Source organism: Perognathus longimembris, chromosome 2 (assembly GCF_023159225.1).
Source record: "Perognathus longimembris pacificus isolate PPM17 chromosome 2, ASM2315922v1, whole genome shotgun sequence".
NCBI classification, from domain to species: domain Eukaryota; kingdom Metazoa; phylum Chordata; class Mammalia; order Rodentia; family Heteromyidae; genus Perognathus; species Perognathus longimembris.
In genome coordinates this window covers 108,317,902-108,389,990 of record NC_063162.1, presented here as the reverse complement: position 1 = coordinate 108,389,990, position 72,089 = coordinate 108,317,902, and positions in this window count along the sequence as shown.

Below are 72,089 nucleotides of genomic sequence, written 5' to 3'. Positions count from 1 at the left end.
GGAATTGAACCCAGGGCCTCATGTATACAAGGCAAGCACTCTTGCCACTAGGCCATATCCCCAGCCCCTGGTTATTATTTTGAATAAGACCTGCTATCAAGGAATTGCTTTTCTGGCTGTTCTCATGACATTTAGAACCTCGTCTGTTATAGACTAGGTTGGTTGGCTGAACCCAATGTACCCAACTTAGCTTCCCACTTGCTTCTCAAGCTGTCTTACAGCCAGAAATCATATGATATCCTTACCCTTTGAGCAGCAAGTATGTAAGAGAACTGTGCAAAATAGCTATTTTTCTAAGATGAAAGAATATAGATTATAAAAGAAAGAGAAACTACAGAGCATCCCCTGAAATTGGAACTAAGAGTCTTACAAGCTAATTCCTGCATAGCTGAAATTCATTTCATAACTCTTACTTTAAAAGTTTGTAAAGGTGAGAAGTGAATAGTACAATTTGAATGGGGTGAGGTTTTGCAATTCAATATCATAATCCATCATATATACATGATGCACTAATAGAATTACTCAATCAGGAATCTCAGACTAGTATAAAAATAAAATGCATTATTGGATTTGAAAATTCTTAAAGAACTGTAAGCCTCCACATCAAAATCATAATGTTGCTTTTAATCTAATGACACTTAACCTTTCACACTTCAGCACTCCAATCTACTTTAACAACCACAGTTCCTATGAGCAAGCATGGCCAGTTGTTGATGTTCTACTTTTTCTAAGCAGAATTTGTTAGTGAGTCACTACCAACCTATATCTAGACTGCTTCTTATCTAGGCAAAGTAAGGAATAGAGATTTGCTAGGGCAAAACTCCTATTCAGCTGAACCCTTGTGCTTTATTCTCTGGCAAACGATTAGCTGAGAATTTTACAGACTGTCTTATATGAGTCTAAAAGGTCAACTTTCCAAAAGGATCATTTCTGGAAGGATATAATAAATGGCTATTGCCTTATAGACAGCCAATCAGTAGCTCCTTAAAACTCTAAACATAAGCATCCAGTCCTTTATCTATTTATTACCACAACCAACCAAGCCCGATGGGTAACATAGCTGAGCCTGGCTCTTGATCACTGTGATTGAAAATTTTTATTCAGGGACAAGGTTTCCCACTGTTTACATTTCCTCTAAGGAGGAAAAAGTCTGTGGACTTAGGAGGTTCAAATTTATTATTAAAATAAGCTTTTTATTTTTCCCACCCTTGCTGCCAATTATTTCATAGCAGCAGGCCTGGCACATTTGCCAGCCCCACAGGCCTGCAAGTGGGTTCTCCCTGGTGATGAATTCTTCATTGTTGCCATTCCAGAAATGTATGCTTTGAAGGTAATGTGTTCTGTTCTGTAAATAGCTCTTCTATGGATACAAGTTGGTATCTTTGCTACTGGAGTTTGAACACTTTGATTTTTTTTGTGATACAATGTGACACACAATGTGACCTCATGCAGTGGAAGAATCAGCCTCTGACACGCCTGCTTGAACACACAGTGAATTGACCTTTATTCTTATTATCTTTCTCTTTTAATGACACATCAACAGCTGGTCTCCTAAAGGGATGGGCGAAACCAGTTATATTTTAAGCCAAATAACTTTTCAAAAATTTTGTTAGACACTTTGCCAAATGTTAAAACTATTTCTCTAAGCCCTTGTGTATTGGAAGAGAAAAATTTAATCCACATGTTTCTGAATAACTTGCCTTTAACTTGACAAAATACTTTGGAGGACAAACTAGCATCCAAGCAGCATATGTGTTTTCTCTAAATTAGTTTATAAGATAAATTTGTATATTATGCTATAAAAGATGAAAAGACACAAATTGTTCTTAAGGGACATACTAACATGTAAACAGTAAATTGATGTGAATAAAATAGGCTTTTTATTTTAAGGAGAGAAAAGTGGTACATGAGTGTGTGTGTGTGTGTGTGTGTGTGTGTGTGTGTGACTTAAATTTACCTCTTTTTCATTGCGTGAAAGTGGCATTTTTGCTATGTTATTTAATTTGCTATACTTCTATAGTAGTTAGAGTATTTCAGAGAAAATCACAGGACTTGCAAATAGTATTGTATCAAAATCTTCAATTTATAAGCAGAAGATCAAATCTATAGCCACTGGAAGAATTAAATCCTATTCTAAGGTACCACAAACATTTTTTTTTAAATTCAAATTTTTATTATCAAACTGATGTACAGAGAGGTTACAGTTTCATACGTTAGGCATTGGATACCTTTCTTGTACTGTTTGTTACCTTGTCCCTAATACCCCCTTCCCTCCCCCCCTTTCCCTTCCCCCCCCCCCCCCCGGAGGTGTTCAGTTCACTTACACCAAACAGTTTTGCAAGTTTTGCTTTTGTAGTTGTTTCTCTTTTTTAATAAATTTTAATTCAGACTAATGTTATCCTTCTAATGTAATTCTAATGTAATTGAATAAATTGGTAAATTATCAATAAGTTATTATAGATCATTTTAAAGTTGTGAGACTCTTCCATGGGAGAAAAATAACTCAAACACCTGAGTATCAAAGACAGTATAGTCTTTTTTACTCTGCCTCATAAGAAAATAATAGGATTTTCAATCAACTCTGGTAACATTTTTGTTTCAGAAAAATGAGAGGTTTTTTTTTTTTTTTTTTTTTTTTTTTGTGTCCCCGAAAGCTTACTGTTAAAATGTGTCCTAGGAGAGAAATCAAGAAATTTCATACATACACACACACACACACACACACACACGCACGCACACATACACACACACACACATTTTTTGTACTAAATTTACCTTTGATCATTAAACTGCTTTCTATTGTTTTCTAGGAAAGGAGGAAATAGAATTTGGAAAGTCAGCTTTAGTTGCCTCATGGAGCTTTCTTTCTCCTCATGTTTGTTTTCTTTGGCTCGTAGTACAGAGCTTCTCGTGGTCAATAAATCTTTTTGGTAGTCTTTTTCTTTCTTGTATATGTGTGATACTACTATTTGACTCCAAAGCCAGTTCAGACCAAATCAAGAGATCCACTGTGTGACAAACCCAGGCAGCTTGTACCTTGTACAGAAAGACTACAATCCATTCAACAGGCTTTTCTACCCCTTAGCCAGTGCCACACTTGAAATCCATCGCAATTGAATGCACCCCTTCACTTGACACAGATCTTTGCCCAAAGACCAGGTAAAACCACAGCCTAGAACTTATTCAAGAGAATGTTTGATAAGATTCAGTTATTCATAGATATAAAAGAGAAGTAGGGAAATTAGGCTTACCAGAACAGCCTTAATGTGTATTTCTTCAATTTAAGCCTTTCCTACAAATCCTATTACCTTGATTAAGAAAGTAAGAAAAGTAAAATTATCAACTATTCAGATGGTTTGTATATACAATAACATTTAGAGTACCAATAGAAATAGTCACACATATAAATACACATGACTCTGGTATGTTGCATTGATTGTAAGAAATTTTCTTTCTGGATTCACAAAACTTAACCTCATATTCAAAATGAAGGCCCCAACTTGGCAAAGGAACTAGGGGCAATATTTTGGATTGCATGAATGAATTAGAAATATAAGTGCAACATGTAAATGCATCATAGATTAAAGATAAAGGGAACATTCTGAATAGCACCAATCCTTGTATAGAATTTAGCATGGTACTGGTTCCAGAATGAACATGGAGGGTGAACATGGGACAATAGAGCCAGCTATTCAGACATGACTTAACCCAAGATATGTGAAGAATAAAAAAAATAACATTATGAAAGTTTTTATGCAACATTTTCCTTTCATTCAGTAAATATTTTTAGTTTAACGTTCTTATAATATATGCCAAGTCATAATATCAAACACCAATTGAACTGTGACAGAGACTTTTATTCTTAGCCAATAATAGGAGAAGTAAGTGATAAACTCCTAAATAAACTTTTTTAACCATTGGAAGGTTAATAAACCCCAGAATGGAATATTTATGATTATTTTCTGAGAGCAGGATGGAGAATTCTTGACTTTGGGCCCACCTCATTTTTCTCCTTTTCGATTCATTCTAGCCATCACCATGGAATTTGCCAACACTTGGGGCTTTGGTGTGATAAATTCAACATTGTCTAGGTCACTTTGGCAGTTATCTTAGCGTTAATCTGTTTTGACCAGCCTAACTAAAGAGGAACCTTTGCCAGTACTAGGGAAACCGAGATAGAGTATTTTTATTTTCATTATTATTATCATATAAAGATAGGAAAGTTTTGAAAATAGAAAAATCTGAGCAAGAAAGAAGATATGTCACAATATGTAAAGTAGATTGACGACAAATAGAGTACCAGTATGTTTCTTGTTAAGATGTATATTACAAAAGGAGTTATTAGTTATTCTCTGGCTTACCTTGATCATTCATGTGGATTTTTTTTCCTGATTTGTACAAAACAAGGAAGATATTATTCTTCTTTGGAATTTTTCACAGGCAGTTCCTTTGTTTAGGAAGTATCACAAGGGGAAGCAGGGTCAACAATACAAGTACACATGATATCATACAGGGTTTTATGCATATAGACACAGACTAAAAGATGATATGTTTAGGTGAAAGTGTGAGTCCCCTGAACAACTAATGAACAGTTCTACAGAATGAACACCAGGAAACAGCAACATGCTTCTGGTGGGGAGGGCAGCTTGTCATACAAATATAGGGAAGAAAGGTGAGCAAGTATAATCATTAAACTGTAGCCAATTTATTTTATATTGAGCTAAGTAAATTGAGAGTAGGGATGGAAAGGGAAGAAATGGGAGAGAATAGTGGAAGGGTTGACCTAGATCAAGATATGTTGTACTCATAACCTGCTCATTGGAATTGTAACATCTTTGTTCAACTACATCATCATCATTATCATCATCATCAAGAAAGGTCACAAGAGTTACAAAGTGAGTGAGGCAAGCCTATAATCTCAGCATCTAGAATCTATGACAGGATAATAATAAAGTTAAGGCCAGTCCATGCTCTGTAGCAAGAACCCATCACAAAAAAAAATTAAAGCTAAAAAGAAAAACAATAAGCTAAAATATGCATAAGTATTCATAAGAATGAAGAATTTTTTATTTATTTTTTAAATTTATTTATTGTCAAAGTGATGTACAGAGGGGTTACAGTTTCATATGTTAGGCAGTGAGTAAATTTCTTATTAAACTTGTTACCGCCTCCCTCATTTTTCTCCCTCCTTCCCCTCTACCCAATTCCCTCACCCCCCCATGTTATACAGTTTGATTACAGCATAGTTTCATAAGTATTGCTGTTGCATTGTTTCACCGTTTACCTTTTGTCTTTGCATTCCGATGCTCTCCTTCCCTTCCCTAGTTCCAATAAACATATCAGTAACAGTGGAATCAGGGGTAAAACCTTCAGGAAAAAAGACAAAAGAAAGTGACAGAATTTCAGATGGTACATTGAAAATAACAATGACAATGGTAAACCACCTATTTCCATAATTTGGAGTTCATTTCATTTAGCATCATCTTATGGGTTCATATGTACATAGCTATTGAGCTATTGTGAACTTCTGCTAGGACTAGCCTTGATGTGCACTAATTATGTGGGAAACCATAGAGTTTATATTTCTTTGGGTCTGGCTCTTTTCACTTAGTATACATTTTTCCATTTCTTTACAAATGGGACAGTGTCCAGGAATGAAGTGTTTTTCACGTCTTTAAAGCAAGAGCTCTTTGTATTCTCAGGGTGATCTCAAGGAATCAAAACAACATTGAGATTCCATCTCACCCCAGTAAGAATGTCCTTTAACAAGAAAACCAAAAGGGAACCCTACTTTATTATTGGTGGGAATGTAAACTGGATCAGCCACTCTGGAAAGCGGTATGGAGATTCCTCAGAAGGCTAAACATAGAGCCCCCGTATGACCCAGCAGCCCCATTTTTGGGCATCTACCCAAAAGACCACAAACAAGAACACACTAAAGCCACCAGCACAACAATGTTAATCGCAGCACAATTTGTCATAGCTAAAATATGGAACCAACCCAGATGCCCCTCAGTAGATGACTGGATCAGGAAAATGTGGTACATACACACAATGGAATTTTACGCCTCTATCATAAAGAATGACATTGCCTCATTCGTAAGGAAATGGAAGGACTTGGAAAAAATTATACTAAGTGAAGTGAGCCAGACCCAAAGAAACATGGATTCTATGCTCTCATAGAATCCATATCCTCATACAGATTCTCATATTCCTCATAGGAAATAATTAGCACAGGTTGAGGGTAGTCACAGCAGAGGATCACAAGAGCCTAATAACTATGCCCCTATGAATGCATAAGATAATGCTAAGTGAAATGAACTCCATGTTATGGAAACGAGTGATATATCACTGTTGTAATTACTTTCAACATGCCATGTGAAACTGTACCTTCTATTGTTGATGATCCTCTTATATCCCCTTCCTGTGTTTGTACCTGCAATATCACTCTACCTTATATGAATACATTGGAAACTGTATATATTGATATTAGAATTAGGAAAGTGAAAGGGAATACCAAAAGCGAGTGACACAGGATAAAAAGACAAACGACTACAAAAGCAATACTTGCAAAACTGTTTGGTGTAAACCAACTGAACAACTCATGGGGGAGAAGGAAAGGGGGAGGGGGAGGGGGGAATGAGAGAGGAGGTAACAAACAGTACAAGAAATGTATCCAATTAAACTGTAACTTCTCTGTACATCACTTTGACAATAAATAGGAAAAAAAAAAAACTCCCCCCTCCAAAAAAAAATAATCTGAAAGAATAATCTCAAGTTATGTCTGGTTTTCCCAGAACTGGCTTCTTCTCAGACTCTACATTATGTTTCCTCAAATAAAACTTAACCTACCTTATATAACTACCTTATATACCTTATATACCTTATATAACTTTAAATTGCTAAATTTTTAATAGGTATCAATATTAAATCTACAGTTCAGGTGAATTTAAATGAACCTTTCTTTACAGTCTCGTCTTAGGTTCAAATGACAGTATGATTATTCTGTGTTTCCATTATGGATTAAATTCTGCATTTTCTGGGATCTAACACCATTTAGAATCAGCACAATCTTTACTGTGAGTATATCTAAAATCAATAGTTTAAGATGCATCAAAAGAAAAAACACAAAATTTAATTATTTTAATTAGATTTATGTTTAATTCTACAGTCAGACAAGACTCATAAAATACAGAAAGTGCTCCAATGAACTGAACAAGGTGGTCAGTTTTTGGTGTGTGTAAGAATTAAGACCAAAGGAAGTTCATTATCAGGCCTCCTGACATTGGCCTGTTTTAGAAGTATCACTTATCTGTTCTGATTCTGATTTCTCAGGTCACTCAGGCTGAAGTTATATGTTACCAAACTAAAACTAAGCTGTTTCTATGATTTCTGTAATTTTTCAGAAGTCACAGAGAAGCCATGGATTGAGGGATTGCCCCAAAAGGAAGTTCTAACAGAATCCAAGGCCAGCCAGGTAGAGGTAGAAGGGAATGAAAGGCTCAGACAGAAAATCTGAGAGTGGAGACTGGAAAGGCAAGCACTGCTGACTCTATCATCATCTTGGCTTCATCATGGGCCTCTCATCACTTTCTTTTTTGTGTTTTATTCTTACCTTCAACATTTATTCTAGACACATAGACCATCACCGTTCCATTTCTTAGAGAGTTTCTTAGAGAGTACTGGGAAGCCCTTCTGCCTGAGTACCTTGACTGTATTTCCCAACACCTTGTATGCAAGTTGGTTGGTGGGTTGGTTGGTTGAATGTAGGAATGAGAATGAGAGATCAAAGCATAGGATAAGAAACTGGATCAAAAGAAAGACACACCAATGAGCCATTTTTTCTTAAGAAATTTGTATAGTGTTTAGAAGGCCATCTAGACTACTCTGAATGATAACTGTATCACTTTAATTAAGTGCTCATCCCAGATAACTTAGGAGGAGAGAGCAAACATTCCTCATAGAGAGGAGGGGAAAAGCTTTTATTTAGATGACACCTTGCTGGGGTATTTTGTTTGTTTTTTTTCTTTCAAGTTTTTTTGTTTGTTTTTTTTCTTTTAGGGTTTTTTTATGGTTTCACATGGCATATTGAAAGTAATTACAATGATATAACAGTCATTTTCATAACATGGAGTTCATTTCACTTAGTATTATCTTATGCATTCATAAGGACATAGCTATTAGGCTTTTGTGATCCTTTGCTGTGACTAGCCTAAACCTGTGCTAATTATTCCCTATGAGGGAGACCATCTTTGCCAGCAGGTATGCCATAAAGTGTATACCGAAATGCTGAGCAGTTAAGTACTGTTCACCAACAGTTAAGTATATTTGAATCAAAGTTGCCAAGGATAATCAAAACACACTCTCAGTAGTTTATCTTGGAATGAAAACATTGCCCCAACAATATAAAGTTGGATATTCAAAGAAATTGAAAGGAAGTAGAGGCTGTGAATGTGGCTTAGCGGTAAAATGCTTGCCTAGCAGTAAAATGCTTGCCTAGCATGCACGAAGGCTTGGGTTTGATTCTTCACCAGCACTTAACAGAAAAAAACAAAAAACAAACAAACAAAAAAACAGTGCAAGTGGCACTGTGGCTCAAGAGGTAGAGTGTTAGCCTTGAGCAAAAAGAAGCCAGAGACAGTGCTCAGGCCCTGGGTTCAAGCCCCAGGACTGGCAAAGATGGAGAGACAGAGAGAGAGAGAGAGAGAGAGAGAGAGAGAGAGAGAGAGAGAGAGAGAGAGAGAGAGAGAGAGAGAGAGAGAGAGAGAGAGAGAGAGAGGGAGAGAGAGAGAGAGAATTATCTTCTCCTACTACTGATCACACTACAATCACATGTGAGGGAAAGAAAAGAAATTCCTTATGATTCTAATTGGTGTCTATGTTGACATAACATTTCCAATCTCTAAAATCACTGAGGTCTCATCTTGATTGTCTATAGCAAGGAATGAACATAATTGGGATTAGATAGCTACTGAGTGAGTTCAACATTATGGTGCTTTCTGAATGTATTTAGTTTTCAGAGTATTTAGTTTGTAATTCTGGTCAACATAATGTAACTGGCTGAAAACATGTGACACAGAGGCAGATGACTAGAGCAGCTATGGTTAAGCCCACTTATGCCAGTAAAACTTTTTTAGGACACAGTGGGATGTTTGGGAGCTGATAGATCACCAGTAGCTCCAAGATGAATTCAAAGAGATACTCCTGCCAGAGACCTGTATTTTGAAAGCATATTCTAAAGGAAACATAGATCTCAATGTTTTAAAGATGGAGCAAGAACCAGCTGTGTCAGGAACTTGGAGTAATATCCTTGCAATTTTTATTGGACTTGGCTCCTCTCAAAATAAAGAGGAGAAAAAGAAAAAAGCAAGAAACTTTCTTTTTAAGCTAGATCAAACAAGAAAATAAAAGACGTACATTGGGTCATCCTAAGAAAAAGAGCTGTTTTAAGATATACTAAATGTTCCTTCTGGTTCCTTTGGTAAGGAGATGCAAATGACAATAAAACTTAACCAAAATTTAATCTTTGAACAAAGTATCATCAATTGTAATAATTGTGTGGGGTCAAATTTATTCTAACCATAGCAAGCTGGTAATCAAACTCCTACTTTGGGCAAATCTTGACCACATTGAATATTTACCACTCATTTGTGTTAGTAGTCTTATAACTTTTATTTCTAGAAGTAAAACAAACTACTCATGAGCAAAATGAATTACCTCTTTGTTGTCTATTATGATCATAAGGAATGACATCTGGGGAAAATTCATCAAAACCTTATTCAAATAAACCCTTTTCCAAATCACTACCCAGGACTGTGCTGCATTTGAAAATCAGATATACTGTCTATTGTAAGTTAATGAGCCTAAAATTCTGTGGGAGTCCAAATAGCTTTAGAATCACAAAAACACAGGAGATCTTAAATTGACATTGAACGTATGTCATTCCATTGAAACAAATGGATAATTCTTCATTGCTTATAGCTATTCCACTGAAATAAAATCTTATTTCACAGAATTTATGGATCATTACAAAAGGATAAAAGAAAAAATTCTGGTATATATGGGGGCATGAGGGACAAGGCAACAAACAGTACAAGAAATGTATCCAATGCCCAACGTATGATACTGTAACCTCTCTGTACATCAGTTTGATAATAAAAATTTGAGAATAAATAAATAAATAAATAAATAAATAAATAAAGATTTTGTAAAATTCTACGTGGATTAAATATCCCAGAGAAGTGGCAGGGGGACATATCTGCACAAAAAAGTGAAAGTAATTTACATGTCGAGCCTGTGATCAAAACCAAAATAGTCTAGATTCTACAAATTAAGCCACCTTCATTTTTTTAAATAATAAGAGCAAATTGGGAACAAGATTACCTAAGCAGAATAATTAACAATACAGATTTTTAAGATAACTGATATGCTACAAACCATGAATATGTGACTTAGAGGTAGAATTACAACTTTTGGAATGAAAGGTTATTGTTATTTTTTGCAAGTCATGAAAGTGTAAAATGTCCAAAAATTTGGTAGTCAGTCATTCTAAAGCAAAGTGTGCATGGCCAGTTTTTGCATAGTATCATATAATTTCCCTTTCAATGTAAATGGTCTTCCTAGAAGAAAAGAAAACTTTGCCAATTTCTGGATACAATGATGTGTTCAAAAGGAAGTTCTAGATCTAGATTTTATTTGATATCCGTATAACACTGATCACAACTGTTTCAACCAAAGCTTGCCCTACTCCATGTTTTATTATTTTTGTAGGGTAACAGGGTAAGCACACAACTCTAGTGGTTTACCTATGTCAGCAATTCACCATCTTCTCAAGAAGATAGTACTTTTAGAGACAAAAATCATACTTCACCTTGTTTTGTATTTTCTGACCATTTCAAGAACTCTGGCTGGCATTCTGTGGCTAGTACAACTGACAAAGAACTTGTTTCATAGAGGACAGATTGCTGTAAACCTAAGATACTGAGACCTGATCATTTATTGGAAAAACCTTTAGGGAGAGGAAAACCACTCTAACCAGATGGTGTTTAACATAAATCAATCAATTAATATGCTACAGCATAAAGGTAAATTATATGCCTTTTAATTTGCAGGTCCTAAAGCTGTTGCTTAATGATTTTTTTCTTTCTTTTGAAGTTTATGTTTCATCTAATTTCTCATAGGTATTAATTTTTCTTTTTTTTTTTTTTTTTTTTGCCAGTCCTGGGGCTTGGACTCAGGGCCTGAGCACTGTCCCTGGCTTCTTTTTGCTCAAGGCTAGCACTCTGCCACTTGAGCCGCAGCTCCACTTCTGGCCATTTTCTGTATATGTGGTGCTGGGGAATCGAACCCAGGGCCTCATGTATATGAGGCAGGCACTCTTGCCACTAGGCCATATCCCCAGCCCCATAGGTATTAATTTTTAAGTATAAAATAAGCAATTAAGTGGAACAAAAAAGAAATATTTTATCCTATATGTTGATATCTTTGATAAAAAACAAAGTTAGAATTCTGGTTTGCTATATTATTCTTCCTATTTAAATTTTAACAAGTTTTGTTTTTTGTTTGTTTGTTTCTTTTGCCAGTCCTGGGCCTTGGACTCAGGGGCTGAGCACTGTCCCTGACTTCTTTTTTTGCTCAAGGCTAGCACTCTGCCACTTGAACCACAGCACCACTTCTGGCCGTTTTCTATATATGTGGTGCTGGGGAATCGAACCCAGGGCATCATGTATATGAGGCAAGCACTCTTGCCACTAGGCCATATTCCCAGCAAATTTTAACAAGTATTAATTTCATCATTTATGTGGTAGAAAAAGCAGAATTTTTTTGAAGAATGAAATGTTGTAATGGTTTATGTTGATAGAATGCTTGCTTTTATTGGTTCATGTCTATTTGAAATACTGCTATGCCCAAACAAATCTTAAAGAGGATTGGTGAAAAAGATCTATCAGCAGTTTATTCACCTAATAGGACAAGTAGTTTTCTGGGGGAAGAAATCATTCAAAAAGGAGAGATGTAAGCACACGATATAAATATATCTGTATATATATCTGTATATATATTTAATATTTCAATTTTCTTAGAGAATAGTAACACTGAATCCAATATAGTAATGGTCACTACAATATTATTTGAATTCTATAAACTCATGAGTATGTCATGGTATGATAATAAGTGAGAAAAACTATAACATACAAACCAGAAGAATGATTCTTCATTGAAATTGTTTCTGTCAGGTGAGCTAAATGTGCATGGTTATGATCAGTTCCACAAGTGAGTAGCATATCCTCAAGTATTTTATATTTGTCTTAAATTTTGTAGTTTATATTTCATAGTTTTTAGTGTCCTATCTGTGAATCAGGGAACCATACATTTCCTTGTCAATGGTAACCAATGATATTTGGCATCAGGGTTTTAATGTGTAACTTCATAATTGCTCATCTTATTGGCTTTAAGAACTATGAATGCTACTGATATCAAAGTTAGGGATATTTAGGTAAAGACCTGCTTCAGGGATGGTGTTTTGAAGAGGCAATTCATCAATAAACAAGCTTCAGACAGGACCCAAGAGAAAGACCTACTGGGTATTTTAGGTCAAGGGTTAGAAAACTTTTTTTCAGTAAAAGGCAAAGTGATCAATATTTTAGTTTTTGTGAGTCAGATGAATTATATTGCAACTCTCCAGCTAACAATATGATGAACATACAGAGAATTGGTACACATGTAGATTTTAGATTGGATTTGGGCTATCAGTCATAGTGTGCCCTGGTCTAGGTTTGTCCCATAGTACTTAAACATGAATTCAATACAAAAACACTTGGAAGTGCTTAGGTAATAATTGAAGGAATACTTTAATAAGGATTCAGAAATTTCAATTGTATTAGCATTAAATAACAGATAAATAATGTTTAATAATTTGATGTGATTATTCCTTAGAGTTAAGCCAACTTCTAATAAGGTAGGATGCAAAATAATTTAAGAATAGTCTTTGTGTAACTTAAGAATATAAATAATCTTACTTAAAATCAATATGGGGCTGAAGAGTTTGCAAGACACAGTAATTTAAAAGATTGAAAGGATAAAGGATAAAATTATCTTTCTTGACAACAGAGAATGAATAAATAACATTCTAGGAATTGCACTATTTAAAAACCAAATTTTTTTATCCTAAACAATAGATTTCTCAAGAAATCCAAGGTAAACTCTCTCACAAAATTTAAATTATTTACATTAAAAATATTTGAATAATTAATAAAAATGACATTGCAAAAATTGAAAGACTCATGTTGACATACAAAAGGGAGTTTACAGTTTACATGCTTATGTTACAAATAAGAGTTATAACAATCACCTAACTTTTATTATTCTGAAACCAGAAATAAAGAGCAAAGAAAACAATAAAGACATGCAAAGAAATCAAGGAATTTTAAAACATAAATACATAGAGAATTCTCTGTGAAATCAAAAGCTGTTTTCTTGAAAAATATCAATATAAATAATACATATCCAGTAAAAATGAAGAGAATAGAGAAAGAGATGAACAAAATGAGCATTATAGAAAGTAAAAAGCAGTATATCCATACAGGCATCAGAAAAGGAATATTATAGACCCTTCTTGGACTTAAGCAAATATTGCAATCCACTCATTTTGGTTTTCAAATGGGCAAAGGATGTCACTGTCACAATAAATTGATCTCCTGGATAGTAACTTAATCAGGCTTAAAATATATCGAATGACTGATTTATTCAGGTAGGAATTGAGGAGTTCTGGTTCTTCTTTGTTATGCATGACTATACACATTTATTGTTTCACTCAGAGACCACCCTGAATTCCAAGCATTCTTTGTATCAATAAACATCAAATGACAAAAAAAAAAAAAACCCAAATCAAGAAAATAAACAAAAACCTCCACACTTTCTGAACATACATTCAACAAATTAGGGGAACCAACCAAGTCCCTGAAAATTATGAATTACAAAGAACTAGTTCAAGGATTTATACATAGTTGAAAATTGATTACATGGAATGATTTCATTGTATAATCATAAAAAACCCACAAAACTCTAGACTCAGGAGATTTTATTAATAAATGTTACTAATCATTTTAAAACACCAGCAGTGATAGAGGGAGGGTTTGCCTGGCATGTCAGCAACAACTGCTTTTCTGAAGGAAAGTTAAAACTAGAGCCATGACCTATATCTCCCCCCAGCATAAAACATTTATGTCAAAATAGATAATGGCTACACTCAGCTTTATTGTCACTGTGACTAAATACCTGACAGAAACAATTTCAATGAGGAATGATTTATTCTGGTTCATAGTTTCAGAGACTTCAGTCTATGGCAATAGCTCTGTTGATCCTCTGTTGTGGGGGAGTCCTACACTTGAGGTGGGGATGTGTAACAGAGGATATATTCAATTCATAGCAGACCAAAAACAGAGATACAGAGAGAATGGACAGGGTGAAAACAAGATACTTCTAAGGACCCATCTCCAGTTATCTACTTTTAGTTAGGTCCAACAGATAATATCGCAGACCCCTACAAAAAGCAGCACTCTTAGCTTAAGACAAAGCTTTCAACATGTAAGCCTATGGGGAATGTTTCATACTCTAATCATAAGAAGTAACACAAGAAACTATGAAATTCTTAGAGAAAACATGAGAGAAACTTATATACTGCTTTAGATTAGGCAGAGTTCCTGGATAAGACCAACACGTGATCATAAAATAAATAATTGATTTTTTGACTCTATCAGTATGGTACAAATTTAGCCACAGATCTGAACAAGCATTTTCCAACAAAGTAGTTGTAAAAGGTTTTATGCCTGAAATATACAAACAATTTGTTAAATTCAAAAATTGAAATAAGAATTTAGAACAAAGTGAATGAAAAATCTGAATAGAAATATCTAGTTTATGTTTGTGTCTGTCTGTCTGCCTGTAGAGCAAATACAGAAGGAATACCTACAGCATCAGTTATTAGGTAACTGTGAGTTAATGAAGAAAATAAATTCCAACTACACAGCATTAGAAAGACTTAAGTTAATAATTATAATACAAGTTATGAAAGGGATGACACTGATCAAGATGAATTATACTTACAAATTCACATTGACATGTTGAATTGGAAGATACTAATATTTAATTATAAAAAATAATTAAAACAAGATATTAGCACTGCTATGCTGTTCTGGGTACAATATGTACAATATGAGAGAGCTATCCTTAATTATAGATTTCCACTTTAATTTTATTAAGCTGTGAATTATTAAGTTAAACACATTCATTGTCTAACAAGACTTTAAGACATTTATGGGATATTAACTATGGGTAACATTGTACCCATTTTTCCAAGTCTTCACCCAACATCTATTGGAAGAAACTCAGACTTGCAATAGGTGCTAGGGATGCTATGAAAAATCCTACAATAACAGGGATAACTTTAAAACTAATTATCTTTTATACTACATCACTAAAAACTGAGGCTGAAAAATCTTAACCTGGAAAAAAAATGTTTGTTCAGAGAGAAACCTGAACACAAATAGTAGTATTCATAACAACCCCAGAGAGAGAGCAACATAAGCATCCTTTAATTGGCTAATTAATTAACATACTGGGTTATAACCATAAAAAGAAGTATTACCTATCAAAATTAGCAATCTATAGAATGAAATATTGATACATAAAAATATGCATGAATCCTAAATGCATTATACTGAGTGAAAGATGGCAATTCCAAGAGAATGCATAAAGTATGGTGCATTTTATATGACATCTTAAAAGTAAATTATAGAGAAATAGAACAATTCGTGTTAAGGGTTTTGGATGAGTTGTGTCAATGTGAGGATAATAGAATCATCTTGTATCCTGAATTTGGCAATGGTTATCCAAATCTATGAATATGATCAAACTTGGAGCTACACATTACTTAATGTAATTTACCACATTTAAATTTAAAAATATTTTTGAAGCACATGTATTTTAAAGTTAACAGAGAAAAAGAAGAGATGGCATTGTACAAAAAAAAAAGAAATGTACTCATTACCTGTCTTTGAAAATGGTAACCCCTCTGTAAAACACTTTAGCAATTAAAAAAAAAACAGTTTTGAAATAGCTAATAGAAAAAAATGGAAATTTTATGAATACAGTTTTTCAAAACTGTAGTCTGATCAATGAGCAATTGCTAAATGTAGAATAACCTCAGCAATTATTTCCAAGGTGTGTCTTTTAATATTACTTTAAGCTATTGCTAAATATGCTAAATTTGAGGATACAGACATGTTTTCATGGAATATGTAAGTACATATATTATACATACACATGTACATACATGTAATACACACACACACACACACACACACAAAGCCATGCATCTCATTCTGTCCTTTCTCAAAAATGAATTTGTAACTTTATCTTAAGAAGTCAATCTCTGATAATGTGTTCTGCTCATTCTCCCCTGACTCCCAAGTCCCCACTACATAGCCATGGAAGATGAGATATCACTTGCTCTGAAAGTGGACTCCCCTATCCAGGGGACAGAATCACTTTCATTATTTGCCATGGTGCAGGTCAGGCTATGCCATGAATCCTTAGAAGAATATGTCAAAACAAATTGAGTTGCATCTCACTGGTTAGAAATATGTGTTTTCATTGTATCTCCACTGTTTACTTCAAGTTATATCATCTAGGGGCTGGGATGTAGCTCAGTGGCAAAGTGTTTGCCTAGCAAGTACAAGATCCTGGGTTTGATCCCCAGTACCAAAAAAAAAAAAAGTCAAGTTATATTATCTAAGAATAAAACCACTCTTTTCTGATATGTGCTTGTATATTCTACTAGATTAGTTATCATTTCCAATCCCCCAATCTTTAAGAAAGCTCATGTATGTATTACTTTAAGTAATGCCTAGTATGAACTTCTCTCAGAGATGAGATATATACACATATGGTATGTCCTTAAACTCATTACTTCAAGGAAGATAAAATAAAATTGTTATAAACTTAAAACATCTTTTGCTATACCATTTAACCACATATTGAAATAATTATCCAAGTAAGGCTCAGATTCTCCCATTTTTCTTATTGTGGTTGAAACATGATGTCACTGTTGCTTTACATTACTTAAAATGAAATATATGTATGTAAAATATGTATTTCAACAATAAGAACTAAACAATAAGGGAAGTATTTTATGAATTTCAGGGAGTTAGGCTATTTGTCTGCTATAGTATATGAAAAATCTATTTTCTCAAGTACAGAATTTTAAATACTAATAATTGGTCCTGTACACATTTAAAATTTTTTAAATTATACTTTATGAGTTAAGTTAAATCTTCTACATAACATTATTTCTCCTAAGCATAATGGTCCTAGTTGCTTATGTTAATTAAACACCTACAGAGAAAAGGGAGAAATATTACAGATGGATAATTATATTCTTCTCTTTGATAAATACTTAACTTTTCTGATAGTGCTTATGTAACCTTCCCAGAAATCTTATCAGTGAATAACAAACATTTTCAGGTTAATCTGGCAATCAAAATAAGTTACCTTTAAGTGTTGTTTAGATTTGGCAAATGAAATGGCAATAGCCATGAAAACTGAACAAGGATTTGTTGGGAAGCATTAACCATAAATTTACAGCTGAGCTTCAGTTTGCTAAGAGATTGATGATCCACTTGTGAATGTGCGAGAAATACAGAGTATATTGAGTTACTTCAGAGTGGGTAGTTTGATGCGCTATAATATGCTGGAACTACCCTACGTGACCTTTGTTCATTGATGCATTAAAAATGTGAGGTATTGTACTTCCTTAGACAGCAGACAATGCATTTCAACCCCATGCTGGTTGTTACCCAAAGCAAGCATGGTTAAATTATACGCATCTCTTGGTTTTAAAGGAAGTTTTAAAGGAAGGGGAAAATGGGGGGAGGACACACATTTCTCATGGTTTACCATCCTCTGTTCTATTTTTGTAACTGAACTGATACAAATTCAGTAATCATTTTTTTAGAGCTAAAAAGGAAATGCATGCCTGAGTTTTTAACATTGAACAGAGGTTTTCATTTACTTTTTTATTGTCAGGATGATGTACAAAGGGATTACAGTTAAATACTTAAGGTAGCAGAATACATTTATTGTCATACTTGTTACCCCCTTCCTCATTTTTCTCCCACCTTCCCACCCCTCACCCCCCACCCTGCTTTCAGCATTCATTGCTTTTTTTTTTTTACTTTCACAATGGTGGACATCATCATTCTAATCTACAATATTTTATCATTTTTAAAAGATATTTTTATTTGGTTTCAGAAAAAAGTAAAATATCTATGCAAATGAAATGGTCTCTTTACATACCAATGTGTGACATGGGATGATTTTATTACAATAGTAATTATTAGAAAAGTACATTCAACTTTTGCCTGTTTTTAAACTTTCTTCCTACCCTTGTGAATTTATACACACATACCTACATACACATACCTACATACACCTACATACTTAGGGATGCATGTGTGTAATGCTTCAGAAATATTCAAATTTATCCCGATTATACATCTTGCCTCAACCCTAGAACATTCTATAGTCTTGTATTAACAGTAGACTATAAAAAAAAATGATAACTACACCATGACTTCAAGAAAAGGAACAGTAGGATCATCATTTGTAACTGCATAGGGATTCTACCTGCACTTTCAAATGTGACTGATCATAATAAAGTAATGCTTTGGGAGGTGGAAAGTAAAACCTTCAGATAATACAATACATATTTTCAATATTAACATGTTAGCAATACAATAAATATATTGATTTTGAATAACATCTTTAAAGTTGAGATTTTTCTGTCTTAAATTTTAATTAATTTATGGTAAAAACTTTTAAACTATTATTAGTCATTTCCCTAAGACTATTAATAAATATACTCTTCTTACAGAAATAAGGGCTCTAGAAATAGATTTGCCTTGAGTTTCAGATAGACTAGATAGGCCATTGCTCAAATCAAAGGAGAAGTTGAGTGAGACATATAGCAATTGTGATCCAGGATGGAGAGGAGAGCAATTCCTTTTTTTTTTTTTTTTTTTTTTTTTGTCAGTGGTGGGGCTTGAACTCGGTCTGGGAATTGTCCCTGAGTTCTACCTTGAGCCACAGTGTCACTTCCAGGTTTCTGGTAGGTAAATGGAGATAAGAGTCTCTAGGACTTTCCTGCCTGGGTTGGCTTTGAACTGCAATCCTCAGATCTGACTCCTGAGTAACTAGGATTACAAGTGTGAGCCACCGCACCTGAGGAGAAGTTGCTTCCTAAAGGGCGGTGTGCCTCCTTACATGCTTCATTTTTCCTTTTGACTTTCTTTTGTGTGTGTGTTTGGGGCTGGGGGGGTGGGATTTTGAGCTGGTGACAACATTGACTAGACAGACAGTCTGATTTCTGCACATGTCTGTTCTCAAAAAGCCAGTTTGAATCTGAGGGGTTCCTTGGCCTAGAAACTTTTTCTGGAAAACAGTTTAAGAAAAGTAAGTCCCAGTGAGTCCAGGTGGTAATTGATTTCAATGTGACATCTTCCTTCGCAGTGTCTATCATGTCAGAGAAGTTCCATTTCTATAATAATGTAATCTTTTCTTAAAAACTGTGTTTTCCTCTTTACTTTCAAGATTAAAGTATCTCTCTAAGAATGAAATTATTATTGATGCCATGTGACTAACCAGCACCCCCCCCCCCAGGATAAATTTATTTTAAGGTTTGACAGATTCCTCCAGCTTGAGTTTTTAATATTAAAACGGGTCATGATTTGAGCTACATTTCCTGGAAGCCAACAACAGAAAACCTTTACTTTTATAAAACATCAAATTTGCTCAATATATTAAATGGAAATTGTGCTGTGCAGTTCTATAATGAACTCCTGAATCTAGAAAGTCTAGTGAAATTTTTGACAATTTATTTTTTAGAGGAGCTTTAGGAAACTAATAATAAGTCATTTGTTATGGCAAAATCAATTAAGATATTCATTGTCTCTTGGAGTTTATTGATGTTAATAACTACAATGGCATGGCCAGTAAAATCTTGTTTTTAAAAAATGATTTCTCATGAAGCTTTTGTGATTATAAGATGTTGCAAAAAGTAGAGAATATACTTAGGTATTGATTGGAGTATAATAAATAAAGTGGGGTCAGGGGTCACTTTATTGCTATTTGGAAGGCTGAAAATAGGAGGATCACAATTTTAGGCTTACAGGGCAGAACAATCTGCAAATGGAGTAGTTGGGCAGTTTAGTACTTACCTGTGATTTTGTCAACTATTAGAAGCCTAAAGTTGGTTGTTCTTGGCTCAGGCATGCATCTAGTAAGAAGCAAAACCCTATCACAAAAATAGCCAACAAAAAATAGGACTGAAGGCATGACTCAAGAGGTATAGTGACAGTTGGAAAGCTTAAGTCCTATGTGCCGGTAATGCCAAAATAAACAAACAAATAAAAGATAGTGAAATTTGGACTCTAAGAGATGTACTAGTGAAAAGTACTTGTTTTCTAAATAACAGATAACTCATAATTCATGCAATGCATCTCTGTATTAAGTTGTTATAATGAGACCGAAATTCTTAGATATTTTAGATTCCTATCACATTTCTGGCATTGAAGAATAGTAACATTGAAAGGAAGCTATAACTTTTTATGGTAACCAGCATTTAAAAATTCAAACAATTGTTGTTAGAGCAGTTGTACTTCTGAGTCTATAATTATCCATTTTTTCCATGACTAACATGCTCTAAAGTTTTATTCTGGGGCTAAGTTATATGAAGCACACACATTTCTCCACATCAAATACAGAGTTTTTTTCCTTGCATCTCTTCCTTGTTCTTGGTTTTACTTATTCATCTTTGATTAACTTTTCTTCTTTATTCCTGTTTCCCACTTTTCCTGTGACTTGGTTACCTAGGCATTCCCCCAATGCTGTAATTTGGGAGTGATATGGAATATTTGACAAATGAGTAACCTTTGCTGGAAAATGTAACTAATAGTAGAATAGCTCTCTGTTTGCTCTCATGGCAGCTATTCAATAGTGGTTATTCATTAACAAGTCCTCCTTTAGCATAAACTACTTGGAAAGAACTGTTGTAGAATGCAGCCTTTGTCTCTAAGTCTTCCTTTTATCTTATTTGGTTCCCTATGTCCCCATGCCTGAAGCAGTCACTCTGTCCTCAGAGTGTCAAACTGCTACAATTACCTTCACATTCTGCTGGAAAAATCATCACTCACAAACTCCCACTCCTTGTCTCTGCAGCTTTGGAAATGAAGCTTAGTAGACTTAATTTCCCACCAACTCAGTAGTGGAGTCAAAAATATAATGAAGAGCTAAAAGAAATCCCTCCGCAACTGAGGAGTCAACAATTGTAAGGTACAAATCCAAAGGTAGAATATATGTGTAGTAATTTTGTGAACATATAGGACCCTGGGGACTTAAGCAAAGAGGCACAAAACATTCCTCACAAAAATAAAGGAATAGAAACTTGTTGTAGAGGCAATTCTCTATTGATTCATCTACAAAACAATATTTTCTACTGAAGACTGAAAAATATATAGGTAACATTAACTTACAGTTATAGGTTATAAACAGAGTTGTATATGCTTAGTGAATACACTAAACAGAACTTTTAACTAAAAACAATATAATGGTTGGAAAGGAAAAAATGAATACCAAAAAGCCACTCAAGCTTTTTTTAAAAAAAAATTATGGCTTGCAGTGTGTCCCTTGAAAATGCACATTGAAATCCTAACTTCAGTATCCCTCAAGGTATTCTTATTAGATTCAATGTAGAGGTGCAGAAATTAGTAGCTAGGAAAAATAAATTCATGGGATGAGTTCTAAGACAAAATGACAAGGATCTTATGAGAAAGGAAACTGGACACAGGTTAGCACTCTGGGAATGTGAAAAGACAGAGGAAGATATCACTATCCAAATGCCAAAAGAGAGTATTTCCATGGTTCCTTCCTTTAGAGCTCTGAAAAAATAAAAATAGTAGAAATGCTCCTGGATACATTGAGCTATGACACCAGGCCTCTCAAACAACTGAGAGGCAACAAATTTCTATTGGTTAAATCATTCAGTTTGTAATAGTTTACTACAGGATGTCAAGGAAATTAATGCACCTTGATTACAAAAAGACATCTTCTATAAACACTTGGTATGAATTATTCATGGATTATTTATTAACATAACAATCAAATGTGAATAATACTCTTTTGGAAATGGCAAGAAGATTTTGTTTCTTATTCTGAAATACATTTGTCATTCTTCCAATAATGGTGGTAATTGGAATTGATAGAATATTTCATAGCTTGCCTTGGGGACTAGGTGTGATTATTTACCGAAATTCTAGATAAATGTTTATTAGTAGAAATGATGTTTGGCCTGATAAATTTCTTAACCTTAGAGTACTTACATGGAAATGTTTTAGCCTGCATAATTTCCTGGAAACTCCTGTGATACCTGAGTTAGAGATGGAAGATTTTCTCACACTAATGGTAGCCAGAATAGCAGAAATTTCTTGGCCCAATTTTCAGAGTACTAATTCCCACAGTGCTGTCAGAGAACATCAAACAATTGTGCTTAGAGAACCTGAAATTTGCACACCACTGACCTAGGAAAGAGAGACTGTCTCTACCTTCCATATTAATTACTATCTGCAAACATTCTTGATAGACAAGAATGGCAGCCATGTTTGGAGGCTGTACCCATGTTCTTAGACTGACAACAGAATGGAAGTTGAGCTCTACATTAGCATTGGTTTGAGCACATTCCACACTTCTTTTGTGCCCTAGAACATTTGTACAATTAAATCACTATTCTTTTGCATTTTATTATAGGCCTCAATTTAAGTTCAAATGGGCATTTTCCAGTAAATACTAATAATTCTAACATATATAATTCACAATGAAGAGCTCAGCATGTAGTTTATCATGAGTATTTATTTAGTCCCCTATTTTTCTGTTTTCCTATTCTGTTTTCAGTTTTCTTCTATTCCAATACAAAGAAATTATATGCACTCTCTTAGCCCCATTTCTTAAAGCTATTTTCTTAGCTAGCATGATGGTGGCACATACCTGTAATTCCAGCAAGCAGAAGATAGAAGTAGAAGGACTGCAGCAACTTAGTTTGTTTATACTACCTTCTCATCTCTCCTTTCTCTTTCCAACTTTACTTAAATACATATTTATCTCATCTTAAGCTCTTCCCTTGATTGCCAATTGCCAAAGCTTTATAAATCCAATTTCTCTTATTTACTCAGTAAATTTGCTTTCCTATGAATGCATGCTTCAATCAACAAAGAGTGTATTTGGGTTGAATTAATATTGGAAAGCTTTTTTATTGGAATTGAGCAATAGAACTGTAGCTAATTTAGTATTATGTTAGCATATTTAACAATGAAGCAAAGACCTGATCATATCCACTGAATGTCTTCATCACATTAATTCACAATGTTTCTATCTCTTTAGAGATGATCCAGAATATTCGTATTTTAATATAATCGCTGTATTTTATTTGCCATGCATAAGACATAGCAATTTTGTTTTATGTGTTCATATCTATAGGTATGATTAACACAATTTCGCATAGACAACGCCATACATTTTTGTTGACTTGTAAAAAAAGAAAGAAATAGGTTTTCTTTTTTTGTTTGTTTGTTTCTTATGACTTTCCTACACATAGCTTTGTTTATAACCAGCAGAAGAATATGCTGCGTGTGTTTGTGTATGTGTGTGTGAATGTGTGTGTGTCAGAGAGCGAATGCATATTACATGCTTGCATCAACAGCTGCATAATTCTATTTAGGCATATAGACAGTTTATATAGGCGAAAGTAGAGAAATTAACAATTGTACATTACATTATTTCTGTGCTACTGCTAAAACTCTAGAGAGAAGAATCTAGAGTTGAAAGCAAATATCTATTTTCTGCCATATATGCACCCATAGTACATTCTCTTCTGGAGTTAATGGTAACAACCAAATTCTGTAACATCATCATGAAAGATGAGGATTAGAATCATGTTGTATACATCACTAATTTAATTAAGTAAAGGCTATTACTTTCACAAAAGGTAAAACATATCTGGCTTGTTGAACAGGAAAGAATATTGCAAGATGTTAATATTAACTGGATACCAGGTCAATTTTAAATCAGCATAATCTCAGAATATTAGCTAACTCCAATGATGATGTAATCTTCCAAAGTAATCATTATCTGGAAACAATTGAATTCTTCATTACTGATAATGAACCAAAGGTAAACAAGAAAATTTGAAGGCAATCTGGAAATTTTTAGGAAAAACAACTACAAACAACAATTTATTGGTAAAAAATAGTATCAAGCAATGCCAAAGGAATTTGAGAAGACGATAGACAAATATTCAGGAAAGGAAGTGGCACTGTGGCTTAAGCGGTAGAGCGCTATCTTTGAGCTGAAGGGCTCAGGGACAGCGTTCAGGCCCAGAGTTCAAACCCCACGACCAACAGAATTAAAAAAAAAAAAAAAAACACTGAGAAAATGATCGTTGATCATTATTGGAGGTTTCCATGTGGTCAAAGATTAGTCTCAATAGCGGAAGTAATCAAAACCAACAATGGTAAATCAGCGATATGGATATTGTTTCCTTTTGGCTTCTTACCCTCCACAGGCTCTTCCTATGACTGTGCACTCTGAGACCTTATGAAGCGATCGAGGAGTCCTTACTCAAAAACCCAAAGAATCAGATACGTGCTCTTACAAGCCCTTGGTAGCTGATAGCAGGCATGTGACTCAGCTCACCAGTCAGATTCCCCCCGCACCCTTGCCTGAGTTTCTGCACTGTCTGACAGTTTACAAATCCTTTGGAACATTGTGGTGGCAACAAAAATAGTCAGGCTCCAGTGACCACAGAGGCAGCTGTATTGAATTCCAGCAGCCCAGCAGGGTATGTCCACTGCTTCTGGCATAAGAGACAGATTTCTAACCAGATCCAGCACATGATGTGATTGTGTCTGTGTTCTTGGCTGCCTAGACAACTTTATATCCCTTCCTTCCCCCACCCCCCCAACTTAGTTTTGAAGCTTTCCCATAAGTTTTAGAAGGTACTATATATCTTGTAATATTCTTTCCTGTTAAACTAACCAGACATGGTTTTCCTATTGTGAAATTAATACTCTTCACTTAATTAAACAAATTAGTGATATTTGCATGATTCTAATCCTCATATTTCATCGTGATAAGCAACAACAACAACAAAAAAAAACATAGCCAGGCTAACATGTTATATTTAATGAGACATTGAAGCTCTAAAGCACACAAAATATATATAGCATTGTCTTAAAGGGCATCCAGTATTATGAGAAACGAAAGTGAAATTACTCATTCAATAATTTGCAGAATCTGAAGTTTGTTAATGATTTTAAAAATTATGCCTTAAAATATCTGATAATGAGATGCTACTTGCAGGAAGAAAATTAATTTTTCACTTACTCTGTTTTTAGTTTCAAAATAAGGTTAATCAATATTATTTTATATATGTATATTTTATACCATGTGAATGAATTTATGAGTGTTTTCTTGAGTAAGTACAACTTAGAAACATCATTTTTCTCATTGTAGAATAACGGCTGGTAAAAGTAAAACTTTTAGTTGCTTTGGTGTGGCTAATATAAAGTAGAATCAAAATTCTTTTCATGATTAACAATAAAATAATATGTGAACAGATACTCCATGTAGTATCTTCTGCCTTTATTTGAGTTTATCTCTTCCACTTCTTGTCCCTGATTATAACCTTGGTCGTTCAGTCTCAGCCTATCTACTATCCCAAGAAATGAAAACTGCTGCTTGGGGCCAGGGAAACTATACAATTAAAGAAATAACCAAGAAATTATGTCTTACAGACAACTAAGTGATTTTTAAAATCCAGTATTTATTTTTATATTGAATGGAAATGATTAGGACAAATTTTCAGTGTGACATATACTTTGGCTTATGATTATGGTAATAAAAGGAAAAGGAGCAGCAAGAAAAGCTCTTCAACTATCTTAGTGATTAGGAAGATGTGCTGTTTATTTAAAATAGTACTTCCTCCTTTCAGATCAATGTGATAAAGCATTCCAAGGCTGGTTAATAACATCAGCAATAAAACTGAGCCAGCTCTGAGCAATGTGTATCTTTGTATTCAATTTAGATGTAAGGAGATTGAGCTGAATGGGAATGATTACATAAATTAGATTAGACTCTCTTACATGCTAGAATCTTAAGTCTCCGTAAAACGTGTAACTATTTCAATGATGAAATAGACATTTACCGGTTTCATCACAATACTAACATGTTGGGTTAAGAAGATGACATAGAAAAAATAGCACCTGGTTCTTGCTTTCAAGAAATATAAAACCTGGAAGAAAAAAAAAGTGTATGTATACTCTCACACAAACACAGACACACACACACATACACACACACACATACACATAGCTAAAGAACATCTCTGGAGAACAGGAACAAGTATTGAGTGTATAAATGCTAATGGTGTATAATGCTGGTGGTGAAGGAACATCATGGCCTGGCTGTGGCCCAACTTCCTGGAAGAAACTTGGCCACATAGCTAACAATTCCGAGGGGAAAATTTAACCTTTGTGAACTTCACTGACCTCATCTATGAATGAGGAACTTGGTCCCTGTAATTCCAGCCTGTATGCAGTTCTCACATCTATGAAGTCATGTTTCTCAGCTTAATTCCATAGGAGTGGGAGTCATGTATTGGCAAAAACAAGGGGTACGCCTTTCTGGAAATGCAGGCAGAGTTTCCTAGTGAAATATTTACTCAACAGCTTTAACAAGGCTTGTCTCAGAGGAGGTTTGAGGAAATGGGCTTAAAATTGTAAGTATGTTCACTGCTCAGAATTGAGTAAATGAGCCTACTAATTTAGAATCTTCATGTTTATTTGATTATGTTAATATCTACAGCAACTAACTAAGCATTTATCATATATCAACAGTCATGTCTTTTGTCACTGAGTTTCTACTATGGCTACTAACACAAAATATGATTATGGCCATTTTGTACATGAAGAGAAAGAGGCTTGGAGAATTTAAGCTGGAAAGAGCTGAAGTACTGGCATTTCAGGATCAACCCAACTATTTAGAAAGTACTTATATTTCTACTATTTAAAATGTCATACTTACTAACTTAAAATGAGAGCATATGGAGCACGTACTGATTAAAGGACTGTGTGAGTGTTTAACTCATTTAGTACTTTAGCCATCTAAAGACACAGATATGCTCTGACTTGTGTGAGATCACCCAATTGGAAAGAGCTAGGTTATAGTTTGCCATTATTTCTTTCCTATAAAATGCTGTACAAATGCCAAGTGTATTGCCATTGTTAATAGTATTGCAGGGGTAACACAATAGCCCATTATATTGTGGCTTTATAAGTCGTTGACGAAACCAGCATTCTCCTGTTTTACAAAGTGAGGACACAGTAAGAAGATAATGTCTATGCAGCCATCCTGTGGTAGACACTGTTCCCCTTAGATTTCCCAGCTTCCAGACTCTAAGAAACAAATGATTGTTGTGCATAAATCAATCAGTTTATAGCACTTCACTATGGAAATCTAAACAGAGAAAGGCATGAAATATCAATCCAAGTGTGATAGTCAGTTTTCCATTACTGTGAAAAGTACCAGAGAAAACCAACTTGAAAGGAGGAAAGTTGCATTTGGGCTCAAAGATTTTAGTCCGTGGTCTAAGGACCCAATTGCTTTTAGGCCAACATAATGAAAGAAGCCATTGGCAGAGGAAAGCTGTTCTTGGCATTTGGAAAGCAAAGTGGGGAGGGCTGGGATGGGGACAAAATATGTCCATCAGGGAAATGTTCCACATGTCCAAATTCCATTATCTAGGGCCATTTTCTAAGCTTCCACAACCCCCTAATAGCTCATTACCTTGTGAATCCAGAAATTATACTGAATGTTTCCTCTGTGAGGCTCAAAAAGAACTCATAGGCTGAGCTTTCTCTCCACAACATGCATATAGTCAATTCAATGTTAAAAATAGAACAAAATGCCTGACCCACTCTCACGTAAGAGAGACTTTACCTGCATAGTGGCTTTGCAAAAGAAGTTTGTTTGGGTTTTTTTGGTTGTTTGTTTTGTTTTGTTTTACAGGTAGCATCACCACAGAAATAACCGAAATTCAGAAAATAATAAGGGACTATTTTGCAAACCTTTATGCCAACAAATTCGAGAACTTGGAAGAAATGGATGATTTCCTAGAAAAAATTGATACCCCCAAATTCAACCATGAAGACTTAAACCTTCTAAACAGACCCATATCCAGTATTGAAATAGAAACAGCAATAAATGATCTCCCATCCAAGAAAAGCCCAGGTCCAGACAGATTCACTGCAGAATTCTACAAGGCCTTCAAAACAGAACTCACTCCAATATTTCTCAAACTCTTCAATGAAATTGAAAGAGAACGTTCACTACCAGACTCACTTTATGAAGCCAGTATAACCCTCATCCCAAAACCAGGCAGAGACTCATCACGGAAAGAGGACTACAGACCAATCTCCCTGATGAACATAGATGCAAAAATTCTCAACAAAATTCTGGCCAATCAACTTCAACAGGTCATCAAAAAAATCATACACCACGATCAAACTGGATTCATCCCAGGGATGCAAAGCTGGTTTAATATACGCAAGTCAATTAATGTAATCCACCACATCAACCGGAGCAAGGTAAAGAACCACATGGTTTTATCGCTGGATGCGGAAAACGCGTTCGATAAAATCCAGCACCCATTTATGCTAAAAGCCCTGGAAAAACTGGGATTCCAGGGAACATTCTTGAATATAATCAAGGCAGTTTATGACAAACCAACAGCAAGCATAACTCTAAATGGTGAAAAACTAAAGCCATTCCCTTTAAAATCAGGAACAAGGCAGGGATGTCCACTCTCTCCCCTGCTCTTCAACATAGTACTAGAATTCCTAGCCAGAGCAATTAGGCAAGAAGAGAATATAAAGGGGATCCAAATAGGAAAAGATGAAGTTAAACTTTCTCTCTTCGCAGATGACATGATCCTATACCTAAAGAATCCCATAGACTCTACCCCCAAGCTACTAGAGCTGATCCAAAACTTTGGCAAAGTTGCAGGATATAAAATAAACCTTCAAAAATCAATGGCCTTTCTCTATGCTAACAACCCGAAGACCGAGGCTGAAATCAGGAAAGCAACTCCTTTTGCAATAGCCCCCCAAAACATAAAATACCTAGGAATAACCTTAACCAAAGAAGTGAAAGACCTCTTTGATGAGAACTTTAAAAGCTTGAAAAATGAAATTAAGGCAGAACTAAGGAAATGGAAAAACCTCCCATGCTCCTGGATTGGGAGGATTAATATAATCAAAATGGCAATATTGCCAAAGGCTATCTACAAATTCAATGCAATACCCATTAATATCCCAACACCATTTTTTAATGAAATAGAGGAAGCAATCCAGAAATTCATAGGGAACAATAAAAGACCTAGAATAGCAAAAACACTCCTAAGCAGAAAGAACAGTGCTGGAGGAATTACAATACCCAACTTCAAGCTGTATTATAAAGCTATAGTAATAAAAACAGCTTGGTACTGGCACCAGAACAGGCCTGAAGACCAGTGGAACAGAATTGAAGACCCAGAATTGAACCCACAGAACTACGTCTGTCTTACTTTTAAACTGAAACGGAAACATTCCCTCTACTTTGCTTTTGAGCTGCTAGTACAGAATCCAGATGGGACTAACAGCACTGGTTCTCCTGGTTTGGGGGCCCTTTGGTCTTCTAAGGTTCACAGAAAGGCGATCACCACATGGTTCAGGCAGGAGAAATTGAGGGGAGAACATAAGGCCAGCCTGCACAAGCTGGAGGGTGCAGAATGTGCAAGGGGTGCGGGAGAAGGGAAAGGGCAAAGGGAAAAGGGGTTCAAAAGTAATGATGGACACATGTATAGGAAGAAGTCGGGAGAGGAGGAGGGGCCACAGGAAGACCTCACCGTGAGGGGCCGTCTACTGCCACCAGGTGTACCAGTTACCTGGGATACAAGTGCTGGCTGGGAACTTGTAGGGAAGGGGCCACTTGTGCACCAAGGGAGAAGAGTGGGGAAGGGGCCATTTTCCCCTGGCAGACCTAAGTGGTTTCCTACTCAAATTATAGTATCAGATCCTCTGCATTATCATTTTGTCAACTTGCCCTAAAGATCTTAGTGTTTACTTTTAAAAGTGTGGTGAGCCAATTCCTTGTATCCATGTTCTCTCTCTTCTCTCTCTCCATACAAACAAACATACACACAAATATGCACACACACACACACACACACACACACACACACACACACACACACACAAGTTCTGTTTTACTGGAAGGCCAAAGAACACATTCACATAATTGTGACTTTTTGAAAATATTTTAGCAAGTCAAATAGAACACATTTATCATATACTAGACATGAAAACTTTAAAAATCTCTTAAATTAATAAGGAAAATAAAGACTTTTTTAAAGAATAATTGCCTGATAACTTCAGGCAAGTTTGCTATCTTTGTCTAAATGTTCCTAATCTAGCAAAGAAGGTGAGTTATGTTGAATTTTTCACATTCTCTATGTTGGAAACAGAGCTGGCCGAAGGCTTGAAAGTGTGACACATAACCCAATACTGGCAGTGAAAATGGAGACTTGTGTATTGGCCTGTTAGAAAGGCTAAATGAGTGATAATTCTCTATGTTAATGTTATAAAATATTCTCCGCTGAGAGAATACTGTCTATGTGTTTGAGAGATGATAAAAGAAATAGGCCTGAGAAAAAGTGAAACAGAATTTTGTTATAGAACAGTGTGATACAGGAACACCACAACAGGGTTTATAACCAGAGTCAAAAGCAATTGCAGCCAAAGAGATTCTTTTGTGAACATGTTATCATTGTTGTGTGCTTGAGTCATGATTCTTGTCATATGTACACTTCATTTGTTTCAAGTATTATCTTCAAGTCTTACTTCTTCCCATTCACTGCTAGAAGAGGTAATTTCTTGTTTGAAAGTGTCTAATTGGAGGTTGGAGTCATGTACGAATCAATCTCTTCACATCTACAGTTCAGTTTGCTTTATTACAAGTCCCATTCTCTTAGCCAGTGTTACTGTTTACCATTTGTTCTCATGCCAACAATCTCTTTAAAGCTAAGTTCAAAACATTAGCATGGTCAGTAGGTATATTTTATGACAGCTCACCAAGTGCTAAATTTTGGTTTTCCTAATGCTATTCCAGTTAATGGTACCCTTCCATCTGTACTCAGGACTGCAATATTTGCCATGTAGAGTTTGGGAATAAAACCACAGTTTGCCTTACAAGTTTGCCTTTGTAAGGCAAACTGTGGTTTTATTCCCAGGGACTTGATTTAAAATATTTCATTACTTTAAAATGTCATAGCTGTACTATAATCTAATACAAAAGTTATTTGTGACCCAACCACTTGCCTTCTTCCCCAAATATATTTGCCATCCTAATTAAACTTATCAATCTTAAAGAAAAAGTATGTTTCATGTAACAAATTGTGTTAGCACTTGAAAAGTTCTTACAAAGCCAATAATTATATTAAAATAAATACTATAAAAATTAGTGTGAAATGGACTGACATTCTAGTCAAGTATGCTGCCATTTGAACTATGTTGATGGCTCATTATTATTATTATTATTATTATTGTCACTATTTTGTTTTTAAGCCAAGGCCTCAATCCTCTGATTTTTCTGTCACTGCCTCCATAGCTGGAGTTACAAAGCCTGAAATACACCCTGCTGTCAACATTTATACAGTGAATATATGTCAGAATGTTATTATTGGTGTCGTGTATAATAGGCCAGTGTATTGTGTTATATTTACAATGAATATGAAATATGGGCTCACTTCATTTCATGGAAATAAACACTTCAGAAAACACTTCATGGAGTTGTTTAAACAGAACTAAAATTCACATTATTAGTCAAATAAAATGGTTACATATTCTAAGAGAACTAAAATAACTAAATAATAGTCTACTTGCCAGTGTTAATTAATTATAGGGTGTGAAGAGGCATTATTCTTTAAAAAGAATATTTATAGTGTGCTGCAGAAGTAATTAATTTTTTTAACATTTTGTATTTATATATATTTGTTGTATGAGTGATTTCTCTGTGACATTCCCATACATGAATAGAATGTACCCCAATCAAACTCAGCCCCTTCATCTCTCCTTCCTTCTCCTACCTACTTCTTTTTTTTTTTTTTTTTTGGCCAGTCCTGGGCCTTGGACTCAGGGCCTGAGCACTGTCCCTGGCTTCTTCCCGCTCAAGGCTAGCACTCTGCCACTTGAGCCACAGCGCCGCTTCTGGCCGTTTTCTGTATATGTGGTGCTGGGGAATCGAACCTAGGGCCTCGTGTATCCGAGGCAGGCACTCTTGCCACTAGGCTATATCCCCAGCCCCCCTACCTACTTCTTAAAACATTTTCAGTATGTTTAATTGTTCTCTCTTCCCCTCCATGCATATAAATTTCATTCCCTCTCCATTGGCTTTCCTTTTCCTCTTGGTACTTGACCCTCAACATAGTCTGTTTTACTTTCCTGTCATTCATTCTTGTGTCAATTTTTTAATTATCATCAATTAGTTGTACAAGAAAGTCTCATTTTGACATCTCGATTTATGTGTATCATTCATCTTCATTTGAATCACCCCTTTCATTTTCCCTCTTCCCAAACCAGTTTCAACTATTTCCCTATTCTATTTTCACACATGTATATAAAGTATTTGGGCTGTCTTTTGCCATCTTCCTTCCTTCTTTCCTTCCTTCCTTCCTTCCTTCCTTCCTTCCTTCCTTCCTGTTTGTCTACCCCTTTCTACTTGTACCCAAAATATATTTCAAATTTCTAATACTCATTTTGTTAAAGTTCATATTAATTTTTAAAGGCAATTTAATTCATTCATCTAGCCAGTCCATGGACATTTTCTGACTGAATTCTTGCTGTTTAGTTATTCTGTCATCGGAACAAATACTCGAGAAAAATGATTTAAATGGGGGCAGGAGATTAATTTTAGCTCCTTAGTTATAGAGATTTTTGGTCCAATTTATCTTGGCTTCTTTGTTTCTGGGTTATATTGACACAGACTATCACGGCAGTGAGAAAATTTGCTAACCTCATAGTGCCTAGGAAGCATAGAGACAGGAAGGGGAACAGACATGATACCCTTGAAAAACACATCTCTGGCAACCTGTTTCCTCAAACTAGGCCCATTTTCTATATCTCACCACCTTCCAGGACTGCCATCAAATGATGACTCTATCAGTGAGCCATTCCATCGATAAAATCTGATCCAATAATATCTGATCTGATAATATCTGTCCAAAAGCTCATCAGTTGGCAGAAGCCTTTAACACTTGCCTTTGGGAGATAGTTCCAATTTAAATCATTGCAACAAATTAAATTCTGAGTATTATGCTAATGTATATCAAAAATTTCCTAGGCACCTGTGGAAAAGTTGTGAAAATCCAAATTGGCAATTGTACTAAGGCACATGTCTTTGGTATACTATTTTGAGAATTTATATCACCTGATATTTCAGGTCATTATCAAAAAGTCACCTGAATATTACCCTTCATTTATTTTTTAAAATAATTTGTATATTTTCAATTTTCAAGAATTTAATGAGCACTGATATAAGACAAACAACTAGACCAGAGGCAAGTATGTTTTTCCAAATTATTTTCAATAGATGAATAATCAAGGAAAAGAAAAACCACTGAACAAATTCATTCCTTTAATTTGATTCTGAAAAACGATGAACTTTATTCCTTGTATGCAATTAAAGTTCAACACCTCTTTAAAATATAGTTCATCTGATGTCTACTGACAAATCCTGCCATAAACATTCACATTTAATTTTTCTTTTAGAATTTGCGGATTTTTTCAAACATTACTATTTGCTATGTCAAAAATATACTTTTAGAAAAAATTTAAAAATCTGGTCTTATTTCAATCTCTACAACATTCTCAGATAGATAACACTATCTGTGTTTTGGCTTATTCATGCTTCTCTCATTTATAATTGATGATCACCAGGCTGGGACTAATTCAAATGCTTGAAGTCAACAAGTGAGGATGAATGTGATGAAATAAAAAAGGCAATTTTTTGAAAAATGTCACATAAATTTGTTTACTGCTAGCTCACAGAAAAAAAATACTTTTTTTTATTGTAATCCAGCCTATGCACTTGCAGACATCTATACCCAGCTATGTAACTGGCATAAAAGATTTATGTAATAAGATTCCAAGTATGTTAGATAGATATTATTTATTCTCTTGGATTTCTTTTTTTTTAAATCTCATACAGTAAAAGCTGAACTGACCTCAAGACCAACAAATGAATTTAACCTTAAATTTTAAAATAGTTCATGAAATAATTTTGCAGAGTAAAATTCTATGGATAAAGGCCTCACTGAAAATGTTTTATCTGAGACTTGAGAAGATTTTGTTGTCAGAGTTACTCAAGAGCTGTAATGACATTCAGGCAGAACAGTAATTTGATATATGTAATCTCCTCTGAATTGCATGAGATTCAGGGCTATAAGACTCTCCCACTAAATGCTGGAAGTAGCCTTTGGTATTGTCAATCAAATTCTCCCATTGCTATATACGCACTCAGTTCTAAGGTTTGGAGCAGCACAGTGCTATTGCATTGCTTCTGGGAGAGAACCCATATACAATTAATGCTGACTATATAATCTAGCCTGATGATTTAGATGGCATTTGAAAAGATCAAACCAATAGCTTTGGGAATGTACTATATAAAGTGAACTATGCCAATGAAACAGGAGTTGAATTAACTAATTCATTGATTATTGTTTACTAATAAAATTCAAAAACCTTTGAGACCTTATTTATTTGATACTTTCAAAAACTAAGAAAAAAATCAATAGCAGCCAGTCACTTACTAAGAAAGTTCTAAATCCCTGGAGTACAGAATGAGAAAAGTATAACATTTAAAATTCTGTGAGTTATATAATGAAATACTTTTTAAAGCTTTATAGTATTTAACATTTTATAAATGGGTTGAGGATGGTAGTCAACGATATGCTAGGACACATTTCAAAATTGTAAAAGGAAGAATTAGAAAGGTTTTATTTCTCATTTTAAAAAATGAGATGTGAGAAAATTATTTAAACATAAAAAAATATTCAAACAAGAGGACACAAACTAGATGGAACTGGGTGTTGGCAATATGGCCTAGTGGTAAAGTGCTTGCCTCACATACATGAAGCCCTGGGTTCCATTCCGCAGCACCACATAAACAGAAAAAAGCTGGAAGTAGTGTTGTGGCTCAAGTGGCAGATTGCTAGCCTTGAGCAAAATGAAACCAGGGACAGTGCTCAGGCCCTAAGTTCAAGCCCCAGGACTGGCAAAAAAAAAAAAAAAGGAGATCATATGTTGTTATGCCAAATTGCGAGAAGACCACCAAGAAGGGCAAGACTCAGACATTCCGAAATGCAAAAACAAGGTTTTATTCAGGCGAGCTGCAACTCGACCTAGTCCTATCCACTGACACAGCGGAGGTTAAGAGGAAGCCCCGAGCTGCGATTGCACAGGGCTTGTAAAGGCAAAAAACAAAGTTACAGCCATCAGGTGTTCAAGCAAGACAAAAAACAAAGTTACAGCAATCAGGTGTTCCAGAAAGCAAAATTAGGACACAGGTACAAATCTAATTGGCTCAGGGCTCCAGGCATTCTGGGGGCAGTTAGAGTTAAGCATTCCCAGGCGGTTAGAGTTCTTGACCTTGACCGGCTGGGCCCTAATAAGCTTGTCCTGGGTTTGCTCACAGGGCCTGCTTATCTCAGGTTCACGTGGTAAAGTGGGGCCTGACTTCAAAATGGCTTTAGTCTGGTTCTTCAATGTGAAATGAAACAAATTTATTTTCACGAACTTCATGTTTTCTCACATATACACAGTTGTGACAGAGGAAGAATATAGAAATAAAATGAGGACTGTTATGTATGTGAAAGAAGAGATGAGGAGGATGTGAAAGGATACAGGGGATGAATACGTGGAAATGTCAATGTGATCCATTGCATTGTACAATTGTACAAATAATGCTAATATAAATACATAAATAAAATATATAATAAGGAGTACAAGTCCAGAATACTCATTTTCAATTTTATAGAAAATAAAGCAAAGCATACTTTTATTGTTTTAGGAAAGCATGTTCAATTCTTTCTTATTAAAATGTTTCCTCAAATTACCTCTATTGTTCCAAAGTTTCAACATTCTTTATACTTCATCTGTACATAAAAATAATACATGTAGTACACCAACAAAGAACTTATTTTTTCTTTTGGTAGTACTGTGCTTTGAACTCAGGCCTTCAGGTTTGGTAAGCAGAAACTCTAGAGTTGAGTCACATGTTCAACCAGTGAAGAATACTTATTTGGCTCAGAATGTAGCAACATTACATTTTTCAAAAGACTAAGGGGGGACTCTTAAATGAAGCGCCTAATATTTGTGAATTAAGAATATCTCATAAAATCATTTCAGATCAGACATCACTGTTATACCTTAGGAAGAATTTTCCCACCAACCCGATAGTGCAATTATTTCAGTGTTCTGTTGATTCAGTATAGCACCAAGCCATTTAACTCTGTTGTCTAAATAGGAAAATCTCTTCATTTCATGTTCAAATGTCAGAGCCAGCCAGAGGGGAGTATATCCTTTCTGATATTTGAAAGGGGTATCCCAATTTTCAACTAACAGATCAGTTTCCAGAGCCTTTCAGATAAAGAATAAACCTTGAGTGGATATTAATGCTTTTGAAAGAGTGAGTAAACATGCCTTTTTAAAAAAATTTTAATTCCAAACAAACATTATGAAATAAGCAACCCAAAAAGCAGATGAAACTTGCCTTGTGCTAAGAAATAAACCCTATAAGTGTGATTTTTCATTGAGCATATTTATTTTATACTTGACAGACACAAAGTTGTATAGAATGAATAAAAAGTGTATTCTGTCATAGGCATAATAGGGCAAACATAAAACATAACAATATGAAGAAACATTATCTTTGAAGTGTGTCCAAGATGGGCACTGGTAGCTCTGACCTGTAGTTCTAGCTATTCAGTGGACTCAGATCTGAGGATCACGGTTTGAAGCCAGCCCAGGAAGGAAAGTCCATGAGAATCTTATTTCCAACAAACTTCTCAGGAAAAGCTGAAAAGTGGCTCTGTGGCTACAGTGGTAGAGTGCTAGCCTTACTAAGTGGTTCAGGGACAGGGCTCAGTTCCTGAGTTCAAACCCAGGACCCGCAAAAAAAAAGAAAAGAAAAGTATTGAAATGCAGACATTATCAAATGCACGGATGTTTAAAGAACTACCTGTAAATGCGCAGCATTATGTTCACTTTGTTGAAGATGAGCTTCAGATTCCAGTGAAATGGATTGGTGTAGGTAAATCCAGAGACTCTATGATCAACTCTTTTAAGGATGGCCAGGGGATGCAAGAAACACTCCTACGAGTGAGGGAAAAGACTCACTTCAATATTCCTTTATGACCTACAAGTTCCAGAATGAAGACATGGAGTGAGTTTGGAGCCTGGCACCTGTTTCCAGACTGTACGGTGGTGGCTGGTGTGGAGATAGACTTTGTCATGTTCCTGTGCCAGCTTCCTTACCTGGCACAATGGCCGAATCGTCTGTTGCTCCTGCTGCTCATGGTGCCATGTTTCCTGTCAATGTTTAGTTGTAGGTAGAATCCCTGTTGTTTGAACTCCTGAGTAGTGTAGGTTTTCTTCATTGTCATTGTGTGTTCCTTAGTATTGCCCCCTAGTACTGTAGATAGTAAGGACAATGCAGTTTTGCACAAGCATTTCTACATTTTGATCATTCTTTCATTGAAATCTTTGTTGTTAGAAAAAGTGATGGCAGGATGGCTTTGTAAACTCCATAATGCTATGAATTCTGTCTTACATATGAACTGTTACTTTTAGCGGAGACCATTGCAAAACTGAGCTTTGGTGGGGTGGGGGGTATGTCATAACGGGTCCCTTAGTTTGTACAGAACTTACTTCTCTCTTCAGATTATTTAATGCATTAAATGTTCAAAGAGAAAAGATGTTTCCCCCAGCAACAACCTTAATGTTTAAAAGAAAATAGTCATTAAAAGATCTATTATGATACTTGGTGGATATTTTTCTTTAGTTTGAGACATGAACTGAAAAAAATCTAAATCTAATGGATTGATTTTTCAACATTGTGCCTGCCAGTATATCTACAAAATCATATGCAAATGTCTAATGAGCCCAAATTGTTGGCCATATTTTGATCATGCCTTCATTTCTTTCTTAGACAAAAAAGGGTGTTGTTTTGATAGGCATAACATATTGTGTTGTAGAACCAAATATTTCTAGTAAAAATAAATAAATAAATAAATAGGTAACAATCTGTAAAAAGATGGATTTAACATTTCCTATTCTCCATTGAGATTTTATTTGTAACGTTTTTGAGGAATGAGAGTACAGGTGTGCTATCTTGTATAATTGTCGTGATGCACAGCTAAACAAACAAAGTACAGTAGAGCACAAAGGATAAAGCAGTGACATAGTAAAGCTCAGAGTTTTTTGTTTGTTTTTTTTTTTTTTATCAGGCAAAAGGATCAACCCAAGAGAGCAAAGCTGACCCAGTGCTCTGGGGAGACACATAGGTTGCTACTGCCCCAAACCACACTTCTCATTGCCAGAACCATTTGCAAGGGCTTAAAAGCAGCCCTGGCAAACATCATTCACAAACTCCCTTCTCAAGAGAAGTCGGTGTACAGCCACCATCCTAGGTACCTGGGTGTATATATAGTTGAATCATGGTCTAGAATGGCCCATACTAGAATCAAGCCTCTTCTCAAAAATAACTAAAGCCGAAAAGAGTGGAGCTATGATTCAAGTAATAGAGTGCCTGCTTAGCCATTACCAAGCCCTGAATTTAAACCCCAGTACCGAAAAGAAAAAAAAAGAAAGAGTTCCACTATAGAGATGCCTAAGAGGTCACAAACATATTTATATTTAGTAGAAAAGAGACGGTTAATGACAGAAATAGAGAAGCTGAGAAATTTACCCTCTTATTTAAGTTGGGGAACAGATTTAGTGGGTGTGGGGACATGGGAAAGAAAATAAGACAGGAAATTGTGATTGTATAAGCCAAGTACAATGTCTGAGTTGTTGAAAATGGAACTACTGATGAGGTTCAGAGTGGGGTTATATTCCTGGGTGGTCAATTGACAATGAAGATTAAGCAAGAGACCTCGGTTATTGAAGAGGATGAGAGATGATGTGAATGTGAAGATCTCTCCTGATAGCCAACATCAGTTTAAGATTATGAGAATGAAGACAGCGTAAATTGGTTGGAGACTACATATGGGAATACTGCTGAAGTAATCCACAAGCAAGAAGTAAACTGGGTAAGGTTGAATAGCAGGGACAACTTGAAGAAACTTGTAGACTTAAGCATGAAGCATCAAATGATAATAAAATGGAAACTTTGGGCTCTGAACATGAAATACATCAGTGTTTCCTTTTAGGCCTTCAAATGATGGAAAGACAATGAATTAATTTATTCAATCTTATCTTGCTAACACACCCTGAAAAAGATTTGTCTAGAGAAAAGAAGTGACAGGGAGAACAGTAAGAATCCAAATTAAATCTGTTATCATTGTTGTACCAATTGCTGATCTAATTGATTAAAGATAATTAGCTCATAAGTTTTACATTTTTGTAAAGTATTTTAAAAATGTAAAGACACAACTAAAGTATATAAAATACAATTTTAGTCTTGAGCAATCTTTTCTTTACCTGCCAATACACTGATCTCTGTCTCTGTCTCTCAGCTTTTCTGTATCTTCCTGTTTGTCTGTCTATCATCTATCTATGAATTGTAAAATTTTCTTAACATAAATGGGGAAAAAAACAAGATACTACATACCAAAATGTATGCTATACAGCAAAGGCAATTAAAAACAGAATTAAATTTAAACTAATTAAACTAAATTAAAAACAGAAAGATCTCAGACAATTGCTACAACTCAGGAAAGTAGAAAGTAAGAAAAATGTGAAAATGAAACTCCACAGAGGCAAGGAAAGAATCAGTCAATGTGAGGGAAGAAAAGATGACATATATGATCAGACATTAAATTACATCAGATATCAAGGGTAAGAATTCTGCCTAAACTCATCAGGATTCTTGCTAATAGTGAAAAAGATAGGTTTGAGAGTAAAACTTAGATCAGTTCTTAGCCTGATATAATAAAGAGAATAGAATATCCTAATAAAATTTAGCAAGATTTTTTTTTGGTCAGAATTATATCAAATTTACTTGGTTCTCTACTCTGTAGCCTGATAATTATTTAAATGATGTTAAATATCCTTGCATATTTCTTTGAACCTAATTTGGTCTTCACTTGTTGCACTTTTATTATTTGTCCCATTTTATTGCTCATTTATCTCCCAATGTAAGACCAAGATTGAAATGTCTCTGCATTACATTTGTTGTTAGGAAGCTATTAAATTTATTTCCCATGCAATGTTGGATGTTAGTATTTTCTGGAAAATCATAGTAATTTACTCTTCAATGAGTTATACTATTTATGGTCTGTGTGGCTAATTTGAGGCAAGAAAGTTAAATAATAAAAGCCTTATCCAGAAACCTAATTAAAATTAACACTGGGAATTCTTAATATTTTGTTAAGTATACTAAATCATTTTATAAATACTTGGTTCTGCTGATTTCTAGTGATTTATTCAGTAAAAAGTGAACTGAAGCTTGGTATCTGCAAATACTAAGTCATTTAGAACATGACACAAAACAATTCTGAAGTGACTAATCTCATTTTCTAGGTACCACCAAATACAAAGGAAGAAAAATTACCTAAATAATTCACAGACTAAACTTCCTACATTTACATGACTTTAATAGGGATATACATCATCTTTGAGTTGAAAGTGTTATTAACACAGATGATGCAAACCAGAAACGATGTGGTAGCCCATTCTAGTGATGTGAGGTTTTATGTGCTTAGAAAGTTTTTTATGTTTGCCAAGTTTTATACCTTTAATTAGAATGTTATTATATGTTGTCTCCCAAATTCCTGAGGCATAAATGAAATCTACTTCCATTTAAAACAGTATAGTACCTTAAGCTGCAAAACATTTACAGCAAAATTAAAAATCAATATAACAAGATATTTATAATAAAATACTCTTGAATTAATTTATAATAAAATATTCTTGAGTTCATACAATAAAATTAGTCAACATCCAGCATTCAAATTAATGTTTAATTCTATTTTTCTAAATGACCCTTCAGGAAGCAAAATAAGCAATAGCATACTGTTAGCTCAGGGACTACTCAAAATTTTTAAATTTTTTATATTTGTTATTAGGCATATATTCTCAGTGCCCATTCATTAGGCAAATTCTTTCAGTAAGAAATTATTGATATTCATTCCTCCTTGTGAAAGAGAAAATAATTTTGCATATATTTGTAATATTATTTTGCATTGCTGATTAACTATATAAATATAGCAGTTTTAATTTTCTTTGAACCATTTGCACTAATTATTAACCGAAATACTAGACACACCATTTCCATTTAGTACTTGTAAAAAGGTGATGTCATCTCCCAAACATACCCTTTAAGCAGATCTGATGGCAGGGTTTACAAACATAGGTAACATAAATAGGTGTACGCAGTATATAGTCATCACCTAAATTCTGTTTATTTATATTAATGTCATCAGACAAATAAATCTCTTTGGGAGCTGTATGACAATGTCAAATGGGGTAAACTTTGATATATATTTCTGAATAATCTTTTTATATTGGAGACATACATGCACACATACACACAGTGGCAGGCAGCGACAGAAAACAGGAAGAGAGAGAGAAAAAAATGCCACCATTTCCCAATTCATTCTGCATGTATTATTTTCTTGTTTCAATCTTCTTTCCTTCTTTAAGTTATATTCTCTTCCTTGTATTTTACTATGTATTTTCTATGAGTTCTGTGTTTCTGGCATTATTATATGTCATTATTTGTTAACCAGAGTGTGCCATAACAAATTTCTCCAGTTAGCTTTGGAGATGGTTTCCTATGCTGAAATCAGAAGTAAAAGCCATGCTTACCCATGCATCAGTTATCAAAAACTTTTCTATCATACTCATAGCAAAATCATGCTGTCAATATGCACAAACTATTAGTTTATATTTGTCAATGGCAGGACTCGCCTCTCTAAGAATGAAGAAAAAAGAGAACCGTGATAGGAATTAAAATCCAATGATGCAATATAAGTCCTGATACAATCTAGAAATATTTATTGCTACATTAAGATATTCAGAATATTAAGATGAAATAGACCCTGTTAGTGAACCTCTATTTGGCCTATAAATGCTATTCTAATTGACTCAGGGAGCACATGTAATAACAATTAGATATCCCTTTGGTATTTCATCTTCTATAAACTCACCATCATATATATATTCTTTACTTAATTATATAAAAATTTCTTAACTGGCCAAATGTAAGATTTTCATAAACAAAACAACTTTAATGCCATGTGATCTATTCTGAAGCTAGTTTAGTCAAATTCTTCTTCTCCAAAGGAGTTAATTCCCTTCCACATGTGGAGTCTAGTCATATTTTTTTTTTCTGAAAACACCTCATTGTACAGACATTTAACTGATTGTCCCAATACTTTTGCTTTTACAAACTTACCCTATTCCTTCATCTGCCTCCCCACTGCCTATTAGGCAATGTCTAGACAGGTAGCTTATTTTGTTCAGTTAGCTCTGAGTACAGAATACTAATCTTTATAGGAGAAAGTTTAATCCATGAATGAAAAATCTCCAGTGACACTGAATTAATCCTATTGGGATATCTAGTTTCCAACATTAACTTCCTGAACTTGATGTTTCTTCTCCTTATATATAAATGTGTTCCAATATGTGTATGTTTTGGAGATCTTTGAATAGCCAAAGGCCATATTTAATAGCTACTCATCAAAAGAAACATAAATCTTTCTCCAAAGTGTATGTGTGTTTGTGCCCATTTGTGTCTGTGTGTCAGTAGTGGGGAGAAAGGAAAGAGAACAGAGCAGGCTTGTGTGGCAGGAAACAGATGAGTATAAATATGCATTGCTGTGTGGTTAACATAGTTTACAAGACAGAGAAATAAAACTGTGACATTTGCTTCTAGGATCTGTAAAATCACAGAGGGATGGGAAATACATAATGGTGTGTAACAGCCATAATCAGATACAACATTCAAACATCTTGGAATGCAGAATCAGATTTCTATTTTCCTTATATCTTAAAATGAACTTGGTTCTGGTCACTTGGAAGTACATCTCTTGAACGCACTATTTTTACTTATAATAGTCTTTTATCACACTTTAACCACATTCTAATTGTCTTCATTGACTTTTCTATTGCCTTCTTCTGTGCATACATATTCCTATCTCATACTACCACATATCTGTTGAACTATTGTAGGACATATTTCTCATCATTCAGAAGTCTTTCTTTTGTACTCCACTACACTTCATGATTTAACCACTACATTTGAACTTGTCACACTTGCATTATATTTAGTAATTTAAATATTTCCTCTTTCTCTCAATACTATTAGGCTCTTAAGAGCAAAGAGTGTGTATAATTTATGTTGATACACAAACCCTTTTGGTGATTCACATTCAGAAATTCAACTCACAAAACTTCATTGATATATCTAAAACATAATAAAAGTATTTTATCACCTTTAAAATAATTCTGATTTTTTTTGCACTTTCCTTGTTGGCATACACATTGGCATTTGATGGTCCAGTAAGCAATTCTTTATCTTTGAATATATGTATAAGCCTCGGGATACATTTTTTCCAGTAATATAATTTAACTGTACATATTTTGGAAGATACCAGAATAAAAATACCTAAGGCTACTCAATCTAAAGACAGAGTTTTAATCCTTATATCTAGTAGACTAGTAGTCTCGTCTTTACAGAAAAAAAAAAAAAAAACAACTAAGAATAAATGGGAGAATGACCTTTGACTCCATTCTTTCAAAGCAATATTGGTAAGTCAGTTGTAACCTTTATAAAAATTGTACTGAATAGATGTGGAGATACTTAAGGAAAGTATCACTGATGTGTTCTGATCTTTTTTCTCTGTTACTGTTGCTCCTGTATCTCAGGGTCAAATATGTTGTCTTCAGAATAGACCACCAGTGACTCTACTTCTAACAATACACCGTGGATTATTCTACCATTTTAGTGCCAGGTAATGCTGATGGTTATCTGAGTATAAAGTTTGGTAATCGCAGTTAGAGTGGTTATCTGGATATAGAGTAGAACAATAGCTGTCCTCCACATTAAACCACCACTTCTATCAATTCCCAGTTGGTGCAAATTCAATTAAGTAAGAAATAAATGGGGTTATTAGTTTATGTAGGCCCTTAGTAATTCATGCAACATAAATCCTTGCTAGTTTTCCTGAAAATTATATAATGTAAGTCAAAGAAGACCATGAAACTTTTTTCAATGCTAAACAAACAAAATAAATACTGTTTATTCAGAAACCTTGGGATAGATGGAAAGACAGTAGCTGCAGTCTGTGCCCATCTCACATAGAGAAAGCAAGGCTTTCTGGTGGTTAGGTCCCTTTGTAAACATGATACAGGCTTTCATTAATTTCAATAAGTCTTCATACATATATCAAACTGTTTTTATTTTTACTGTGTTTCTACTTAAAATAAACCAGGAAATGAAGAAATAATGTTGCCTAAATGTAGAAACAATTTGACTCAATGAAATTTAAGTTGTATTAGTGTATTCTAAATATATACATACATGCAGTGTGAAGGTTGAAAGTGTTTACATAATGGCTCCGGACTTTCTCTGTGAAACAATGTTAGGAACAACTATTTGGTTGGGAGAGGAGTAAGCCCTGATGATTCTTTAGATCCCAAGTAAACCACATTTTATTGTGTTGAGGGACAAAGATTGATGAATATTTTTCTTAGATAACCAAACATTATAGACACATATTTATTTGTATATTTTGCTGTAGGTCCCACTTGATTATGCTATATGTTGAATTGAGCAAGATTTCTCTTTCTGATGCACAATCCCAGAGCATTGGTCCTGATACCTGTTTTAATGCACCAGAACAAAGTCTTACTTAGTGTTTTAAAAAGTATCATTGAAGGACTGAAAGTATAGCTCAGAATCTTACAGTGCCAGGTAAAGAGAAAAAGTAAGGGTCAGTCAGTGAGTTCAAATCCCTGTCTCAGATTAAAGGAAAAAAAAATGCCTTGCTAACTATTTTGCGCGAGTGGATTTAAAGGAGCTGCTGAAGAAAATTGCAAGAATTCCAAAAAAGCTTTTCCTTTCCCAAAACTAAAGTCCAACCTTCTGAACAAGACAATAAAATCAGTGTGGGCTATGGCATGTGTTTGAATTACCTACGAGAAAATAATGTAACTTTGGCAACATCCAAGAGAGAATGGGAGTCCATAATAATCTGACCAATAAAAAATTGGGGAGAGATATCATAGGCTAGCTATAAAATCTATATCATGACATCAGAAAGTGTAGCATCATCATACAGACATCTCATCTTGTAAGATGCTTCTATAGTCTTGCTTTTGCTGCACTTCTTGTCTCTGAGTCCATCTTTTCAGCTTGCATGTGTAACGGTGCAATCACATAACTATCACTTCAGAGTGCTATGTTTACCTACATGGGGATCTTGCTGACAGACTTCTTTTCCACCTAGAAATACTAATTGCAGGGCACCGTATCATCACTGTTAGGTATTATCTGCAACTGATGCAAACTTAAAATACAACATTGTCCCCCTCACAAATGTCTCATATAAGCTCCTGATTATAAAATTGTATGACTTTTCACTTTTGTGCATTTTGATGGAATGAGCTGGACAACCTATTTGACTATGGGCTTTGAATGGAATGCAATACTTTTTCTTCACCCCTTTAACATGTGGACTAAATTCAAGGAGTTACAGATAAGAAATGGCCCCCAATAATTTGTTTGTTGTTTTTTTTTTTTTTTTACTTCAAATTAATGCTATAAAACGTCTCTGATCTTCTTCCCAGCTTGGAATACTTTGCTGTAACTTCCAGTTGTAATAACAAGTCTTATTTTAGTAATCAATTCCTTTTAGAACTAAGGAATACTGCCAGCTTAATTTAAAACTTAAATCTTACATACAATGCAAGTATTTCCCCAGCTGCTGGTACAGCTCTGACATGGGTTCTGGGATGGAAAGATGAATAATCAACCTCCACTTGGTTTCTTTCCCACTTCTCACTGCCATGAGAAATACCTTTGTGATTAGTTTTATTATCATCTGAGCATTCTGTGAGGCAAGTGCCAAGTATTAATTATTTTAAATACTATATGGATGAGTTATTTTAAAGTTCTTATGAAAAATTACGTATTCTGTGGTTACCTTCCATTTGATGAAAATCATTTAACTTGTATGCACCATGTACCTTAATTTGATAGTAACAGAAAGATGTCAATAAAAGCCTCAGAATGCAAAATAGCCTTGTAAAACAGTTGTGCAGATACACTGTATTCTCCACATACAAAGTTCACAAAACAGTGTTGCTGTGATAGTCAGTTGGAATAGATATATATCTATATCTATATCTATATAGATCTATATAGATCTATAGATCTATAGATATATAGATATATATCTATAGATCTATATCTATATATATCTATATCTATATATATCTATATCTATATATATCTATATCTATATATATCTATATATCTATATATATCTATATATCTATATATCTATATCTATATATCTATATAGATATCTATATAGATCTATATAGATCTATAGATCTATAGATATATAGATATATATCTATAGATCTATAGATCTATATAGATCTATATAGATATCTATATAGATATCTATATAGATATATAGATATAGATATATAGATATATAGATATATATAGATATAGATATATATAGATATATCTATTCCAACTGACTATCACATATATATGTGATATATATATTCCAACTGACTATCACATATATATGTGATATATATGTATATGCATATATATGTATATACATATGTATATATATACATATATATATATCCTCCCAATTTTTTTCCCAATGCACTGTAGTCTGTTGGTAAATATTTGTTGAATGGTAGCTTCACCAAGGTATGTAAAGCACATCTTTGAAAATGGTATCAAAATTAATATAAAATACAGACATACAGAATCAACCAAATTGTATATTCAGTGTACTTATAATGTGTAAATAGGAATATGGAAATAATACTGTTTCTAAATTGGATGTTATAATTTTCAGCTAAGTTAGAACACTAGAATTGTTAAGATTGAACATAAGAAAACTTAGCTGAATATAGTAAGTTTATGTGGAAGATATGTTAGGCCAAAAGAAAGGGGGAAACCTAAAAAGACAGACTTATACATATTGAAATACACAGAAGTGATTTGAAAAAAATCAGTAACCATCTCTAGGCAAAGCATCATCATATGCTAAAATTAAATTTGTATTATACATAGAGTCAGAATTTAGTTTTGCCAAATTGTTTATTCTAAAGCTGTGTTATAACAAGGCCTTTTACTCTTAATTTTGATTGGTAAGAAGATTTTAAGACATTATGATTATTGGGTAATTTTCTAAGATTATTGTCAAACAAAGAAGATATATACATATATATCAGATATCAGACTACCTTTACTTTGTTAAAGATAGAAAATATTAATACAAATATCCAATAAAGAATAAATTCTTTGTTATAAAATTGGTATAGTTTACCAGTAGATGAGAAAGATGAATAGGTATGAACATTGAAAAAAATAAAATTCAATAATGAATAGAAAACAAAATTCTATTTTGCAAAACTTTCCCAGGATTTGTAACTATCCCATGGACAGCTAACTATATAGAGTGTTACATTTTTTTTTATTACTTTTAGGCAATTGTAGAAAGGAGTTGTTATTTAACAAAAGAGGCATGAATACAATAAATGTAGATCAGTGTCATCTCTTTCAACATTCTTATCCATCCCTCCCAAACCTACCCCTTCCTTCATTCCACTTAATTGATGGAATGTGTATTGAATTCTTGACTGCATTCTCCCCCTTTCTCCTCATTTGTCTACCCCTTCACCCCTGAACCTCTTCCACTTTTTTTGGTTCCTGGCATTTTCTTTTGCTGAACATTGATTTTGCCTTTCTAAGTAACTACACAATTTGAGAACTCTCTTCAATCTACCACGTTTAAAATTTTACTTTATGATCTGAAAAGCAGAGTTTCCACACTTGTTTTATAAACTAATATAAATATCCTCATTTTTTCTTATAAGGTAATCTCTTAGGAAGTTGAAAATTACGTGTGTATGTTTCATTTTAATTACATTTCACAGTCAATTTAGTGATTAGAATTTTTTCTTAAAAAATTTAAATCCAGTTCATAAAAAAGATTAATTCTTGCAGTAAAACATAAAATGAGAGTAATGATATGTAAACTACATTTAATTGGTTTCCTCTTTAAAACATAGTTAGAATTCCATAGATAACCAGAGTAAAGCCATCCAGACAAGCTGGTAAAACAGGCATTACAACCTAGAATTACAAAGCTATAAGCCAGAGAAGAATTGCCTTTAAGTACAGAATTTAAAATAGTGCTAAAATACTAAATGAGTACATTTTACCAAAAGAGAACAGTTATGCTAGAATAACCAATATTTTATATAACATTATATTAATTTTCATTTTAAAACCCTTTTTAATATTGTAAGAATTTAGAGAAAATTTATGTACAAAAGATAATTCTCAAGATACAAATTTTCTAAATTATACAATTTTAACTAAGCTTAATTGTGAAATAAGGATATTTGTGAAAAAATTCATGCCAGAGGTAGATTCATATAATTTATTGAGAAGCAGTTCAAGTGAAAATTAAATACAACCAAGTGGCCACTATTTCTGAAAGGAGGATAGCATCTATATCACTTAATTACAGAGCATCATTTTTCCCTAACATATATCATTTTTTGTGGTTATGAAAGGAAGAATTTCTTATGTAGATTACTAAATACTATCTGGAATTATGTTCTGACATCTCTGTAACTTATGAAATTATTTTTTGATAATCTAAGATGATGATTTTAATAATGATATTGGGCTCTTGCTGACCTTTAAAACACAATAAATTAGTTTTTAACTTAGTTACCATAATCAGAAAGGTTAAGAAATTTGAGGATTGGAGCAAAAAATAAACAGAAATTCTCTATCAGTAGGTCTAATGATCTAAGCAAAGTTCATAAATAAGATTCATAGAGTTAAAAACCAATGGAAATCATTTTGTTAAGTTTGGAAAAATAGCAAAGTTATCCCCTAAAATATCACGTTGTAGCTGTCTAGACAGGAAATAGCAAACTCAAGAACTAAAAGGTTGACCCTTCATAAAGTGATGAATTTACAGGGAACACTGAGTTATATGTTTGGAGTTTGGAACTGTATGAGTGTGTTCGTGCAGAATTGGCATGAAAATATTTCACTGATATATATATATATATATATATATATATATATATATATATATATATATATATATATATACTGCTATGTAAGAGGATCAAAAATGAATCCATCACTGCTACTGAAAAACTTTGATTTGGGAGCTTGCATGACATAGAATATATTAAGGTTTCTTGGAAATCGGGACATAAAGTAACAACCATTCTCTTCCAAAAGTAAAACATTTACTGATGTGTATTGAACTGTGTGGTTTTTTAGTTGTCAAATATAATGAAAAAATAATTCACATCTACAAAGCCAGGATTTCTAATTAATCTCTAATTATCCATTGCCCAAAATAAGCCACCTACACTCTCCAAGTCATTTTTGCTATCTTTAAAAATTATATTTTATCTTCAGGTAGCTGCACAAAGGGTTATCATTTAACATGCCACATTATAAGTATGAGGCATGATAAACATCATCACTTTCATCATGCTCCCTTCCCTCCTAGTTAACCTCCCTTCAACTGCTCCGGTTTCTTAGGATATACAAGGAATATTATAACTATATTTTCCTCATCTTTCCTTTCTTCATGTATTTATCCCCTCCACTTGACTTCTTTAGAAAGGATAATTAAGTGACATTATGATTATATCTCAAACACCATGTTTAATTAAAACATAAGAAATTGATCTTATTCTGACATTTAGTTAAAAAATATTTTAACCTAATTTAGGAAAATATTGTGTAGATTCCAGAAACTTGTTAGTCAACATATTCCATAGTTCAGTAGCAGGGGCATTATCTCAATGCTTGCCAGAATTAGACTCTGCCCCTTAAACAGAATCTTCATTTTTAACACATGACCACTAGTGTCTGAGAAACACTGGTTTAACATATCATGGTATTATCAACAAGAGCCTTTTAAAAAATCTACCGTTCATATGAAGCCAACATTTTATGTGATACCTTACATCCGTTAAAACACTCTTAGAATAACCTATCTAACAGTCGCATGATTATATGTATTGGTGTGTTTTCTATAACTATGATAAAGTACTTGAGGCTGAGTACTTTATAAACAAACGGCTTCTACTTATCTCTCTCATTTTTGAAAGCTGAAAATCTAAGATTGGCTGGCTGCATCAATTCACCTGTAGTGAGAACTTCACAGAAATGTCACCCAATGGCAAGAGCTAGGAGACTGACATGTGCAAAATGGGAACCTGAGAAGTATTTTGGAGATTGGGCTCACTCTTTTGGGCAGTTCACTTTAATGGAAACTAAATGGGTCCAACAAGAACTACCTCAATTCCCTTGTGAGGTCACCTCTTAAGGTTCCTCCACCAAGGAACAGGGACCAAGCTTCCAACGGATGAACATTGTGGGAGAAACCACATCCAATCATAGCATCCTCCATTATATTATGTCCTATGATTCGCACCACAATGATGCAACAAAACATGTACAGTACAGAATAAAGAAACATACATATTACAGTGAAAAACACATTCCCAATTAAGATGTATACCAAGTCAGGATGTCTCTACAAAAGCCCTAAACAAAACAACAAAAAGAACAGTCTACAGCTCACTAAAGACAAGAAGAAAAAAAAAAAAAAACAGGAAAAAACAGCCCAACAAGAAAATGGAAGGAGAAAAAACACCCTTATCCTTGATCTCTTTAAATATAAATGGCTTAAACTCCCCGATCAAGAGGAGCAGACTGGCAGAATGGATCCGCAAACAAAAAGTTGACATCTCCTGTCTACAAGAGACCCACCTTACAGCAAGGGACAAAAACAGGATTCGAATGAAAGGATGGAGCAAGATCTACCAAGCAAATGCACCCACCAAAACGGCAAGTGTAGCCATTCTGATCTCAGACAAGCTGGACTTCTCTTTAAAGTCCACTCAAAAAGACAAAGAAGGACACTACATATTAATACAAGGAAAAATCCAGAACCAAGACATCACGGTGATAAATGTATACTCACCGAACAAAAGAGGCCCGACATATGTCAAGCAAATTCTCACAGAATTACAGAGCAAGATAGATGCAAACACAATCATAGTGGGTGACTTTAATACTCCTCTCTCTCCAAGAGACAGATCCAACACCCAGAGGATTAGTAAGGGAGCTGAGGACCTAAATAACACCATTTCCCAAATGGATCTAACAGACCTATATAGAACCTTCCACCCTACAGAGACCCAATACACCTTCTTTTCAGCAGCCCATGGATCATATTCCAAAATAGACCACGTCATAGCCCACACAAAGAACCTCAGCAAATACAAAAGTATTGACATCATCCCATGTATTATATCTGATCACAGTGGATTAAAGGTAACCCTCAACAACAAAGGATACCACAGAGCCTATACACACTCTTGGAGGCTAAACCCCACGCTGCTATCCAACACTTGGGCCACAGTTCAAATTAAAGATGAAATCAACGAATTCATAAGCCACAATGACAAAGAAAACACATCACAAAGAAACCTATGGGACACAGCTAAGGCAGTACTGAGGGGCAAGATCATTGCACTCAGTACCCACATTAAAAGAATGGAAGCAGAGCAGGTGAATACCCTCACGATGAGACTAAAACAACTGGAGAAACAAGAAATGACAGAATCTAAAACGACTAGGAGGGGAGAGATTACAAAGATTAAAGAAGAGATAAATCTGATTGAAAATAGAAAGACCATTCAACAAATAAATAAGACTAAAAGCTGGTTCTTTGAGAAAATAAACAAAATTGACAGAACCCTTGCAAGACTTACAAAAAAAAGAAGAGAAGAGACTCATATTCGTAAAATCAGGGACTCCACAGGAAAAATTACAACAATTACACACGATATTCAAACAATCATAAGGAGCTATTTCCAAAACCTCTACTCAGCAAAAAACAATAATTTTACAGAAATGGATCAATTCTTAGAGAAGTACAAACTGCCCAAACTGAACCAAGAAGAAATAAATCAACTAAATAAACCAATAACTTACGGTGAGATACAAGAGGTAATCAAGAACCTCCCTACTAAGAAAAGCCCAGGCCCAGATGGATTCACCAACGAATTCTACAAAACCTTTAGTGAGGAGCTAATTCCAATACTCCTCAAACTCTTCCGCGAAATAGAAACGGAGGGAGAAATCCCAAACTCATTCTACGAAGCTAATATCATACTCATCCCCAAACCAGGCAAAGATCCAACAAAAAAAGAGAACTACAGACCAATATCACTAATGAACACAGATGCAAAGCTCCTCAATAAAATATTAGCTAACAGGATCCAGAAAGTGATCAAGAATATCATACATCATGACCAAGTAGGCTTCATCCCTCAGTCACAAGGATGGTTCAACATCCGTAAATCAATCAACGTAATTCACCACATAAACAGAACTAAAATCAAGAATCACATTGTTATCTCAGTCGATGCCCAAAAAGCCTTCGACAAAATACAACATCCATACCTATTAAAAGCTTTGGAGAGAACAGGAATAGATGGAACATTCCTCAAAACAATAAAAGCCATATACAACAGACCAACTGCTAATATCATATTAAATGGAGAGAAACTTAAATCATTCCCCCTAAACACAGGAACAAGACAAGGATGCCCACTCTCCCCACTTCTGTTCAACATAGTGCTGGAATCCCTAGCCATAGCAATAAGGCAAGAGGAGGACATCAAAGGGATCCACATCGGCAAGGAAGAAATCAAGTTATCCCTATTCGCAGACGACATGATCTTATATCTCAAGGACCCAAAAAACTCAGTACCCAAACTCCTACATCTAATAAACCAATTTGGCAAAGTAGCAGGATACAAAATCAATCCACAAAAGTCAGCAGCTTTTCTGTACACCAGCAATAGACAAACAGAAAAGGAAATTATGGAAACAATTCCATTTACAGTAGCCAAAAAAAGAATAAAGTACCTAGGGATCAACTTAACCAAGGACGTGACGGACCTATTCAATGAAAACTACAAAAATCTAATAAGGGAAATCAAAGAAGACACAAGGAGATGGAAAGACCTCCCATGCTCATGGGTAGGCAGAATCAATATAGTGAAAATGGCCATATTGCCCAAATTGTTATACAAATTCAATGCAATACCTATCAAAATCCCAGCCACATTCTTCACTGAAATAGAGAAACCAATCCATAAATTCATATGGAACAGCAAAAAACCTAGAATAGCCAAAGCAATTCTAGGCAAAAAACATAGTGCAGGAGGTATTACCATACCAGACTTCAAGCTCTACTACAAGGCCATCATAACAAAAACAGCATGGTATTGGTATAAAAACAGATCGGAAGACCAGTGGATTAGAATTGAAGACCCAGAAATAAAACCGCACTCTTACAGCCAACTGATATTCGACAAAGGAGCTAAAGACATACAATGGAATAAACATAGCCTCTTCAACTACTGGTGCTGGGAGAACTGGGCAGCCATATGCAGAAAACTCAAAGTAGACCCAAGCCTATCACCATGCACCAAGATCAACTCAAAATGGATCAAGGACCTCAACATCAGACCTGAATCCTTGAAACTACTGAAGGACAGAGTAGGAAAGACACTAGAACTTATAGGCACAGGAAGGAACTTCCTGAATAGAGTCCCAGGGGCACAACAAATAGGGGAAAGACTCAACAAATGGGACTACTACAAATTAAAAAGTTTCTGCACAGCTAAGGTCATAGCCACCAAAATAGAAAGACAGCCAACGATATGGGAAAGGATATTTACCAGCACAGCAACAGACAAAGGCCTGATATCTGTCATCTACAGAGAACTCAAAAAACTAAGCCCCTCCAAGCCCAATAAACCTATTAGGAAATGGGCAAAAGAGCTAAAGAGAGACTTCACAAGAGAAGATATAAAAATGGCAAAGAAACACATGAGGAAATGCTCAACATCCCTGCTAGTAAAGGAAATGCAAATAAAAACAACCCTGAGATACCACCTCACCCCAGTTAGAATGGCCTATACTCTGAACTCAGGAAACAACAAATGCTGGAGGGGCTGTGGGGAAAGAGGAACCCTTCTCCATTGTTGGTGGGAGTGCAAATTAGTACAACCACTTTGGAGAACAGTATGGAGGTTTCTCAAAAAGCTCAATATAGACCTACCCTATGACCCAGCCATACCACTCCTAGGCATCTGTCCTAAACAGCAAAACCCAAGATATCAAAAGGACATTTGTACTTCCATGTTTATCGTGGCACAATTCACAATAGCCAAAATTTGGAAACAACCCAGATGCCCCTCCACAGATGAATGGATCCAAAAAATATGGTACTTATACACAATGGAATACTACATAGCGATTAGGAATGGTGAAATATTGTTATTTGCAGGGAAATGGTCAGAACTCGAACAAATAATGTTGAGTGAGACAAGCCTAGAACACAGAAAACAAAGGGGCATGATCTCCCTGATATATGACTGTTAACAAAGGGAGATGGAGAGACAGTAGAGACCAAGTCTGTGAACACTGTATATGTGCTTGATACATTGTATATTGCATATGGGTCTACCTGACCTAGACAAGGGATGGAAAAACAGGTTGTAAGATATCACAAGAAATGTACACACTGCCCTACTATGTAACTGCACCCTCTTTGCACAACACCTTGTAAAAAAAAAATTTATGTTCAATTAATAATAAAAAAATTAAAAAAACAAACAAACAAAAAAAAAACAGTCTAGTTAGAATAGAAGTTCATGGACAAATTTTAGCCAAGCTTTCTGAAATTTATCTCTTGTTTTGATGCAGAAATAACATTGTTTTGAATCATTTTATAAAGTTTATTTTGATTCTAAATGATTTATTTTGATCTGTTTCCTCTTATTAGGTGCTGATTGTTTTTTTTTTTTTTGTTTTGTTTTGTTTTTTAAGAAAAAGAATTCTAATTCAGGAGCCAGTTGTCTGCAAACCTCGCCACTTAGGAAGCTGAGAGTTGAGGATTATAGTTTGAAGCCAGCCCAGATAGGAAAGTTCTTGAAACTTCTTGAATCTTCTGGAAATCTCCAGTAACCTATGCAAAAAATGCCGAAAGTGGCACTTGGGCTCAAGTGGTAGAGCACTAACCTTGAGCATAAAGAGGCTCAGGGATAGAGCCCATGCCCTTATTTCAAGCCCCAGAGCCAGGGGGAACCCCGCCCCCCACACAAACACCAAACAAACAAAACCCACTACCAAACAATAACCCACCTTTTTAATGTGCTGCTGCACAATTGAATATTCTCCTGTTCTCAAGTAAACTCTTTCTGAAGTAATAAACCAATTTACTGAAATAAGTAACATAAGATTACATTTCCTTCTCCATCTTCTCTCTTAGTGCTTTTATAGCTTCTTTCTTTTTCCCTTGCTTTATTACAAAAAAAAAAAAAGTGAAGGTAAATTAAGAAATAGTAAGTTCCTCTGAAGAAATAGAGCTTGTATTAAAAACGTTTATCAAGGGTGTTGCAGAATTGTTTTCTACCTTTTTTTGATAAACGGATGCATTTCTATTCATACTGTGCATATCTAAGTCTAAATAATATTGTTAGGTCAGGTTAAAAGGATACCGCCAATTATAAGAAGCAGTCAAGTGTCAAGATATTTTCCATATAATCTCCTTGGTTATTATGTTGGGCAACGATCAAAGGAAAAAGTAAGGAAGGAGCTAAAGAACACTTCCTTCTTCAAGGCTGTTGATCCCAAGCAAGTATATTGGCGACTTCATTCATTGACCCAGCCTGCTTCCTGTATCTGACAATTTGGTCTGTTGCAATTTCCAGTATATTATTTTGTTGTTGTTGTTGTTGTTTGGCATTACAAACCCAGATACTACTAGGAAGTTTATATGATAAAGTAAAACTGAAATGATTTCTTCATTTTGTGAACTACAAATGAAAATTAGAAAAACTATAGTCACTTCTTATATCGTTAGTTTAAAATAATATAGTCACTTCTTATGTCATTAGATTGTTTAAGATTATAAAATAAAATCACTCAGTACATGAATTTGATTTATATTTTGTCTAATATTAGACTGGCTAGTAGCAGAGAAATTACAATAATATCTAAAAGGGAAAGAGATCAAATAACCAAAGTTTAAAGAGAGGATTAGCATTATTCTCAGTTTTCAAAGCCACAAAAATAGTAGCGGCTATTTTAAAAGAAGAAAATCAAATCATATCCCTAAATATAAGCTGACAGTCACTTTTTCATCTTCCATGATTCATCATGTTTAAGTATTAGAATTCACGTAAGAGTGTATATTTAAAGAAGGAATCATCTAATTAAAATTATTTTCTGACTTTGGTTTTATATATTTTACTTAATACTCGCTGTAGATTTTGATGAATTAAAGAATTTTAAAAAGTCTATCAAAAATGTTACTTTGGGAATTTTTTGCTTTTCTTAAAGAAACACAAATAAAGAATATCTATATCCGATACACATTGTCTTCATACAGTCTGTGATATTTGAAAAACAATGCGCAGTGTAATGTGAAAGTGAATATGTAAAATATTCTCTAAAATTAATATAAGGATTTAAATCAAAGATATGATTATATATGTATATATATGTGAACCATTGAAATTCACTCTTGAAAAAATACAATCCTATCCAATTTTTATTATGACATGTACCAAAAATATACTTTAATTTTTACCATGAAATTAGAATACAGATTGAAACTTTTACGTTTTTGTTTTGTTTTTTTCCAGTCCTGGGGATTGAACTCAGTGCCTGAGCAATGTCCCTGTCTTCTTTTTGCTCAAGGCTAGCACTCTGCCACTTGAGCCACAGCGCCACTTCCAGCTTTTTCTATGTATGTGGCGCTGAGGAATCGAGCCCAGGGGCTTCTTGCACTTTTACTACTAGGCCATATTCCCAGGCCCAGATTGAAACTGTTAAATCTTTCATTTTTCTATTTTTTGATTAACAAATTTATAAGTAATTACAAAGGCCAACTTTTATTTCAATTGTAAAGTATAAATTATACTCACAAATCTTACAATGCTTTTATCTCTTTTTACTAAAAATTTTTCAAACATAGTCTTATGAGTATCAGAAAGCATCCAAAATGATGTTGAGTTACATTATAAAAGTTTTCTAAAATGCTTTGGCGAAATAAATTTTCTATAACTAAAATATGTAAATATATTATTATAAGTTAATATGAATTAATAGTATAATATACTAATTTGTATGCATAACATACTACAGGTGATGGTATTAATTATCATATGTATTATAATTATATTTATATATACTATATGTCATTAATAGTATAGGTAGCATATATTATGTTAGATTGATTTATATATATATATATATATATACACAAATCACCAAATCATTTGACTATATCAGAACATAGATAAATATTTTAATTGTATCTCTACATTTTATGGAAAATAAAGATGCTTCTTGGCTCTTGTTAGCATCCTTTATGTTCTACACTGGATTAAATATCTTCTGCAAATAGATATATTTCCCCTCATATGATTTTCAAATATTCTGTATTGATAGCAACATATTGTCAACCACATATTCTGTTATTTATGGAAGTGATCTCCAGTTTACTTTCTACTCATAATCATAAAAATTGAGAGTTAAAGACAGAAATTTCACTAGGGGCAAATATGAACATTTAAAATATACTACTAGTAGCAGTAAATGTAAGAAGTCTCTCTCTAGAGAGTATAAAATCTATGTTGGGACATAGGTGATTTGTTTTTATCTCCTTTTTTTTTGTTTTTCTTTTCTTTTTAGTAAGTATAGGGAGGAAATAGCCAATTCTGACTAGGAAAACAAATAATGTGAGCGAGAAAGAGAGAGAGAGAGAGAGAGAGAGAGAGACAGAGACAGAGACAGAGACAGAGAACAAATAGAACTAGACTTACACATTCATGTCAAAACCCCTCTTAGTAGCAAATCCAGGTTTTGACAGATGTTCAAATATTCATTTATCAAAATTCCCTAATCTCTTAAGACTAACACTAAACCCAGGCTAAATGTCTACCTCAGTATTAAAAAAAAAAAAGCAAGAAACAAAAATGAATTTCTGTCTAACAAAGGCTACTAAAGGTACAAATTTAATTCAGAATTGCATGAAATATTTGAGATCAAAGTTTTTAATAATTCTTTTATGATGGAACTATCGGAGGGCTTTTTTATTTGACTGAATTTAACTTTTATGTACTATGCTAACTTAAAAAAAGTACTTTTCTTTTATTTTTCTAAGATAATCCATACTACAAAACCTGGGTTTATATATTTCTGTTGGTTAAGACTTCCCTGTGATTACAAAATAAGTTTGAATACTTTTTAGAAAGTTTGAATTATCTTTAAAACTATACCTGACTTGAAATTGTATGTATCTGTCTCTCTTTTTTTTTTGTTTTTGTTTTTGTTTTGTTTGTTTTTTTTTTTTTTTTTTTTTTTTTTTTTGGCCAGTCCTGGGCCTTGGACTGAGGGCCTGAGCACTGGCCCTGGCTTCTTCCCGCTCAAGGCTAGCACTCTGCCACTTGAGCCACAGCGCCGCTTCTGGCCGTTTTCTGTATATGTGGTGCTGGGGAATCGAACCTAGGGCCTCGTGTATCCGAGGCAGGCACTCTTGCCACTAGGCTATATCCCCAGCCCTCTCTTTTTTTTTTTTGCCACTCCTGGGCCTCAGACTCAGGGCCTGAACACTGTCCCTGGCTTCTTTTGCTCAAGGCTAGCACTCTGCCACTTGAGTCACAGCACCACTTCTGGCCATTTGCTGTATATGTGGTGCTGGGGAATCGAATCCAGGGCTTCAAGTATATGAGGCAAGCGCTCTTGCCACTAGGCCATGTCCCCAGACCCTGTATGCATCTCTTAATGTAATTACAATAGATGATCCTAAGTATAATTAGAGGAGTGGTTTCAAATATATAGAATTTGATATACTTGTAAATACTATAAACACTACATGGAAGAACAATTAGAGTTGCATTAATATAATAAAGAAAGAACAATAAAGGGGTTGATTCGTAATACAGCATTTAAACTGGTTTTATTCAAAGTTAGAAAACCCGTGTACTCTTACTCACTAGATGTTTTTTTTAACTTATTTATTAATTAAACACAAATTTTTTGACAAGGTGTTGTGCAAAAAGGGTACAGTTACATAGTAGGGCAGTGTGTACATTTCTTGTGATATCTTACACCCTGTTTTTCTTTCCCTGCCCTAGGTCAGGTAGACATATATACAATATACAATGTACCAAGAACATACACAGTAGTCACGTGGCCTATGCCCAAGAAAATTCGCCTAGGACTTTAAATTCAATGTCGATATTAGACAATATATCGACAGTAGTCTTATATGAATGTACATACATAGCTTTTGAGCTATTGTATTCCACTGAGAGGTCAATTTTTGACCTTTATATGTTGAGTAGTTGTTTGGTTTTAGTTACATAATGTTGGGTTGCTGCCCCAATCCTGTGGGAAATACCATTTGACAAGCAGTGTTTGGTTTCACAGACCTGGTCTCTACTTTCTCTCCGTCACACCTTCTTAACAGTCATATATCAGGGAGATTATGCCCCTTTGTTTTCTGTGTTCTAGGCATGTCTCGCTCAACATTATTTGTTCAAGTTCTGACCATTTCCCTGCAAATGACAATATTTCACCATTCCTAATTGCTATGAAGTATTCCACTGTGTATAGGTACCATATTTTTTGGATCCATTCATCTGTGGAGGGGCATCTGGGTTGTTTCCATATTTTGGCTATTGTGAATTGTGCAGCAATAAACAAGGAAGTGCAGATGTCTTTTTGATATCTTGGGATCTGCTGTTCAGGATAGATGCCTAGGAGTGGTATGGCTGGGTCATCTATTGAGCTTTGTGAGAAACCTCCATACTGTTCTCCAAAGTGGTTGTACTAATTTGCACTCCCACCAATAACGGAGAAGGGTTCCTCTTTCCCCGCACCCCCTCCAGCATTTGTTGTTACCTGAGTTCAGAGTACAGGCCATTCTAACTGGAGTAAGGTGGTATCTCAGGGTTGTTTTTAATTGCATTTCCTTTACTACCAGGGATGTTGAACATTTCCTCATATGTTTCTTTGCCATTTTTATTTCTTCTCTTGTGAAGTCTCTCTTTAGCTCCTTTGCCCATTCCTAATTGGTTTATTGGGCTTGGAGGGGCTTAGTTTTTTTGAGTTCTCTGTAGATGACAGATATTAGAACTTTGACTGTTGCTGTGCTGGTAAAGATCCTTTCTCATATGGCTGGCTGTCTTTCTGTTTTGGTGACTATGTCCTTAGCTGTGCAGAAACTTTTTAATTTGTAGTAGTCCCATTTGTCCAGTGTCTCCCCTATTTGTGTGCCCCTGGGACTGTATTCAGGAAGTCCTTCCTGTACCTATAAGTTCTAGCGTCTTTCCTACTCTGTCCTTCAGTAGTTTCAAGGATTCAGGTCTGATATTGAGGTCCTTGGTCCATTTTGAGTTGATCTTGGTGCATGGTGATAGGCTTGGGTCTACTTTGAGTTTTCTGCATATGGCTGCCCAGTTCTCCCAGCACCAGTAGTTGAAGAGGCTATGTCTATTCCATTGTATGTCTTTAGCTCCTTTGTCCAATATCAGCTGACTGTAAGAGTGCGGTTTTATTTCTGGATCTTCAATTCTAATCCATTGGTCTTCCGGTCTGTTTTTATACCAATACCAGGCTGTTTTTGTTATGATGGCCCTATAGTAGAGACTTAAAGTCTGGTATTGTGATACCTCCTGCACTGCTTTTTTTGCCTAGAATTGCTTTGGCTATTCTAGGTCCTTTGCTGTTCCATATGAATTTATGGATTGCTTTCTCTATTTCAATGAAGAATGTGACTGGGATTTTGATAGGGATTGCATTGAATTTGTATAACAATTGGGGCAATATGGCCATTTTCACTATATTGATTCTGCCTACCCCTGAGCATGGGAGGACTTTCCATCTCCTTGTGTCTTCTTTGATTTCCCTTATTAGATTTTTATAGTTCTCATTAAATAGGTCTGTCATGTCCTTGGTTAGGTTGATCCCTAGGTACTTTATTCTTTTTTTGGCTACTGTAAATGGAATTGTTTCCATAATTTCCATTTCTGTTTGCATATTGCTGGTGTACAGGAAAGCTGCTGACTTTTGTGGATTGATTCTGTATCCTGCTATTTTGCCAAAATGGTTTATTAGGTGTAGGAGTTTGGGAACTGAGTTTTTTGGGTTCTTCAGATATAAGATCATGTCGTCTGCGAATAGGGATAACTTGATTTCTTCCTTGCCAATGTGGATCCCTTTGATGTCCTCCTCTTGCCTTATTGCTATGGCTCCCTAGCCATAGCACTATGTTGAAAAGAAGAGGGGAGAGTTGGCATCCTTGTCTTGTTCCTGAGTTTAGGGGGAATGATTTAAGTTTCTCTCCAGTTAATATGATGTTAGCAGTTGGTCTGTTGTATATGGCTTTTATTGTTTTGAGGAATGTTCAATCTATTTCTGTTCTCTCCAAAGCTTTTAATAAGTATGGATGTTGTATTTTGTCAAAGGCTTTTTGGGCATCTACTGAGATAACAATGTGATTCTTGATTTTAGTTCTGTTTATATGGTGAATTACATTGATTGATTTACAGATGTTGAACCATCCTTGGGACTGTGGGATGAAGCCTACTTGGTCATGATGTATAATTTTCTTGATCAGTTTCTGGATCCTGTTAGCTAATATTTATTGAGGAGCTTTGCGTCTGTGTTCATTAGTGATATTGGTCTGTAGTTCTCTTTTTTTGTTGGGTCTTTGCCTGGTTTAGGAATGAGTATGATATTAGCTTCATAGAATGAGTTTGGGATTTCTCCCTCTGTTTTTATTTTGCGGAAGAGTTTGAGGAGTATTGGTATTAGCTCCTCACTAAAGGTTTTATAGAATTCGTTGGTGAATCCATCTGGGCCTGGGCTTTTCTTTGTTGGGAGGTTCTTGATTACCTCCTGTATCTCACTGTAAGTTATTGATTTATTTAGTTGATTTATTTCTTCTTGGTTCAGTTTGGGCAGTTTATGCTTCTCTAAGAATTGATCCATTTCTGTAAAATTATTGTTTTTTACTGAGTAGAGGTAATGGAAATAGTTCCTTATGATTGTTTGAATATCGTGGGTACTTGTTGTAATTTTTCTGTTGGAGTCCCTGATTTTACGTATATGAGTCTCTTCTCTTCTTTTTTTTGTAAGTCTTGCGAGGGGTCTGTCAATTTTATTTATTTTCTCAAAGAACCGGCTTTTAGTCTTATTTATTTGTTGAATGGTCTTTCTATTTTCAATCAGATTTATCTCTTCTTTAATCTTTGTGATCTCTCTCCTCCTAGTCATTTTAGATTCGATCATTTCTTGTTTCTCCAGTTGTTTTAGTTTCATCGTGAGGTTATTCACCTGCTCTGCTTCCATTCTTTTAATGTGAGTGCTGAAGGCAATGATCTTGCCCCTCAGTACTGCCTTAGCTGTGTCCCATAGGTTCCTTTGTGATGTATTTTCATTGTCATTGTGGCTTATGCATTCATTGATTTCATCTTTAATTTGGTCTGTGGCCCAAGTGTTGGATAACAGTGTGGGGTTTAGCCTCCAAGAATGTGTATAGCCTCTGTGGTAACCGTTGTTATTGAGGGTTACCTTTAATCCACTGTGATCAGATATAATACATGAGATGACATCAATACTTTTGTATTTGCTGAGGTTCTTTGTGTGGGCTATGACATGGTCTATTTTGGAGTATGATCCATGGGCTGCTGAGAAGAAGGTGTATTGGGTCTCTGTAGGGTGGAAGATTCTGTATAGATATGTCAGATCCATTTGGGATATGGTGTTACTTAGATCCTCACCTCCCTTGCTGATCCTCTAGGTGTTGGATCTGTCTCTTGGAGAGAGTGGGGTATTAAAGTCTCCCACTATGATTGTGTTTGGATCTATCGTGTTCTGTAGTTCTGTGAGAATTTGCTTGACATATGTAGGGCCTCTTTTGTTTGGTGAGTATATATTTATCACTGTGATGTCTTGATTCTGGATTTTTCCTTGTATTAAAATGTAGTGGCCTTCTTTGTCTTTTTGAGTTGATTTTAAAGAAATGTCCAGCTTGTCTGAGATCAGGATGGCTACACTTGCCGTTTTGGTAGGTGCGTTTGCTTGGACGATCTTGCTCCATCCTTTCATTCGGAGCCTGTTTTTGTCTCTTGCTGTAAGGTGGGTCTCTTGTAGACAACAGATGGCAACTTTTTGTTTGCGGATCCACTCTGCCAGTCTGCTCCTCTTTATTGGAGAGTTTATATCGTTTATATTCAAAGAGATCAAGGTTAAGAGTGTTTTTTCTCCTTCCATTTTCTTGTTGTGCTGTTTTCCCTCTTTTTTTTTTTTTTTCTTGTCTTTAGTGAGGTACTCTTTCTGTTTGGCTCTGGCTATTTTAGTTTCTTTCTGTTTCTGTCTGTGTGTCGTGTATGATTTCTGTTGGGTGGGATTCCCCTCTTAGAATTCGCTGTAGGGCTGGTTTTTTATTCACATACTCCTTTAGATCCTCTTTGCTATGGAAAGTTCTGTTTTCCCCCTTGAATATGAACTCCAACTTCACTGGATATTTTATTCTAGGTTGGCATTTGTTGGCCTGTAGAACTTGGATGGTGTTCTTCCACTCTCTTCGTGCGTGGTAGGTTTGTGTGGAGAGGTCTGCTGTTATTCGCATCCTCTTCCCATTGTAGTAAATTTCTTTCTTCACTTTGGCTACATTCAAAATTTGCTCTTTTTCTTGAGATCTCAAGTCTTGAATATTGTGTGACTTGACGTGGCTATTCTGGGATCTGGCCTGCCAGGTATCCTATAGGTTTCAGTTACCTGGATGGGGTCCCTTGTGAGATTGGGGAGGTTGTCTGCAATAACTTTATTGAAAATATGTTGAAGCCCTCTGCTCTGATATTTGGCTCCTTCTTCTTTTCCAATTATGTGCAGATAATATCTCTTGTCTTTGTCCACTAGCTCCTGGATTAGTCTTCCCTGAAGCTTCACTGTTTCTTGGAATGTGGTAATTTTCTGGTTCTTATCGGCTGCATCATCGTCCAGGAGAGAGATTCTGGATTCCATATGGTCAATTCTTTGTGCTGTGGCTTCAATTGCGGAGTTTATGGATGTCAGAGGGCTATTTATGGTTGCCAGATCAACTCTCATCGTGGAAATTTCTTCCTTTAAAGAGTTGTATTTTAAGTCTATTTTTTCATGCATTTCACTTCTTAGAATGTTAAGGTCTTCTTTAATGGAGGTTTGCATTGTGTCCATTTTGCTTCTATTTCTTTCTTGGCTTCCTGGACGTCCTTCAAGACTTCCACTCTAAACTCCTGGAATTGTTTTCTGATTTTGTTTCTGAAGCTTTCCATCATTTCTGCTAACATGGCCTCATTTGCTTTTTTATTCTCCATCTCCTCTTCAATCATGCTGCTTTTTGGAGCTGGTGAGCGGTGCAGAAGGGGAATGCTGGGGCCCCACCACGACCTTTCACCACACCCCAGCACTCCATCCCCGAAGGACCAATGGCTGCATGGGACACATACACAATCCAGGACCAATAAGTTGCCCATTGCCTTCCTCCTTCAATTGGAGACCAGCTATCAGAGACCCAAACCCTACAAAGAAGCTAGATCTCCCTCCTTCCCCCTTTCCACCCCAAGGGAACAAAGAATCCCCAAATCAGGCAGCAAGCTCCCATCAGGCTCTGGGAAGACACAGGAGTTAGCAGGGGAAGGGCGGAGCAGCACCAAGGCAGCAGAGGAGCCTGAACTGGACTCACTGGCCCTGCCCCCTTCCCAACAGGGGCCTAGGGACAGCAGGCATTGCAAACCCCACCCCAGGCCCCTGGGCCTCGCAGACTTTTTCAACTAAAGTCACAGGCATTAGTGGGCAATACCAGCCGAGCAGAGACACTTCGGCCTGATCACGCCCCCCCATCACAGCGGAGGCACAGTCTGATGGTGCTTACCTGCGCCTGGACAGTTGATCCCACTGGGCCCCACACATAACGCCCTCCCACAGCAGACTCACGGGAGGGCACAAGCACACCCCAACAACCCGGGGCTTGCTCTAGTAGGCGTAACCCATACAGGTAGGCAGGGCCACAGCAGCAGAGCCCACTGTAGTGGGTGCACGTTGCACAAGTGGGCAGGGCCCCCAGCGACAGCGCCCGCTCTGGTAGGCACACCCACACAGGAGGGCAGAGCTCTCCAGTGACCGTGCCCACTCAGTTTAGCGCATTTCGCACAAGTGGGTGGGCCGCCCCTCAACAACACCAGCCCCGGAGTGGTCCACACAGGAGGACGAACCGCCTGAGAGGTGAGCTTCTCTGACCAAGATACAGAATGGAAAAAAGAACCAATCAAGAAGAATTTCTTTAAAAAAATTGCTTAATGAATATAGGAGAGATCAAGTTGTCTAACTGTTGCCCTGTTGAAAAAATATATTTTATAAAATAGAGCCTTTCAAGAAGCCAAGTGTAACCTGCCCACCCCTCCCCCCCCACAAATCCTCAAAGAAGCAACAGCCCCTTAATAAGTGGGTTAATGACAAAAAGAGATAATTTTCTGAAGAGGAAGCAAGAAAGGCCAATAGGCACATGAAGAAATGCTCAAAATCTCTGGCCATAAAAGAAATGCAAATCAAAACAACATTGAGATTCCACCTCAACCCTGGTAGAATGGCCATTATCACGAAATCTATAACAACAGATGCTGGCTGTGATGTGACCAAAAGGGAACACTACTACACTATTGATGGCAGTGCAACCACTCTGGAAAGTAATATGCAGGTTTCTCACAGAGTTCTCCTGTGACACAGCAATCCCACTCATGGAGATTTACCCAAATGATCACAAACAAGGCCACACTAAAGCTACCAGCACAACTAAGTTCATTACAACATTATTTAACACAGCCAACATAAGAATCAACCCAGATGAACCTAAGTGAATGGATCAAGAAAATGTGGCACAATGAAAATCAATGCGTCTATCACAAAGAATGGCATTGCCCCATTCACAAGGAATTGGAAAGACTTGGGGGTAAATTCATATTAAGTGAAGTGAGCCATACCCCAAAAACATAGATTCCATGTCTTCCCTCATTTGTAATAATTGGTATAGGTCTAGGATATTCCTAGCAGAGGATCACAATAGCTCAATGTATATCTGATCATATTAGATGGTGCTAAGCAAAATGAACTCCAAGATCTGGAAACAAGAGGATTTGTTATTGTCCTCATTTTTAATGTACTATGTGATTTATTTTCTTTTTTCTTTCCTATGGTTTGTCTCTTATTGTTACTGTATTTGATTTCAGTACCCCGGGTATTGTATATATGTTTATCTGAATTAGGGAAGGGAATGGGAACATCAAAATTGTGAGATGAAGGACAAATGATGAACCAATGCAACAGCGATAATCACAGGACAATATTTTGGAAATTAACTGTACAACTTTGTGGGAACGTGAGAAAGAGGGAAATTGGGAGAAAAATGGAGGCCAGCTGACAAGTTTGACAAGAAATGCACTCACTACCTTATGTATGTAAATGTAACCCCTCTATACAACAACTTTACAATAAAATTAAATTTATTTAAAAAAAGAAGCCAAATGTCTCAGTGAATCTGTGAATATATTAAATTAAAACAAGTTATCAACAAGAATATAGCCAAGACTAAATCTGTAATAAATGAATAAATGTAGGCAAACAATTGTTTTATTAATTTAAATGCCACAAACATAAAAGTCTGATGCAGTCACTAAAATAAAACCTTAATATAGATGAATGAAAGTGATTTCCAGGTATAATTGGTGAAAATATTTTATTAACTTCTTATGAACAAAAAATGTTCAAATCTTTGCCAAGAATTTGTAGTTAAATATAATTGAGAATTGGTTGTCTGGTTAACTAAGAGCTTCACCTCATTCTGCCACCTCCAGAAATCAGAAACAAAAAGTGAAGGAGAAAGGCTAACAGGCAGGTAGGCAGGCAGGAAGGAGGGAGGGAACGAAAGCAGGAAGAAAAGAAGACAGGCAGACAGGCAAGAAATTCTTTCCAAGTCATTTTTTCCAAGTAGTGTTGACAAATAAAAAAAGAAACAGGACTGGGGATATAGCCTAGTGGCAAGAGTGCCTGCCTCGGATACACGAGGCCCTAGGTTCGATTCCCCAGCACCACATATACAGAAAACGGCCAGAAGCGGCGCTGTGGCTCAAGTGGCAGAGTGCTAGCCTTGAGCGGGAAGAAGCCAGGGACAGTGCTCAGGCCCTGAGTCCAAGGCCCAGGACTGGCCAAAAAAAAAAAAAAAGAAACAGCCTACTTTATTGAAAATCTAATCAGAAAGAAAAATCATGTGTGTATTGCTGTTGATCAAAGAATTCAGAGTTGCAGATTGCCAGACCTGGCAATTTTCTAGGCAGAAGATCCAATGCAGAAAAGGAGGACAAATTGCTCTTGCCATGTTAAGGATCTCCCACCAAAGATTCATAAAATAATGACTTTTTGACAGCTTCATTCCAGTTAAGTATGATACAATATATGGGTAGCTTCATCAAAGTATGTATTTATGGCAGTGATTCTCAACATGTGACCTGCAAGTTCCCATTGCAAAAGGATCCTATCACATCAACAGTATTTTCTTCAAAAGGCATAGATATTATTTTCTTCATTTGGTGATTTGACATTTTCCTTGATGGGGGGAGTTATGGTATAAGAAACTGATGATGATACCTTAGCATAAGGAAGTCAGAGATGCCAGATTATGCTCATAGTAGTCATTGGTCTCTTATTAGTCATGCTTTGCAATAAAATAAACACTTGTTTTACTTAAGAATGTCCATATTTCTGGACAAATTATAATGCAGATAACAAAGACATTAATGATTATACACATGTATCAAAATTTAATTTTACCCATTAGGTCTGATAATTTAACTTGTGCCTCTTGATATCAACATTGTGTCAAAGATACTTCAGTAGCTCAGCAATGAAAATATACTACCTCACTCACCGCAACATTTCTTTTCTTTTTTTTTCTTTTTTGGCCAGTCCTGGGGCTTGGACTCAGGGCCTGAGCACTGCCCCTGGCTTCTTTTTGCTCAAGGCTAGCACTCTGCCACTTGAGCCACAGTGCCACTTCTGGCCATTTTCTGTATATGTGGTGCTGGGGAATCGAACCCAGGGCCTCATGTATATGAGGCAGGCACTCTTGCCACTAGGCCATATCCCCAGCCCCCGCAACATTTCTTGATTTGATAAAAGTACATAAATATTTCAATATGGGCTTCATTTAAAATTCATTAAAGTGGTTAAATATTTTATCACTGCTACATGAGAAAAATTCAATACATGATGTTTCTGAAATCCAATTTTCTGTTAAAACAATTATAATTATGCACATATTTTTCCTTTTGTTTCCTCCCTTTTTCCTTCCTTCTTTTCTTCCTTCCTTCCTTCCTTCTTTCCTTCCTTCCCTCCTCCCTTTCTTCCTTCTTAGCTCCCTACCCTCTCCTCCCTCTCTCTCTCTCCTCCCTGTCTGTCTCTCCCCCTCTCCCCACCTCTCTCTCTTTCTCTTTTGATAAGTGCACTATGTAGTCTAGGCTCAAGTTGAACTAATGATTCCTTTGCCTTAGTTTTCCCAAACCTGAGCTTACAGATGAAAATTACTGCATTTAGCAAATCTTACATTTTAATAGACATTTTTGAGCCAGGCACTGGTGGCTCACATCTGTAATCCTAGCTACTCAGGAGGCTAAGATCTAAGGACCATGGATCAAAGTTAGCCTGGGCAGGAAAGTGTGAGAGACTCATCTACAGTTAACTACCAAAAAGTTGGAAGCAATGTTGTGGCTAAAAGTGGTAGAGTGCTAGCCTTGAGCCATAGAACTCAGGAACAGTGACCAGACCCTGAATTCAAGCCCAATGGCTGACCAAAAGTATACATTTTGGGTTAATTTTCAGTTGGAATAGTATGATCTCAAAACACCATATATTGTCCTCTATTTTTTTGTGTGTAAATTATACTGTATTTCCTCTTTTTTCATTTCTCAGATCCATTATTTAGAAGACAGTAGAGCTCATAGTATATTTACTTCTAGAGTCATTCCTCCTAAGAGAAATTGTCTTCATATTTTGTGCCACCAAATAAGATTAATAGAATATATTCTTTCACAAATACACAATTTATACTTGGTGATGATCAGTATATTCTCTTCACAATCTCATCTATACTGTGTTTCATGTTTAAAATTTTATTCTGTAAATTGAAGTGTTATTTTGTGTATTGAAATTTTAAATAAAATATCATAAAGTATGGACTAGGATTTCAAACTTATTAGTTATAACTTCCATATATTATCCGCCATTTGGTTAGATGACTCAATACAATTTACAAAGAATGTAATTAATATGACTACTAGTGTTTTGTGACCCTGAGTTTGAATTGAAATTTCAGAAGAACAATGGCCCTTTGATTTATTTGAATTCAAGCTTTACAATGACAATTCATGCCATTAATACAATAAATGTGCCATCTTACCTGTAGATGGTTCAAAACCAAAATCCTTCCATTTCTTTCAACTCTTAACCTCTATATAATTTCTCCCAAGAATGGAAAAAAAAATTGTAGCAAAGTGACAAATATTATTATGAAAAATATTTGTGGCCTGAAAATATAGCTACACTCCTACCCAACTAGTTTTATGTAAAGAACCACACAGTACTGGAGAATCTGAATACCAATTATTAGATACTGTTCATAGTCTATTAACTTTTATGGTACATCTGTGGGGGCCATAAACTTAAAGCAACATATGCAAACATGAAGAAAAGGAATAACCCCTTACTCTCAAGGTGCTTACAATTTAGTAAAACCCAGATGACAGGAGAAACCATGAAAATGAATGAGCTCATGCCTGGAGACAATGTCCCCGTGGGTTTTATGGCTTACAAAAGCTCTACTACTTAATAAAGGGGATTAGGAAGGGATTAGAAAAGAACTTCTCTGGGGCCTCTCAAGTGTTCTTTAGATTTTAAAAGTATCTGTCATAGTTTTAAATATTATTGCTTTTCCATCTATACATCACAGATAAGAAGATATCCCTGTATTTTTTCCCAAATGTCATGGTAAAGATGCTTCCTGGAGTTCATATTACCTTATTTAGATGAAGTCTCATATTGCTATGGATACAGACTTTGGAAACAGTTCAAGAGATTACTCCTTGTTTAAAACCTAGCCATCTCAATAGATTATGTTAGATATTGTTCTGCTCTCTCAAGTTTCCATTCCCACTGTGACTTTAACACAAAACTAATAGGATAAAGTCTTTCATAGATGAAATAAGAAGAAGAATGACACCAGGACTGGAAAATAATGCTTTGAAATGTTAGTGTTAAACTTGGATGGTAGCAGGAAGAATGAGGATAACATTTATGATAACAGAATTCAGGCTTCTTAGGTAAGAAGTAACAATGGGATATGGATGAACCATTTTGTAATTTCAAAGCTAGACACAAAACCTACAAATACAAACTTTCTTTACAAATGAAAATAAAATTGTACCAGAACAGAACAAGGTATCAGAAGACATTTTGTCATTGTTGCAAAGGAATGCATGGATAACAAACAATACATTACATAAAAATATGATTTCACTAATTTTTAAAGGAAAGGGAATTTCTGCTAGGGAATTTGATCTATAGATTTATTTTTCTTTCTCTGGTCTTACCTTACTTTTCAATATTAAAATAATTGTAGTTGAAAATAACATCAATATCTATATACCCCATGTATAAAAATGCATTCTTTTATTATTTCTTGGAAGTAATGGATACAATTCTTGATGAAATTTTTTTTTTTTTTTCGCCAGTCCTGGGCCTTGGACTCAGGGCCTGAGCACTGTCCCTGGCTTCTTCCCGCTCAAGGCTAGCACTCTGCCACTTGAGCCACAGCACCGCTTCTGGCGGTTTTCTGTATATGTGGTGCTGGGGAATCGAACCTAGGGCCTCTTGTATCCGAGGCAGGCACTCTTGCCACTAGGCCATATCCCCAGCCCTTGATGAAAAAATTTTATGCAGAGACTTTCTTTCTCTCTTCTAATCTTAGTTTTCAATATTTAGATAGTTTGAGTTTACGTTTTTACTCACTGTTGGACTATCAAATTGTTAAATTATGTGGTATTAATCTTATCAATTTTCTATATACCTATAATCATTTCTTAAATTGAAGTAGAATAGAAACCATTGTCAATTTCATATCACCAAAAGACTATTACAATAGTGAATTTAAGATGGAAACGACACTAAAAGAAGAGATGACTTTATTTCATTTATTGCATTCTGTTGACCATACCTTGACAGGAGTGCATTGGATATGAATGTTCATT